Source organism: Crinia signifera, chromosome 1 (genome assembly GCF_055691185.1).
Source record: "Crinia signifera chromosome 1, ASM5569118v1, whole genome shotgun sequence".
NCBI lineage: Eukaryota > Metazoa > Chordata > Amphibia > Anura > Myobatrachidae > Crinia > Crinia signifera.
The window spans coordinates 356,660,393-356,732,481 of record NC_139217.1 but is presented as its reverse complement, the minus strand read 5'-3'; the positions used below and the strand labels follow the sequence as shown (position 1 = coordinate 356,732,481).

Genomic DNA, 72,089 nt, shown 5'->3' with positions numbered 1-72,089 from the left:
GCTCAGGTGTCACAGGATGGATTATATAGCATAAATGTGCTGATGGTATGTCACTCTGGTGTCACAAGATGGTTATATAGCATAAATGTGCTGATGGTGTGACGCTCAGGTGTCACAGGATGGATTATATAGCATAAATGTGCTGATGGTGTGACGCTCCGGTGTCACAAGATGGTTATATACTATAAATGTGCTGATGGTGTAAACCCTCAGGTGTCACAAGATGGTTATATAGCATAAATGTGCTGATGGTGTGACGCTCCGGTGTCACAAGATGGGTTATATAGCATAAATGTGCTGATGGTGTGATGCTCAGGTGTCAAAGGATGGATAATATAGCATAAATGTGCTGATGGTGTGACGCTCAGGTGTCACAGGATGGATTATATAGCATAAATGTGCTGATGGTGTGACGCTCCGGTGTCACAAGATGGTTATATAGCATAAATGTGCTGATGGTGTGACCCTCAGGTGTCACAAGATGGTTATATAGCATAAATGTGCTGATGGTGTGACGCTCCGGTGTCACAAGATGGGTTATATTGCATAAATGTGCCGATGGTGTGACACTCTGGTGTCACAAGATGGTTATATAGCATAAATGTGCTGATGGTTTGACGCTCAGGTGTCACAGGATGAATTATATAGCATAAATGTGCTGATGGTGTGACGCTCAGGTGTCACAGGATGGATTATATAGCATAAATGTGCTGATGGTGTGACGCTCCCGTGTCACAAGATGGTTATATAGCATAAATGTGCTGATTGTGTGACGCTCCGGTGTCACAAGATGGGTTATATAGCATAAATGTGCCGATGGTGTGACACTCAGGTGTCACAAGATGGTTATATAGCATAAATGTGCCGATGGTGTGACGCTCAGGTGTCACAAGATGGTTATATAGCATAAATGTGCAGATGGTGTGACGCTCAGGTGTCACAAGGTGGATTATATACTGTAGCAATAACGTGCTGATGGTTTGAAGATCAGGTGTCACCATTTTGATCTTTTAAATTAAAATGTGCCCTCGCGAATGAAAAATGTGCCCTCGCGAATGAAAAATGTGCCCTCGCGATTGAAAAATGTGCCCTTCCTGTGATCAGCACCCTGCCCTAAAAAATTTCTAGAGTGAACACTAGGTAGGCTACTATAGTTACACACAATTTGTCAGTAAAACGTGATATACTGTACAGGGTAGGCGTGTATAGTTACACAATGGGGTTTATTCTAGTTCATTCTTTCTGACAAAATCCTTCTTAGATGGACAAAACCATGTGCACTGCAGGGGGGGCAGATGTAACATGTGCAGAGAGAATTAGATTTGGGTGAGTTTTTTTGTTTCTGTGCAGGGAAAATACTGACTGCATGATTTTACACTGCAATATAGATCTCACTTTGAAGAAAAACCCCACCCAAATCTAATTCTCTCTGCACAAGTTACATCTGCCCCACCCGCAGTGCACATGGTTTTGTCCATCTAAGAAGGATTTTGTCAGAAAGAATGAACTAGAATAACCCCCAATGTGTCAGTAAGCCAGTGATATACAGGGTAGGTAGATGTTACACTGACGGTCAGAGAGCAGTGATTCACTCCTAACATTCCGTTTATAAATCGTTAATGGTATCATTCAGTGTTTAAGACCTAGATCGTTCGCCCACCAGGTGAAGCGATATCTTTATCAATATCTCGTTTGCTAACAATATTGCATAGAGGTGATTCAGTATATCCAATCAGCCTTCCGCAGCTATCTATCCTATGGCTTACAGGTAACTCCACTATTGAGCCCTTCTGTCTAGGCCACACACAGTAACCTATCACTGTTACCATAACAACACAGGTGTTCCGCCAATGCGCATTTCACTTTAATGGCTTTTTTAGGGTCGCACATGACCAGTAGCGGTGCCCGAACAGACCTTCTGAGAGCACAGAGGCTGAAGCAGCACTGACAGACCCCTACCCAAACTTTAGTATGGTACTTGGCAAGGCCTGATACACTTGACAGCATTAAGACTTGTTATATTGGTATAAAAAACCCTGCCCCAATCTGCAAAGCGCCTCCCACTTTGGTAATATATTTGCCCCTTTCAGGGTTGTAAATTGAGGCAGGTAGGAGATATGCTATTCTGCCCTTGCTTATACATGCATACATATAGTCTAAAGGTGGCCATACACACGCAGATTTATCTTCAGATCTGGCAGCTTGAAATAAAAAAATGGTTATGGATGAGAGCAAATGACAGTTGACCATTTGCTTGGAAATGTTGGAAAACAGACAAACTGTCACTCATCCATAACCATGTTTTTGTTCCAACCAGCCAGATCTGAAGATAAATCTTACTAGTGTATGGGCACCACTTTATTTGTATACATATATTTGCCTGTATGGCTGCTGCTAATACCTGTGTGATGACATCACAATGGCCCTGTGATGACATAACAGTGATTCTATGATGTCACAATGCCTGGTGAGCCAGGACGGAACTCTAGGAGTCATTCTGTTGCCTGGTCCCGACTTGTGCAGTCAGAGCTTTTGAACGTGTCTGATTATTCAGCATTTTCAGTTCATATATTGTGTTTGGAGAGAAGCAAGGAGAGAGAGGAGGAAGGAGGAGACAAACGGGAGCAGCCCTGCGCTGCGTCCCGTTCCATAGTGGCAAGGTAAGTGCGCTCTTATTTCTATTCATACTTTTTTGTTTGAGCAATTGGGGTTCTTCATGGATTTCTTAAGGGGCGAGGCTCACCTGAAAGTGGGCGTGTCATAGCATAGAAGGCGGTTATGTCCCAATTTAGTGGGTGTTTCAAACCTGAGGGGTTATTTATTATTTATATCACTGCCGGTTCCCAATGACCCCCAACATTTTTGGCGTTCAATATGAGCTAAAATGGTTATTCGATTCCAGTGGGTTCGTGTCCCCCACCCCCACCCCCCACACACAAACACTTTTTTATTTTGGTTTAAACCCTTTCTTTTTGTTGGTGGTTAAATAATCACAATTTACATGTTACAATGGGCACCGATATTATGCCCACATTTCACTGCAAATGAGGTTGCTGATAAATGGGCTTTAAATAATAAAGCCCTTTATTTCCCTGATTACTCCATTATGGTATTGTATTCGCTGATACCTGCATATCTGTGGTCAGTTGTGTAACACATATTTATACTGATCCTACTAGCGGAGCATTGTGATTCCGGATTATAATCGTATGAATATGAAATGAATTGTAACATTGTGACAGGAGATCGGGGACCATATTCACTTTTTGCTTTTCATGGCGCCCAGAGAGGTCGCGTATAGTAGCGTAAAGGGCTCGCTTGGCTGCCTATTTCCGCTGCCTATCAAGCAGGTAAACTCCATCCCGCCAAAGGCACGCCCACCCCGCCACACAAATACCCGCACTATGCTGCAACGCGTACACTTACACATTCACGCGTAAGCACCCGCATCAAATGATTTTTCCTCTGTTCGTTGTGTTTCCGTCCATTATGACTAGAAGGGATATTTGTGTATAGCTTATTTGTTATTTAATATTTCTATTTTATCTTTAATTAGGGTGACGCAGTGAGTCAAACTTGCTACAAAAGGGGAAATGGCCCAATTGCCATCAGAGAGCCAAGCCAAACAAGAACCCCGGGAGAGGCAGATGCCCCCGGCACCGCGGGTAAGACAGGCCCCACCGCCTCCCCGCGAGAAAAAGGCACCACCGCCTCCCCGCGAGAGAAAGGCACCACCGCCTCCCCGCGAGAGAAAGGCCCCACCACCTCCCTGCGAGAGAAAGGCCCCACCGCCTCCCCGCAAGAGAAAGGCCCCACCGGCACCGAGGGAGAGACAGGCCCCACCGGCACCAAGGGAGAGACAGGCCCCACCGGCACCAATTGAGAGACAGGCCCCACCGGCACCAAGGGAGAGACAAGCCCCACCGGCACCAAGAGAGAGACAGGCCCCACCGGCACCAAGGGAGAGACAGGCTTCCTCACCATTGAGTAATTCACCGCCGTCAATATCCACGGTGTGGCAAAAACCACCGTCACGATCAACGGAATGGTATACGCCCCCATCACCATCCATGGAGAGGCAAGAGCCCCCGTTCCAATCCACGGAGTGGCATGAGAACCCATTCTCAATGGACTGGTATTCCGAGATCCCGGAAACATCCACGGAGTGGCAAGAGTCCCAGGAAGCATCCACAGAGTGGCAAGAGTCTCAGGAAGCATTTACGGAGTGGCAAGAGTCCCAGGAAGCATCCACGGTGTGGCAAGAGTCCCAGGAAGCATCCATGGTGTGGCAAGAGTCCCAGGAAACCTACACGGAGCGGCAAGAGACCCAGGAAACATCTATGGAGTGGCCCCCTGTCACCACCCACAGAGTGGTATACGCCCCCGTCACCATCCACGGAGTGGTTTGCACCCCCGCCGCCATCCACGGAGTGGCATGCGCCCCCGTCACCATTTACGGAGTGGCAAGCGTCCCTGTCACTGGAGTGGCATGCACCCCCTACACCATCCAAGGAGTGGTATGCACCCCTGTCACCATCACGGAGTGGCATGCACTCCCAATGTAGAGGCGTCCCATCTTCAACAGAATTCCCATCTGATACCCCATCATTTGTTATTTCCAACAACAATTTGGGTAATAAAATGAGTGTTGAAAAATACTGTATCTCTGTGGTTATTTCCTCATTTGAAGCGTCTCCATGCTGGGTGAATGCTTGGCGACTACAGTGTCAGAATATGTCAAATAAAACATGTGTACATTTAATTTTTTAAATATGTGTACACACATCTCAGAGGGTTCCTTGGTCTATGAGAAGACCTAGCCATTACCCGATAATTCTGTCTGCACACATCTCAGAGGGCTCCTTGGTCTATGAGAAGTACCTAGCCATTACCCATCATTCTCCTGCACACACATCTCAGAGGATTCCTTGGTCTATGAGGAGACATAGCCATTACCCATGATTCTTCTATCTACATACATCTCAGAGAGTTCCTTGGTTCCTTTCTCCTATCTACAGACATCTCAAAGGGTTTCTTGATCTATGAGGAGACATAGCCATTACCCCATCATTCTCCTGTCTACACACAACTCAGATGGGTTCCTTGGTCTATGAGGAGATGCAGCCATTACCTCATCATTATTGTGTCTACATACAGGACATCTCAGAGGGTTCCTTGGTCTAGGAGGAGACCCCTTGGTCTAGGAGGAGACCCCATCATTCTCCTGTTTACACACATCTCAGAGGGTTCCTTGCTTTGGTCCTTGCAGTATTTAAAACAGCCATTAAAATCCTGTAATTTCAGTAATGTTACAAATGCCTGGGGAGTTCATACAGTAGGTTGCGGCACATTCAAAATGTTACCTCAGGAAACAAAATGGCCACTTCACAAAGCGCTGCAGTGAGGCCCCTCATTCACAGTGACTGATATTTTGCTTCTTCCTAACAAGTTTGTGCTAAAATAATACACACAATGCAATAATTAGCATTGCTGTCTGTCAAAAAGTGTAGTAGTAGGTCGACGATAACTAGGTCAACGGTCATTAGGTCAAACACTATTGGTCGACAGTGAAAAGGTATACATGCACTGTGGTTGACATGGACTAAAGTTTGAGACAAGCAAAAGGTCGACATGACTTTTTAAGATTTTTAGTGCCTAGGTCAACAACAGTCGACATAGACCCTCAATTAGTGTACCAAGTACCCTCGTATGGTGCCTCCCTCGCCATACTTTACCATTACCAATTGTAGGCCACGTGGATAATAAATTATAACAAGTTATCCAAGTGAAAAAGGTTGGAAAGAGATAAAAACAGCCAACCAGCTTCTAACTGCCATGTTACGGCCTGTGTTTCAAAAATGTCAGCTAAGAGCTGATTGGTTGGTACCTTAGCTCTCTCCAATCTTTGATAAATATCCTCCTTACAGACACAGCAGGCTTCTTCCGAACACTTCAAATCCAGCGCTTATTTGGTGCAGACAAGGAAATGGGTAATTATGTCCTGACAATACAGTGTACAGCATACAAAAAGGCCGACAAGCCTTGATAAACAGCACACGTGGCACACTTATCTCTCTCCTTATGTACACACCACTGGAGATTGGTATAGTCAGATGATTATCGATTTTGGCCACACTTTATTTCATACAAACGGAGAAGAGGAGACGCCCAATCCACATGTGGTAGGGAATATGGATTGTACGCTCCACTGGGGCAGGGACTGATGTGAATGTTCAAATATTCTCTGTAAAGTGCAGCGCAATCTGTGTGCGCTATATAAGAAACTGCTAATAAATAAATTAATAATATAGGGATGTATGGTATTTTCTCCCCACTCTGGCAGGCATCTTCGGTGATGGGTATCCATATATAACAAGAATCCCTTTCAATACTGCGGTCATCTCTACTGTATAAACCAGTTTGAGGCAAAGAAGAGGAGACTAATATACCTTCATAGGGATGTATTATCTATTGATAGCGCTGATGAACGAGACACGATTTCATATGGTCTTGCATATGATCTTTTCTTTCATGTGTTTATATGGGGTGGGGACACCATCCCTGTGTCTTCATCCACCAAGATGCATTCTAAGCGCGATTTGAACACCTTTATATTACTTTCATACTATAGAGTAGGCTACTATAGTTACACACAATGTGTCAGTAAGCCAGTGCTATTACAGGGTGAGCAGCTAAACTTACACACAATATGTCAGTAAGTCCGTGCTATACAGGGTAGGCTGCTATAGCTATACACAATATGTCAGTAAGGCGTGCTATACAGGGTAGGCTGCTATAGATACATGTAATGCGTCAGTAAGCCAGTGCTATTACAGGGTAGGCTACTATAGTTACACACTATGGAGCTTATTCTGATCGGAGCGCCAAACGTGCGTACGTTCACTATTAACGTACGCTAGCCGTACGCGGCCGTTAGGGTTAAGTCCACCCACAAATCAGCCGCTTACGTACGGGCAGAAACAACGTAGAAGGGGAGTGGCGTACAAATGAGCGTACGGCAACGTACGCGGACGGCTCAGCCCTTGCACTCCGACAACAGGCGTACAACTGAGCGTACGGCGCCGTTTACGGACGTCTTTCGTCCGTCTTCCCACCGACTTCTTGCGGAGATCTGAGCGTACGCCAGCTTGCACGGACGGGTCCCTATTGTTTCCAATGGAAAACACAGCTTATGTCACCGCTCGTGAGAGTGAGCGTACGTCCATGTACGCTGCCATACCCTTCACATATATGGACCTGCAAATCTTGCCTTTCAACTACAATTCTGACAGTTGATTAATTAATCTATTTGTTAATCTATTATTGTTTTCTATTAACTCAATTGTCTACCTTAATAAAGACCTAATAAAACAACATTTGAACCCTCATTACATGTATATTTGTTATGTTCTAATGTGGCATTTTAATCACTATCTATGTGTCCCCATATTGCTGTTACTTTTAAATCAAGTTATGTTGGTGTTTCAGTATATGTACTAAATTATGTCCATAATTACTTTGTCCACAATGTGTAACATGTATACCTACCCTGATGTTATGTGTGATGTTTTAATCGAACAACATTAAACATTCATGCATTTTCACTATGTGTTATTTTACTCAAAAACACACACATTCACACATCAATCATTACCCCTCACCTCAAATTACAAGTATAACTTACAGTACACATCTGTATGTACCTACCCTTACAAGCCCTCTAACATATTTGTGATTAAAAACACAGGCAATTTCGAACTGTACATAAACTTTTATTTATAACACAAATAATAAGGGGGGGGGGGGGGGGATAAAAAAAAATTAAATGCGGGCCTCCAGAAGGCCAAACAGGATCTGGAGGTACAGGAGGGTGAGAACGATCTCCCGCATTAGGGCTGCCACCTCCTCCTGCTGCTGTTCAGTGTCTGTAGTGAAGGGATAAAAAAAAAAAATTAATATATAACATACACAAATGTTTGTTGTATTTGTACATAATAAAAAGTTCAGAGTTATGTGTGAAGGCCACATACATTTTTAAACTACATTGAAGATGGGTCTGCTGTAAACACAGTACTAAAAAATAATATGTTAACACACACATACTGTACATAGTAAATAACATTAATTAAATTACTCCTTCATGGATGAATGTATGCTGTATCCCAATTGGTACTTTGGTTTTGGGGGACTGTCCTCTAACCTCACAATTAGGCTGTGCTATTTAAGGGTTATGACATTGTTGTGGCTTAAGCACTCCTTACTATTTTAAATTTCGGACATTGCTGTACAAATTATAGGCCTACAGCTATGTTTGTAAAGCATGCATCCGCATGGCCTCACACACTATTACCAAAACAATCTCTACATTTATGTTGCACCAGTGCCAGATTAAGCCTTCGGGGGGCCCGGGGTACTTTAGACCGGGGGGCCCCCTTGCACTTGTCATTACTGGCCGCACACTGCATGGGAGAATATTATACTGTCAAAACACAGAGTAAAGGCAGAATAAACTTGGTCAATGGTTAACTGCAGGGGATATATATATATATATATATATATATATACATATACATATACATACACACACACACACACACACACACACACCACATGAAAAGCCTGTGTTTGTCCCTCTGCCCCTTACTCTGGAGGAGACCTCACAGTCCTAGTGCTGCCTCTGATTAAAAACCCTCACATGACTAAGCTGCTGCTGCTGTTCTCCATGGACCTGAGAAGCATGTAATGAGCTCCACCAATCAGAGCTCAGCACAAACTTCTCAGCCTCTGTCCTCTGGTGCAAAGTGTCATGGGACTTAGTCAACTCCCAGAAATGCACTGCACACTTGTGCAATCAGTGTGCCTTGGCTCCCGATGCTCAGCACCATAAATCATTGTCACATTGGCAGATAGGTGAAGCTGCAGCACTACCCCACCCATGCACAAAACCTTTAGCTAAAAAAAACAAATAAAAACTTAACATTTTTTTTTTTTAAAAATACATGACAACCACAGGGGGCCCCTAGCTAGAGGGGGGCCCAGGGGCACTGACCCCTTGTGCCTCCATTATAATCCGGCCCTGTGTTATCCACATAACTACCACACCACTAATGTCGGATATCTCATTGGATGTACTGTTATGTCAATTATTCAAGGGGTGAGGCATGGCCACACTCAAAAAAACCACCAAGGGGACCCTTGTTCCTGGAGAAGGACAGGACACACCTCATGGTCGCCCTGCAGTGATATGTTGCAACTAATGTTGATGTTGGATACACATATGTGGTTGTTGTGATTGTTTATGTGTAGAAATGTGTAGGTCAACATTAGACACATTATTTACTTACGGCTACTTGAGCCATCCTGGTCGCCGCTGGTTGGCTGTGCGGTGGTTGGGGGGATCAGGAGCAAGGGGGATGGGATGGGAATTTGAATAGAGGTAGTGGGTGTGAGTGGGGATTGGAGAGGTTTGGGGGTGGGTGGTGGAGAGGTGTAGGGGGGTAGGGGTGTGGGTGGGGGTAGGGGTGTGGGTGGGGGAGGGGGTTGGGGAGGGGGTAGGGGTAGGGGTGTGGGTGGGGGTGGGGGTTGGGGAGGGGGTGGGGGTGGGGGTTGGGGAGGGGGTGGGGGAAGGGGATGGGGAAATTGTGTGGGCCCCAGCTTGAGCCATTGTCTCGGCCTCCTCTTCCTCCTCCTCCTCTTCCTCCTTCTCCTCTTCCTCCTCCTCCTCTTCCTCCTCCTCCTCTTCCTCCTCCTCTTCCTCCTCCTCCTCCTCTTCTTCCTCCTCCTCCTCTTCCTCCTCCAGGGCTGCCTGCTCCTGGGCTGCCTGGTCCTGGGCTGCCTGCTCCCGGGCTTCCATGCGTGCCCTTGCCCGTGCTGAAATGTTCATGTTGATGACATAGAAATCGAAGATTGGGTTGCATAAAAAAGGGGGAAAGAAAAATTCACATTAGTCATGCTCATAACCTTCCAAATTATCATTGCTGTTATATTTCAGACATTTATCATGCAAACTAATTGATATGCTACACCCAAAAACTGAGCAACTACTTAAACCCCCCCCTATACACCCCCTATACACCCCCTATACACCCCCTATACACCCCCTATACCCCCCATATACACCCCCTATACACCCCATATACCCCCCCCTATACACCCCATATACACCCACATACTCAGGAACATATTTATAAAAAGTACAGAAAACATTAGCTAAAAAACGCAGACATACTAGTAATCAAAACTTACATCGGGCAATATGGCGGCGAAGGGTGCAGAGCAAAACTGGCTGCCGCCGGCGCAGGTCAGACCAGCGCTGCTCAACTTGCCCCAGGCTTCTGCGGACGCCGGTCGTCGAGTATATTAGGCGGCGGGCAGCAGTATACGCCCGCCGCTTGTCCATGTTGCTGACATATGGGCCCCTGGGCCCCAGGTGACGGTCCATTACGTCAACCAGGGCCAACAGCTCCTGGGTCGTAAACGGCCTAGCCCTGGTAGTAGTCATAGTGCCAATGGCGCAGTTAATAATTGCAGGTACATATATCACTTTTGGTGCTTGCTGATTGGTGTAAAAAATTGTTTGTTTGGTATTAACTTTATTAATCCCTCTTACATTAACAAACTGGATGCGAATAGAAACTTACGCGGACCGTTCCGATATACACACACCATAACCAACAGCATGCATTCAATGTATAGAGAGGAACTGTATATACAGTGTGCGGAAAATAATACACGCAACCCTCTACTTATAACTACGCTGCTTAAAGGGGCACGATACACCGATTTCCATGGAGAGGAGTACTGTATTTACAGTGTGCGGAAAATAATACACGCAACCCTCTACTTATAACTACGCTGCTTAAAGGGGCACAGTGCAACATGTTGGTGTATGACAATTTCAGACTCATTACATATGTAAGGAAAGCATTATAACGTGATGTTTTGAAATGTGACTCACAAAGCATACACGAACTCCAACAGATACCAGCTGACAACACTCATCATTGGAATGACAGGTGCACACATTTCACGATGCAGAACACAATGCTCCACAACCCGTGTATGTGCATATACAGGTGATTGATCAGGTGCGCGGAGACCTGCGTAATTTAAGCGGCAGTTATCGGCGGGAAATATCGGCGTAAATTAGCAAGTCAATTGCGGGAAAAAATATACGCCCCCTTGTTCATGGCGGGAGATTAACATATAAATATTCAGTCAGATGCAGGCCACAATTGCTGCAAACATGTCTAGTTCAGACGATTCCGCAGCTGAGGACGCTCTCCAGAGAGCCAGAGCAGAATCCTTGCTGGAAAGGTTGAGGCAGAGGGAGCAGGAGAGGACAAGGAGGACCCAAGGCCAAGCGGGCCCCTCAGTAACAGGCCCTGTTCAACCTCCACCAGCTCCACAAGGGCCAAGCAACCAGCCAGAACAAGAGGTTGCATCTCTCCAAACAGGTGTGACCCAGCAGGTGCATGGTGAGAGAACTGGGGCCACCAGAAAACAGGCTGCAACATCGAGGGTGAGGACTGAGCAGGATGCCACCACCAGAAAGAGAAACCCTGCATTTGTAGAGGCCGAATTAAGAATCTTAGTGCCCAGGGCACGCGAATGGATAGAATTGGCAACCAGGAAGCCGGGTGCCAGTGCAAGAAGAAAGCTTTGGGACAAGATCACAGAGGAAGTGAACCAGGTGTCACCAGTGGTCAGAAATTGGGACGCGGTGAAGAAAAGGTTAGTGTGTTTGTCAGGGCTATTTTTCAGCAGGCTCCAGCAGGAACTGAGGCCCTTATTCTAGTTCACTCAGACAAAATATTTCTTAGATGGACAAAACCATGTGCACTGCAGGTGAGGCAGGTGTTACTTGTGCAGAGATAATCAGATTTGGGTGGGGTTTTACACCTGCCTCACCTGCAGTGCACATGGTTTTGACCATCTAAGAAATATGTGGTCAGAAAGAGTGACCTAGAATAAGGGCCTCAGTTGCTGCTGGAGCCTGCTGAAAAATAGCCCTGGTGTTTGTCCCCCTGATAATGTCATATGTGTGTACATATGTTACATGTATGTTTTGCGAATTATAGAAAGGTGTGTTTGTAGATAGTGCTACACTTCAATGTCACATGTGAACACAACCATGTCTAATAACCCACATTGATATATGAAACATGCACCATTGGTGTGATGTGAGGTTATGGGCACAGTTCTGCTCATGTGAAGTATGTGATGGGACAAGAGAAAGTGTGTTTTTGAAAGAGTTGTTGTAACATGTTCCATATGATGCTACTGAAACAAGAATGAGCAAACTGTGCACATGTAGCTGGTGAGAAACTACACATCCCAGTATGCCATCCCATAGTTAAATTACTCCATAATAACCACATTGTCAAGCTATGGTGGAATGTGTAGTTTCACAACAGGTGGAGGTGCATAATTTGGCCATGGATGATGTCATTTCTGCATAGTGATGTATGTATGTGCATTTAGTGGCCTAATGAATGTGATGAGACACTGAAATGCCTCCTAATGGAGACATGAATGTGTGTGTGGGACACATATGGCTAAAAAACATAAGATCACCCACACTAGGAAATGTCACGTAGCTAGGGGTACCACCTAGTCCCTTTAATTCCGGACACATATTAATTACACAGGTTCTGTGGCTGGCTGACTTCAAGACTCCACTTCACCTAATTTTAAACTGCCACAGAACCTGTGTAAGTAACATGTGTCCGGAATCAAAGGGACTAGGTGGTAACCCTACACGTAGCACAGTGGTGCACATATCTCATGGTGATATTTGTATTTTTAAACTTGTAGGTGGACTGACTTCAAAACGGCAATGAAGAGGAAGATGACTGACCGGTACAACCACAGCATGTCCACCGGGAGAGGTCCTATGCCCGATCATTTGGAGTATACCCCCCTGTAGCAGGACGCCTTGGACGTGATTGATGTGGGCGAGGTCAGGGGGATCTCCAATATGGACAGTGAGCTCCCGGCGGAGGTCTTTGATGCTCCTTTTGATGGTAAGTCACAGTAATGCATTGTATTTTGAAAGAGATTTTTTAGTGCGTATGTGATGGTGACATTTTTTTCAATTATTATCCTAGCAGAAGCAGAAACCCAGGATGTACCGGCAGCATCTTCCTCTGCAGAGCCACAGGTGGAGCGAGTGGTCCAGCCTCCACCAAGAAGACACCCCCAGCCCCAGCCACAGGAGACATGGGATGAGAGCGTGATGGTGATGCTGGAGAGGATCGAGCAGCAAGGGGTGGATGCCGCGCTCCGTCAGCAGCAGTTTGGGGATTTTTTTGATGAGTGGAAGGCCACAAACAGGCTGCAGTGTGAGGCCTTGAACCGCATTAATGACACTCTGGCGGCTGGCATGCTAAGCATTGGCCAACACCTCAGCCGCCAGAATGAACTTCTTGCGGAGCAGCTGACCACCGCCAGGTCCCTAAGGGACAATCCCCCATCTGCTGGCCCACCCCAAGCTGCTCCCCAACCTTCCACCTCTGCTGACCCTCCTGTGGCCACTAGGGGAAGACGCCGCAAGTTAGCTGACCCAAAGGCCCCTGTCCCCAAGGCCCCATCTAAAAGGGGGAAAAAAGGGCCCAAATAATGAGACCTGGTTCACTTCCTCTGTGGTTGGACCCCAAATGTTTAAATTGCACTGGACATCCACTTCCTGAGTTGTCCATCTATCCATTTGCATGCCATGGGCATTAAAGTTCTTATTTTGACCTCTACAAATGCAGGATAAATTTTTGGTGGTGTGTATCTTGCTTAGTATTCACCCTGGTTGTTGCAGTATGTATTCTGGTGTCCCCATTTCTTTCACCATTGCATTTGCAGGGTAACACATGTTTGGAGATATGCAACCTCTTGTTCTGGCTGTTTTTTTATTTTTGTGTCTATTTTATTTGTTTATTTCATTTATGACATTAAAGTGTTCACACTTTAAGCTGTGATGCTGAACAGCAAATAAATTTCTTTTAACAATTAAATCCAAATTGTTGTATGTGTAATTTCTTGTGTGAAACAAATACTAGATTTATGTGTACTTACTGACCAGGGTATTTTTGAACATTTGTTGAAGTGTGGTCGAAGTTTCCCATGTGTAACCCTCTCCATGGCCATTCCCATGTTCCTATCCAACTTTTCCCTGCTAATTAGTTTGTGTCAGCACATGTGCAGAGCAACTTAATAGGTGAGAAAGCAGTTTGTGTGCAGGTGAGGTAGCTCCTACAGTAGTAGGTAAAAGCAGGTCCAGAACAATGCTTTCCTCATGGAGTGGGTGAGGCAGACAAACAATGGTCAAAAGGTACATTTGTGTAGGAATGCATATGTGTCCTCCCTAAAAAAAGATGTGTGAATGGGCCAAACATGATAAAATTGCTTGTGAACAAACATGTATAAGTTTTTACATATATATGATTTGACAGTATCATAAGCAGATGTAGGAATCCTTTGTTAGAGAGATGTGAGTGCAATAATGTTATTGGTGGCATCTTACATCCAGAGTGTAGTCAAATCCAATTCATAGCAGATGAGATAGTGGTAGAGTTCTGTATTTTGGGTACTATACAAAGATTGTGTGCAAAATAGTGGTCATGGGCTTAAAACATTGCTGAAACATCCTTTGTAGGTGTTAGATGTGGTTTATGTTATTGTATCCTAAATACAAAACCTATGTTTGTATTAGAGTGAACACGTTGACACATGTCGACTTGTGTAGATTGAGTGTGCTACTGTGTAAAGTCTATGAAAGCACGTAGTGAATGTGTCTAACTGTTTTGCAAATAGCTACCTTAGCATATATAAGCAGGTCTTAAAAAGATTCTTACCTTAAATTAAACAAACCTTTAAATGTCGAGAAGTATATAAAGATAAGCTTCCAATGTGTTTGAGTGCTGTGTGTGGCTTGCAGGTAGTGAAATCATGGTTTGGACTTAATAGACTGCAGCATTGCTTATTACATTCAGGTGTATGTGTTTGAGTAGGAATCAGCGTTAATTAGCAAACTCAGGCGCACGCTGGCATGCAGTATCTGTAGGGGTGGTTTGAGCTGGCGGTTGGCGGCCGCCTGTTTTGTGTCCGAAATGAACGGTGCCTTAGTCGATCGTGCGGTAGTAGCACCGCTCATTTTTGGTGCACACCCCCGTGTACGCCCATATTTACGCCCATTTTCCCTCATTATTTCGGCCGCTCCCCTCTTCACGCCCCTATGCCGCCCCCAATACCGTACACTCGCGTACAGGTTTTTTCGCACGTAGAGACCCCGTCCGTAAGCGTTGGTGAGTGGTCGCGCCTGCGCATTGGCGAATGTACGCATGCGCAGATCATAAAAAATCCCGGGACGTACGCGTACGGCCCGGCCGCTCCAACCAGAATAAGGACCAATGTGTCAGTAAGCCAGTGCTATACAGAGTAGGCTACTATAGTTACACACAATGCGTCAGTAAGCCAGTGCTATGCAGGGTGAACTGCTATAGATACACACAATGTGTCAGTAAGCCAGTGCTATACAGGGTAGGTTACTATAGTTACACACACAATGTGTCGGTAAGCCAGTGCTATACAGAGTAGGGTACTATAGTTACACACACAATGTGTCGGTAAGCCAGTGCTATACAGAGTAGGGTACTATAGTTACACACACAATGTGTCGGTAAGCCAGTGCTATACAGAGTAGGGTACTATAGTTACACACACAATGTGTCGGTAAGCCAGTGCTATACAGAGTAGGTTAATATAGCTACAGACAATGCTTCTGTAAGCTAGTGTTATACAGGTTGGTCGTCTATATATATTTTTTGGGGCCTAGGGGTGCCGTATAAAAATTCTGATACTTTAGGGCAGGCATTCCCAACCACGGTCCTCAAGACATGCCAACAGTGCAGGTTTTAGTGATATCCAGGCTTCAGTACAGATGGTTTAATCAGAATCCCTCAGATACTAATTAAGTCACCTGTGCTCAAGTCTGGATATCTACAAAACCTGCACTGTTGGTGTGCCTTGAGGACCTTGGTTGGCAATGCCTGCTCTAGGGTGCCGTGATTAAAAAAGATTGGGAACCCCTCGAGTAGGCGGATATAGTTACACACAATGCTTCAGTAAGCTAGTGCTATACAGAGTAGGACACTATAGTTACACATAATGCGTCAGTAAGCCAGTGCTATACAGGGTGAGCTGCTATAGATACACACTGTGTCAGTAAGCCAGGGCTATACAGGGTGAGCTGCTATAGATACACACACTGTGTCAGTAAGCCAGGGCTATACAGGGTGAGCTGCTATAGATACACACACTGGGCGGGATGTACTACAGGGAAAATGCGGTAAAACCCCAGTTTTACCGCATTTTCCTATGTACCATTACCCGGCCGCACGGATTTTGCTGGGCAGGGTAGCTACATATAGAAGCCTATGGGCTTCTTTTCGCCACCCGCCGCCTCGCCGCAACCCCGCCACCTCGCCGACCCCCTCTTTCCCCCTCCCTTGGGCCTACCCTTCTTGCAGGTCCTCCTGAACCCCGGAAGGTAAGCCCTTCCTCCCCCTATCAACGCAGCCGGACGTCCTTCCGGCTGCAGGGGGGTGAGGAGGTGCCGGGGACAGCCAGCTTAGCTGTCCCCAGCGTGTATTCATCAGGAGGCGGCAGGCAGGAGACGGAGACCCCCCGCAGGCCACAGTACAGGTATCTCCGTCACCGCATTGCGATGCCAGCCGCATATGTTAGTACATATGCGCTGGCATCGCGGCGGATTGCTGCGAAGGGCGGCGATGTATATTAATACATCCCGCTCACTGTGTCAGTAAGCCAGTTGCTATACAGGGTGAGCTGCTATAGTTACACACAATGCGTCAGTAAGCCAATGCTATACAGGGTAGGCTAGTATAATTAAACACAATGTGTCAGTAAGTCAGTGCTATACAGAGTAGGCTACTATAGTTACACACAATGCGTCAGCAAGCCAGTGCTATACAGGGTGAACTGCCATAGCAGTGGCAAACGCAGGATTTTCAGAAGGGGGTTTCCAGAGGGGCGGAGCAAAGCACGGAGATGGACACTTAGGTGACCCAGTATATGCCGGGTCAGTTAAAGTATTATAGATAGACCAAATGTATATAAATAATAATAATAATATATATATATATATATATATATATACACACACACACATATATATATATATATACATATATATACATACAGGGGCGTCAACAGCAGTGTAGACCCCTGGGCATAGCAATGTATTGGGGCACCTACCGATCCTCCAGCGGTAGGGGTGGGGGAAGCTTTGATGTCCCCCAGGTGGTAGGGGGTATTATATCAACCGCTCAGCATGTAGGGCCTGGATCAGTAATTTCCACTAATTACACCTTTACTGCACAGATGGTGGGAGATGGGGTGGGAGAAGGGGGCATAATGAAGGGGCCCTGATACATAACTTCCAGGGTGGTAGAGGATGTTTAATATGCAGAGGAGCGGTGTATAGTGGAGTGGGCTTATTATTCATAATTTTCTGGTGGGAGGACAGCTTGCTTGACTGCAGATATCTCCAGTTTCCAGGAATTAAAAACTAGAGAATCCCACCTACCAAAGATATTGGTGACTAGGGGATCAGAGTTCAGTAGGCAGAGCAATCTAACCAGCTGCTGGAAGGCTGATATATCTGGTTTTGGGAACAGTAGAGACAAGCTACTAGTTTCCATCAAAGGGGAGAATCCCAGCTTTTGGAATATACCCTCAGAAAAACTCTTAATCAGGCAGAACCTGAAATATCTGACTGGGAAGAGCAATTAACAGGATTGGATGGAGACCACTGCTTTGAAGTCAGATATCTCCGGTTCCCAAGGGCCGATTTTTAGAATTCTTGTACCCATGGAAAGAGGGGACCCTCAGCTTTCAGCCAAGGGCCCTTAGACTCCTTGGGGGGTTTTCTGGGTACTCAGAAACTCCCCCTGCGTGCGCTACTGCATAGTTACTCACAAAGAGTCAGTAAGCCAGTGCCATACAGATAGGCTGCCATAGATACACACGATGTGTCAGTAAGCCAGTTCTATACAGGGTAGGCTGCTATAGATACACACTATGTGTCAGTAAGATGTGCTATACAGGGTAGGCTGCTATAGATACATGTAATGTGTCAGCAAGTCAGTGCTATACAGGGTAGTAGTGTTCCGGCTAGGCTTATTTCACAGGGCGCTGCGCCCTGCCCCTTTCATAGCTGCCGATTTCCGCCCTGCCTGTTTCTGCCTGCCCTGCATAGTTAATAGCCGCTGCCGCGCTAGAAGTCTCCTCCCGCTGACAGTGTAAGCTGCTAGCGCGGCAGAGTGTGGACACTCCCCCCTCAGCCCTGACATGCCGCAGCAGCGGGGGGGGGGGGGACAGTGAGCACCAGGAGATCACGGGGCAGAGGCTGCTCTGTGCGTGACAGTGCGTCCCCTTGAAGGCACCGGCCCAGAAGCCTGCTGGTGGTGACACCTACTGGCTGGAGGCAGTGCTTGGCCCCCTGGGCCGGTGATGGATAGCTGGGCACCCTGGGATATGCAGCCCTCCCGCTCCCCTGCTGCCGCGCACTTGTTGATGCGCCCGAGTGCAGTGTGTAGGGGGGTCCCGGCTCATCTGCCCCCTCTCCGCAGGCCACACGGACTCCTCAGCGCTGCCTCTGGGGGACTTTATGGGGGATATAACCCGCTCCGGAGAGTTACCCCTGCTGGGAGCAGGTCAGGGACGTGGACGGCAAAATTGATTATATTGATCACAGATAAGTGTCAAAGGTCTGTTTCATATGTGCAAGTTTATTTACATGTGCAATGCTAATAACCACCATTGTTGGCCATATAATATTGTCCAGTATACATAGGGAAGTTGCAGGAACCCAACGTTTCATTTGCGGACGCATTGTTTGCATTATATTGATCCACTCACATTTTCTGTAAACACAGTATGCATATTGCCAATCAAAACATTATCCATAATAAATACAGGATGTGGCCAGGGGGTCTCAGGTGGTCAGAAGTAATGTACTCAAAGCCCAGCAGTATTCATAAATTTATCAGGTTTACATGGCTAAACTCAAGGAATTTGTGCTTGAAATAGGCAATACTTAATGGGTGCCAACTACACTATTGCCCATTCTCCATCACTGACATTATGATGTCAAAGTATGACCGATGTCACATACCCATACTATTCATTCGCAGTACGAGTGCAGTGCACATGCAAATTGATGGTGTGATGCTCAGGTGTCACAAGATGGTTATATAGCATAAATGTGCCGATGGTGTGACACTCAGGTGTCACAAGATGGTTATATAGCATAAATGTGCTGATGGTGTGACACTCAGGTGTCACAAGACGGATTATATAGCATAAATGTGCTGATGGTGTGACACTCAGGTGTCACAAGATGGATTATATAGCATAAATGTGCTGATGGAGTGACGCTCAGGTGTCACAAGATGGGTTATATAGCATAAATGTGCTGATGGTGTGACACTCAGGTGTCACAGGATGGATTATATAGCATAAATGTGCTGATGGTGTGACGCTCAGGTGTCACAGGATGGATTATATAGCATAAATGTGCTGATGGTATGTCACTCTGGTGTCACAAGATGGTTATATAGCATAAATGTGCTGATGGTGTGACGCTCAGGTGTCACAGGATGGATTATATAGCATAAATGTGCTGATGGTGTGACGCTCAGGTGTCACAGGATGGATTATATAGCATAAATGTGCTGATGGTGTGACGCTCCGGTGTCACAAGATGGTTATATACTATAAATGTGCTGATGGTGTGACCCTCAGGTGTCACAAGATGGTTATATAGCATAAATGTGCTGATGGTGTGACGCTCCGGTGTCACAAGATGGGTTATATAGCATAAATGTGCTGATGGTGTGACGCTCAGGTGTCACAGGATGGATTATATAGCATAAATGTGCTGATGGTGTGACGCTCTGGTGTCACAAGATGGTTATATAGCATAAATGTGCTGATGGTGTGACCCTCAGGTGTCACAAGATGGTTATATAGCATAAATGTGCTGATGGTGTGACGCTCCGGTGTCACAAGATGGGTTATATTGCATAAATGTGCCGATGGTGTGACACTCTGGTGTCACAAGATGGTTATATAGCATAAATATGCTGATGGTTTGACGCTCAGGTGTCACAGGATGAATTATATAGCATAAATGTGCTGATGGTGTGACGCTCAGGTGTCACAGGATGGATTATATAGCATAAATGTGCTGATGGTGTGACGCTCCTGTGTCACAAGATGGTTATATAGCATAAATGTGCTGATTGTGTGACGCTCCGGTGTCACAAGATGGGTTATATAGCATAAATGTGCCGATGGTGTGACACTCAGGTGTCACAAGATGGTTATATAGCATAAATGTGCCGATGGTGTGACGCTCAGGTGTCACAAGATGGTTATATAGCATAAATGTGCAGATGGTGTGACGCTCAGGTGTCACAAGGTGGATTATATACTGTAGCAATAACGTGCTGATGGTTTGAAGATCAGGTGTCACCATTTTGATCTTTTAAATTAAAATGTGCCCTCGCGAATGAAAAATGTGCCCTCGCGAATGAAAAATGTGCCCTCGCGATTGAAAATGTGCCCTTCCTGTGATCAGCACCCTGCCCTAAAAAATTTCTAGAGTGAACACTAGGTAGGCTACTATAGTTACACACAATTTGTCAGTAAAACGTGATATACTGTACAGGGTAGGCGTGTATAGTTACACAATGTGTCAGTAAGCCAGTGATATACAGGGTAGGTAGATGTTACACTGACGGTCAGAGAGCAGTGATTCACTCCTAACATTCCGTTTATAAATCGTTAATGGTATCATTCAGTGTTTAAGACCTAGATCGTTCGCCCACCAGGTGAAGCGATATCTTTATCAATATCTCGTTTGCTAACAATATTGCATAGAGGTGATTCAGTATATCCAATCAGCCTTCCGCAGCTATCTATCCTATGGCTTACAGGTAACTCCACTATTGAGCCCTTCTGTCTAGGCCACACACAGTAACCTATCACTGTTACCATAACAACACAGGTGTTCCGCCAATGCGCATTTCACTTTAATGGCTTTTTTAGGGTCGCACATGACCAGTAGCGGTGCCCGAACAGACCTTCTGAGAGCACAGAGGCTGAAGCAGCACTGACAGACCCCTACCCAAACTTTAGTATGGTACTTGGCAAGGCCTGATACACTTGACAGCATTAAGACTTGTTATATTGGTATAAAAAACCCTGCCCCAATCTGCAAAGCGCCTCCCACTTTGGTAATATATTTGCCCCTTTCAGGGTTGTAAATTGAGGCAGGTAGGAGATATGCTATTCTGCCCTTGCTTATACATACATATAGTCTAAAGGTGGCCATACACACGCAGATTTATCTTCAGATCTGGCAGCTTGAAATAAAAAAATGGTTATGGATGAGAGCAAATGACAGTTGACCATTTGCTTGGAAATGTTGGAAAACAGACAAACTGTCACTCATCCATAACCATGTTTTTGTTCCAACCAGCCAGATCTGAAGATAAATCTTACTAGTGTATGGGCACCACTTTATTTGTATACATATATTTGCCTGTATGGCTGCTGCTAATACCTGTGTGATGACATCACAATGGCCCTGTGATGACATAACAGTGATTCTATGATGTCACAATGCCTGGTGAGCCAGGACGGAACTCTAGGAGTCATTCTGTTGCCTGGTCCCGACTTGTGCAGTCAGAGCTTTTGAACGTGTCTGATTATTCAGCATTTTCAGTTCATATATTGTGTTTGGAGAGAAGCAAGGAGAGAGAGGAGGAAGTAGGAGACAAACGGGAGCAGCCCTGCGCTGCGTCCCGTTCCATAGTGGCAAGGTAAGTGCGCTCTTATTTCTATTCATACTTTTTTGTTTGAGCAATTGGGGTTCTTCATGGATTTCTTAAGGGGCGAGGCTCACCTGAAAGTGGGCGTGTCATAGCATAGAAGGCGGTTATGTCCCAATTTAGTGGGTGTTTCAAACCTGAGGGGTTATTTATTATTTATATCACTGCCGGTTCCCAATGACCCCCAACATTTTCGGCGTTCAATATCAGCTAAAATGGTTATTCGATTCCAGTGGGTTCGTGTCCCCCCCCCCCCCACACCCCACACACACACACAAACACTTTTTTATTTTGGTTTAAACCCTTTCTTTTTGTTGGTGGTTAAATAATCACAATTTACATGTTACAATGGGCACCGATATTATGCCCACATTTCACTGCAAATGAGGTTGCTGATAAATGGGCTTTAAATAATAAAGCCCTTTATTTCCCTGATTACTCCATTATGGTATTGTATTCACTGATACCTGCATATCTGTGGTCAGTTGTGTAACACATATTTATACTGATCCTACTAGCGGAGCATTGTGATTCCGGATTATAATCGTATGAATATGAAATGAATTGTAACATTGTGACAGGAGATCGGGGACCATATTCACTTTTTGCTTTTCATGGCGCCCAGAGAGGTCGCGTATAGTAGCGTAAAGGGCTCGCTTGGCTGCCTATTTCCGCTGCCTATCAAGCAGGTAAACTCCATCCCGCCAAAGGCACGCCCACCCCGCCACACAAATACCCGCACTATGCTGCAACGCGTACACTTACACATTCACGCGTAAGCACCCGCATCAAATGATTTTTCCTCTGTTCGTTGTGTTTCCGTCCATTATGACTAGAAGGGATATTTGTGTATAGCTTATTTGTTATTTAATATTTCTATTTTATCTTTAATTAGGGTGACGCAGTGAGTCAAACTTGCTACAAAAGGGGAAATGGCCCAATTGCCATCAGAGAGCCAAGCCAAACAAGAACCCCGGGAGAGGCAGATGCCCCCGGCACCGCGGGTAAGACAGGCCCCACCGCCTCCCCGTGAGAAAAAGGCACCACCGCCTCCCCGCGAGAGAAAGGCACCACCGCCTCCCCGCGAGAGAAAGGCCCCACCACCTTCCTGCGAGAGAAAGGCCCCACCGCCTCCCCGCGAGAGAAAGGCCCCACCGGCACCGAGGGAGAGACAGGCCCCACCGGCACCAAGGGAGAGACAGGCCCCACCGGCACCAATTGAGAGACAGGCCCCACCGGCACCAAGGGAGAGACAAGCCCCACCGGCACCAAGGGAGAGACAGGCCCCACCGGCACCAAGGGAGAGACAGGCTTCCTCACCATTGAGTAATTCACCGCCGTCAATATCCACGGTGTGGCAAAAACCACCGTCACGATCAACGGAATGGTATACGCCCCCATCACCATCCATGGAGAGGCAAGAGCCCCCGTTCCAATCCACGGAGTGGCATGAGAACCCATTCTCAATGGACTGGTATTCCGAGATCCCGGAAACATCCACGGAGTGGCAAGAGTCCCAGGAAGCATCCACAGAGTGGCAAGAGTCTCAGGAAGCATTTACGGAGTGGCAAGAGTCCCAGGAAGCATCCACGGTGTGGCAAGAGTCTCAGGAAGCATCCATGGTGTGGCAAGAGTCCCAGGAAACCTACACGGAGCGGCAAGAGACCCAGGAAACATCTATGGAGTGGCCCCCTGTCACCACCCACAGAGTGGTATACGCCCCCGTCACCATCCACGGAGTGGTTTGCACCCCCGCCGCCATCCACGGAGTGGCATGCGCCCCCGTCACCATTTACGGAGTGGCAAGCGTCCCTGTCACTGGAGTGGCATGCACCCCCTACACCATCCAAGGAGTGGTATGCACCCCTGTCACCATCACGGAGTGGCATGCACTCCCAATGTAGAGGCGTCCCATCTTCAACAGAATTCCCATCTTATACCCCATCATTTGTTATTTCCAACAACAATTTGGGTAATAAAATGAGTGTTGAAAAATACTGTATCTCTGTGGTTATTTCCTCATTTGGAGCGTCTCCATGCTGGGTGAATGCTTGGCGACTACAGTGTCAGAATATGTCAAATAAAACATGTGTACATTTAATTTTTTAAATATGTGTACACACATCTCAGAGGGTTCCTTGGTCTATGAGAAGACCTAGCCATTACCCGATAATTCTGTCTGCACACATCTCAGAGGGCTCCTTGGTCTATGAGAAGTACCTAGCCATTACCCATCATTCTCCTGCACACACATCTCAGAGGATTCCTTGGTCTATGAGGAGACATAGCCATTACCCATGATTCTTCTATCTACATACATCTCAGAGAGTTCCTTGGTTCCTTTCTCCTATCTACAGACATCTCAAAGGGTTTCTTGATCTATGAGGAGACATAGCCATTACCCCATCATTCTCCTGTCTACACACAACTCAGATGGGTTCCTTGGTCTATGAGGAGATGCAGCCATTACCTCATCATTATTGTGTCTACATACAGGACATCTCAGAGGGTTCCTTGGTCTAGGAGGAGACCCCTTGGTCTAGGAGGAGACCCCATCATTCTCCTGTTTACACACATCTCAGAGGGTTCCTTGCTTTGGTCCTTGCAGTATTTAAAACAGCCATTAAAATCCTGTAATTTCAGTAATGTTACAAATGCCTGGGGAGTTCATACAGTAGGTTGCGGCACATTCAAAATGTTACCTCAGGAAACAAAATGGCCACTTCACAAAGCGCTGCAGTGAGGCCCCTCATTCACAGTGACTGATATTTTGCTTCTTCCTAACAAGTTTGTGCTAAAATAATACACACAATGCAATATTAGCATTGCTGTCTGTCAAAAAGTGTAGTAGTAGGTCGACGATAACTAGGTCAACGGTCATTAGGTCAAACACTATTGGTCGACAGTGAAAAGGTATACATGCACTGTGGTTGACATGGACTAAAGTTTGAGACAAGCAAAAGGTCGACATGACTTTTTAAGATTTTTAGTGCCTAGGTCAACAACAGTCGACATAGACCCTCAATTAGTGTACCAAGTACCCTCGTATGGTGCCTCCCTCGCCATACTTTACCATTACCAATTGTAGGCCACGTGGATAATAAATTATAACAAGTTATCCCAGTGAAAAAGGTTGGAAAGAGATAAAAACAGCCAACCAGCTTCTAACTGCCATGTTACGGCCTGTGTTTCAAAAATGTCAGCTAAGAGCTGATTGGTTGGTACCTTAGCTCTCTCCAATCTTTGATAAATATCCTCCTTACAGACACAGCAGGCTTCTTCCGAACAATTCAAATCCAGCGCTTATTTGGTGCAGACAAGGAAATGGGTAATTATGTCCTGACTACGACATCATTGGTATTACAGAAACATGGTGTAATGAGTCGCATGACTGGGCATTAAACATGGAGGGATATACACTCTACAGGAAAGACAGGGAAAATAGAAGGGGCGGGGGTGTGTGCCTATATGTAAATAATAACTTAACATCATGTGAGAAAAATATGAGCACAGACCTGGAAGACGACAACTCGGAGACAGTGTGGGCAGAGATAACCGACAATAATAAGAAACCAAAAAACAAATTTATAATAGGGGTATGCTATAGACCACCAAATATAAATGAAAGGGAAGAGTCTCTTCTTTTAAACCAAATCAAACAAGCATCAAATCAGGGTCAGGTATTAATTATGGGGGATTTTAATTTACCCGACATTGATTGGGAAAACGAAACAGGTAAATCAGCAAGAAGCAATGGGTTCTTAAGCTTACTTAAAGACCAGTTTATTACACAAACGGTAGAAACTCCAACTCGTGATGAGGCGCTCTTGGACTTAGTATTAACAAATAACACAGACTTAGTTTCAAACACAAAAGTAATTGAACAATTAGGGAATAGTGATCACAATATGGTTTCACTGGAAATCAACTTCAGTAAATTACATCAAAAAGGATCTGCAAAAATACTAAACTTCAGAAAAGCGAACTTTGAATTATTCAGGGAAGCCCTAACAGGAATTGGGTGGGAAACGGTTATGGAAGGAAAAAATGCAGAGGAAATGTGGGATACTCTAAAAAAGGTGCTTGATTCACTAACTATTGAATACATTCCTAAAGTAACTAAAGGTAAATTCAACAAAAAAAAGCCACCATGGTTGGACAAAGAAGTAAGGTCAGCTATCAACAATAAAACCAGAGCCTTTAAATTCTATAAAAATAACTTGAATGAGGAGGCGTTCGCAAAATACAAAGAATCAAACAAAACTTGTAAAGGGGTAATCAAAGCAGCTAAAATATTATATGAAGAGTGCATAGCCACTGAAAGCAAAACCAACCCAAAGAAGTTTTTTAAATACATAAATAGTAAACGTTTAATTAAGGAAAACATAGGCCCACTAACTGATACTAGTGGAAAAAGTGTTACTGAGGACAAGGGAAAAGCAAAACTGTTGAATGAGTTCTTCTCATCAGTATTTACTAAGGGAGAGCAGACTGTGGAGCGAACATTTACCACAAACGGGACAAATACGCCAGATCTCATTGTGGATTTCACGCCGAAAGAAATAATACTGAGGCTAAGCAAACTCAAAGCAAATAAGTCACCAGGGCCAGATGGGATTCATCCGAGGGTATTAATGGAATTAAGGGATGAACTAGCTACCCCCCTACATTATATCTTTAGCAAGTCACTATCGTCAGGTATAGTACCAAAAGATTGGAGAATAGCAGAGGTAGTGCCAATATTCAAAAAAGGAAAAAAGGAAGATCCAGCTAATTACAGACCCGTTAGTCTAACATCAATTGTGGGTAAACTATTTGAAGGATTTTTAAGGGATGGTATCCAGGAATATTTAGATCATCACCATCTACTCAGTACTAACCAACATGGGTTCGTGAAAAATCGTTCATGCCAAACTAATCTACTAGGGTTCTATGAAGAGGTTAGCAAAAACCTCGATAATGGAAATGCTGTAGATGTGATTTTCCTAGATTTCGCTAAAGCATTTGATACTGTCCCACACAAGAGATTGATTAATAAAATGGAGAACCTAGGATTGGGTGAAAATATCTGCAGATGGGTAGGGAATTGGCTATGTAATAATAGAGAACAAAGAGTGGTTGTGAATGGTGCCGTATCAGATATGATACCGGTACTAAGTGGAGTGCCCCAGGGTTCGGTTTTGGGGCCCATTTTGTTTAACATTTTTATTAACGATATTGGGATAGGGTTACTCAGCAATGTATCCATCTTTGCGGACGATACAAAACTTAGCAAAGTCATCAAATCACCAGAAGATGTCACCATGCTTCAAAATGATCTTGCAATTCTAGATGAGTGGGCAAAAAAATGGAAGATGAGGTTCAATGTAGATAAATGTAAGGTTATGCACCTTGGGAGACACAACCAGTGTGCAAGTTACAACCTTAGCGGAGAGGAACTGGGTAATTCCATACTTGAAAAGGATCTAGGAGTCCAAATAGACAGCAATCTAGGATGTAGTGCCCATTGTAATGTAGCTACAAAAAAGGCCAACAAAATTCTGGCATGTATTAAGAGGGGAATGGAAACTAGGGACTCAAGGGTAATTATGCCACTATATAAAGCATTGGTGAGACCTCACCTGGAGTACGGAGTACAGTTCTGGGCCCCACACTATAAAAAGGACATCATAGAATTAGAAAAAGTCCAAAGGCGAGCAACAAAGCTTATTAGGGGAATGGAGAATTTAAGCTACGGGGAGAGATTAAGCAAATTGGGACTATTTACATTAGAAAAGAGACGTTTAAGGGGGGACATGCTCAACATGTACAAGTATATCAAGGGCCAATATAAGGAACTGTCACACACCCTATTTTCTACTAGAAAGGAATCTAGGACGCGAGGGCATGAGTATAGATTAGAAGAAAAAAGATTTCATTCAGCTAGTAGAAAGAATTTCTTTACGGTCAGAACAGTCAAACTCTGGAACTCTCTTCCCAGAGAGGTGGTAACGGCTGGCTCATTAAATGCGTTCAAGGCAAAGTTGGACAGACATTTACTGGAGAAAAACATCCATGGGTACAAATAAGAAATATAATTTGTCTGTAAAATACCAGAACCTACCAAATCAGCAATGGATATCTATACCAGGTTGAACTAGATGGACGCAAGTCTTTTTTCAGCCTTACCTACTATAAATACAGTGTACAGCATACAAAAAGGCCGACAAGCCTTGATAAACAGCACACGTGGCACACTTATCTCTCTCCTTATGTACACACCACTGGAGATTGGTATAGTCAGATGATTATCGATTTTGGCCACACTTTATTTCATACAAACGGAGAAGAGGAGACGCCCAATCCACATGTGGTAGGGAATATGGATTGTACGCTCCACTGGGGCAGGGACTGATGTGAATGTTCAAATATTCTCTGTAAAGTGCAGCGCAATCTGTGTGCGCTATATAAGAAACTGCTAATAAATAAATTAATAATATAGGGATGTATGGTATTTTCTCCCCACTCTGGCAGGCATCTTCGGTGATGGGTATCCATATATAACAAGAATCCCTTTCAATACTGCGGTCATCTCTACTGTATAAACCAGTTTGAGGCAGAGAAGAGGAGACTAATATACCTTCATAGGGATGTATTATCTATTGATAGCGCTGATGAACGAGACACGATTTCATATGGTCTTGCATATGGTCTTTTCTTTCATGTGTTTATATGGGGTGGGGACACCATCCCTGTGTCTTCATCCACCAAGATGCATTCTAAGCGCGATTTGAACACCTTTATATTACTTTCATACTATAGAGTAGGCTACTATAGTTACACACAATGCGTCAGTAAGCCAGTGCTATTACAGGGTGAGCAGCTAAACTTACACACAATATGTCAGTAAGTCCGTGCTATACAGGGTAGGCTGCTATAGCTATACACAATATTTCAGTAAGGCGTGCTATACAGGGTAGGCTGCTATAGATACATGTAATGCGTCAGTAAGGCAGTGCTATTACAGGGTAGGCTACTATAGTTACACACAATGTGTCAGTAAGCCAGTGCTATACAGAGTAGGCTACTATAGTTACACACAATGCGTCAGTAAGCCAGTGCTATGCAGGGTGAACTGCTATAGATACACACAATGTGTCAGTAAGCCAGTGCTATACAGGGTAGGGTACTATAGTTACACACACAATGTGTCGGTAAGCCAGTGCTATACAGAGTAGGGTACTATAGTTACACACACAATGTGTCAGTAAGCCAGTGCTATACAGGGTAGGTTACTATAGTTACACACACAATGTGTCGGTAAGCCAGTGCTATACAGAGTAGGGTACTATAGTTACACACACAATGTGTCGGTAAGCCAGTGCTATACAGAGTAGGGTACTATAGTTACACACACAATGTGTCGGTAAGCCAGTGCTATACAGAGTAGGGTACTATAGTTACACACACAATGTGTCGGTAAGCCAGTGCTATACAGAGTAGGTTAATATAGCTACATACAATGCTTCTGTAAGCTAGTGTTATACAGGTTGGTCGTCTATATATATTTTTTGGGGCCTAGGGGTGCCGTATAAAAATTCTGATACTTTAGGGCAGGCATTCCCAACCACGGTCCTCAAGACATGCCAACAGTGCAGGTTTTAGTGATATCCAGGCTTCAGTACAGATGGTTTAATCAGAATCCCTCAGATACTAATTAAGTCACCTGTGCTCAAGTCTGGATATCTACAAAACCTGCACTGTTGGTGTGCCTTGAGGACCTTGGTTGGCAATGCCTGCTCTAGGGTGCCGTGATTAAAAAAGATTGGGAACCCCTCGAGTAGGCAGATATAGTTACACACAATGCTTCAGTAAGCTAGTGCTATACAGAGTAGGACACTATAGTTACACATAATGCGTCAGTAAGCCAGTGCTATACAGGGTGAGCTGCTATAGATACACACTGTGTCAGTAAGCCAGGGCTATACAGAGTGAGCTGCTATAGATACACACACTGTGTCAGTAAGCCAGGGCTATACAGGGTGAGCTGCTATAGATACACACACTGGGCGGGATGTACTACAGGGAAAATGCGGTAAAACCCCAGTTTTACCGCATTTTCCTATGTGCCATTACCCGGCCGCACGGATTTTGCTGGGCAGAGTAGCTACATATAGAAGCCTATGGGCTTCTTTTCGCCACCCGCCGCCTCGCCGCAACCCCACCACCTCGCCGACCCCCCCTTTCCCCCTCCCTTGGGCCTACCCTTCTTGCAGGTCCTCCTGAACCCCGGAAGGTAAGCCCTTCCTCCCCCTATCAACGCAGCCGGACGTCCTTCCGGCTGCAGGGGGGTGAGGAGGTGCCGGGGACAGCCAGCTTAGCTGTCCCCAGCGTGTATTCATCAGGAGGCGGCAGGCAGGAGACGGAGACCCCCCGCAGGCCACAGTACAGGTATCTCCGTCACCGCATTGCGATGCCAGCCGCATATGTTAGTACATATGCGCTGGCATCGCGGCGGATTGCTGCGAAGGGCGGCGATGTATATTAATACATCCCGCTCACTGTGTCAGTAAGCCAGTTGCTATACAGGGTGAGCTGCTATAGTTACACACAATGCATCAGTAAGCCAATGCTATACAGGGTAGGCTAGTATAATTAAACACAATGTGTCAGTAAGTCAGTGCTATACAGAGTAGGCTACTATAGTTACACACAATGCGTCAGCAAGCCAGTGCTATACAGGGTGAACTGCCATAGCAGTGGCAAACGTAGGATTTTCAGAAGGGGGTTTCCAGAGGGGCGGAGCAAAGCACGGAGATGGACACTTAGGTGACCCAGTATATGCCGGGTCAGTTAAAGTATTATAGATAGACCAAATGTATATAAATAATAATAATAATAATATATATATATATATATATATATATATATACACACACACACATATATATATATATATATATATATACATATATATACATACAGGGGCATCAACAGCAGTGTAGACCCCTGGGCATAGCAATGTATTGGGGCACCTACCGATCCTCCAGCGGTAGGGGTGGGGGAAGCTTTGATGTCCCCCAGGTGGTAGGGGGTATTATATCAACCGCTCAGCATGTAGGGCCTGGATCAGTAATTTCCACTAATTACACCTTTACTGCACAGATGGTGGGAGATGAGGTGGGAGAAGGGGGCATAATGAAGGGGCCCTGATACATAACTTCCAGGGTGGTAGAGGATGTTTAATATGCAGAGGAGCGGTGTATAGTGGAGTGGGCTTATTATTCATAATTTTCTGGTGGGAGGACAGCTTGCTTGACTGCAGATATCTCCAGTTTCCAGGAATTAAAAACTAGAGAATCCCACCTACCAAATGATATTGGTGACTAGGACATCAGAGTTCAGTAGGCAGAGCAATCTAACCAGCTGCTGGAAGGCTGATATATCTGGTTTTGGGAACAGTAGAGACAAGCTACTAGTTTCCATCAAAGGGGAGAATCCCAGCTTTTGGAATATACCCTCAGAAAAACTCTTAATCAGGCAGAACCTGAAATATCTGACTGGGAAGAGCAATTAACAGGATTGGATGGAGACCACTGCTTTGAAGTCAGATATCTCCGGTTCCCAAGGGCCGATTTTTAGAATTCTTGTACCCATGGAAAGAGGGGACCCTCAGCTTTCAGCCAAGGGCCCTTAGACTCCTTGGGGGGTTTTCTGGGTACTCAGAAACTCCCCCTGCGTGCGCTACTGCATAGTTACTCACAAAGAGTCAGTAAGCCAGTGCCATACAGATAGGCTGCCATAGATACACACGATGTGTCAGTAAGCCAGTTCTATACAGGGTAGGCTGCTATAGATACACACTATGTGTCAGTAAGACGTGCTATACAGGGTAGGCTGCTATAGATACATGTAATGTGTCAGCAAGTCAGTGCTATACAGGGTAGTAGTGTTCCGGCTAGGCTTATTTCACAGTTCGCTGCGCCCTGCCCCTTGCATAGCTGCCGATTTCCGCCCTGCCTGTTTCTGCCTGCCCTGCATAGTTAATAGCCGCTGCCGCGCTAGAAGTCTCCTCCCGCTGACAGTGTAAGCTGCTAGCGCGGCAGCGTGTGTACACTCCCCCCTCAGCCCTGACATGCCGCAGCAGCGGGGGGGGGGGGACAGTGAGCACCAGGAGATCACGGGGCAGAGGCTGCTCTGTGCGTGACAGTGCGTCCCCTTGAAGGCACCGGCCCAGAAGCCTGCTGGTGGTGACACCTACTGGCTGGAGGCAGTGCTTGGCCCCATGGGCCGGTGATGGATAGCTGGGCACCCTGGGATATGCAGCCCTCCCGCTCCCCTGCTGCCGCGCACTTGTTGATGCGCCCGAGTGCAGCGTGTAGGGGGGTCCCGGCTCATCTGCCCCCTCTCCGCAGGCCACACGGACTCCTCAGCGCTGCCTCTGGGGGACTTTATGGGGGATATAACCCGCTCCGGAGAGTTACCCCTGCTGGGAGCAGGTCAGGGACGTGGACGGCAAAATTGATTATATTGATCACAGATAAGTGTCAAAGGTCTGTTTCATATGTGCAAGTTTATTTACATGTGCAATGCTAATAACCACCATTGTTGGCCATATAATATTGTCCAGTATACATAGGGAAGTTGCAGGAACCCAACGTTTCATTTCCGGACGCATTGTTTGCATTATATTGATCCACTCACATTTTCTGTAAACACAGTATGCATATTGCCAATCAAAACATTGTCCATAATAAATACAGGATGTGGCCAGGGGGTCTCAGGTGGTCAGAAGTAATGTACTCAAAGCCCAGCAGTATTCATAAATTTATCAGGTTTACATGGCTAAACTCAAGGAATTTGTGCTTGAAATAGGCAATACTTAATGGGTGCCAACTACACTATTGCCCATTCTCCATCACTGACATTATGATGTCAAAGTATGACCGATGTCACATACCCATACTATTCATTCGCAGTACGAGTGCAGTGCACATGCAAATTGATGGTGTGATGCTCAGGTGTCACAAGATGGTTATATAGCATAAATGTGCCGATGGTGTGACACTCAGGTGTCACAAGATGGTTATATAGCATAAATGTGCTGATGGTGTGACACTCAGGTGTCACAAGACGGATTATATAGCATAAATGTGCTGATGGTGTGACACTCAGGTGTCACAAGATGGATTATATAGCATAAATGTGCTGATGGAGTGACGCTCAGGTGTCACAAGATGGGTTATATAGCATAAATGTGCTGATGGTGTGACGCTCAGGTGTCACAGGATGGATTATATAGCATAAATGTGCTGATGGTGTGACGCTCAGGTGTCACAGGATGGATTATATAGCATAAATGTGCTGATGGTATGTCACTCTGGTGTCACAAGATGGTTATATAGCATAAATGTGCTGATGGTGTGACGCTCAGGTGTCACAGGATGGATTATATAGCATAAATGTGCTGATGGTGTGACGCTCAGGTGTCACAGGATGGATTATATAGCATAAATGTGCTGATGGTGTGACGCTCGGGTGTCACAAGATGGTTATATACTATAAATGTGCTGATGGTGTGACCCTCAGGTGTCACAAGATGGTTATATAGCATAAATGTGCTGATGGTGTGACGCTCCGGTGTCACAAGATGGGTTATATAGCATAAATGTGCTGATGGTGTGATGCTCAGGTGTCAAAGGATGGATAATATAGCATAAATGTGCTGATGGTGTGACGCTCAGGTGTCACAGGATGGATTATATAGCATAAATGTGCTGATGGTGTGACGCTCCGGTGTCACAAGATGGTTATATAGCATAAATGTGCTGATGGTGTGACCCTCAGGTGTCACAAGATGGTTATATAGCATAAATGTGCTGATGGTGTGACGCTCCGGTGTCACAAGATGGGTTATATTGCATAAATGTGCCGATGGTGTGACACTCTGGTGTCACAAGATGGTTATATAGCATAAATATGCTGATGGTTTGACGCTCAGGTGTCACAGGATGAATTATATAGCATAAATGTGCTGATGGTGTGACGCTCAGGTGTCACAGGATGGATTATATAGCATAAATGTGCTGATGGTGTGACGCTCCTGTGTCACAAGATGGTTATATAGCATAAATGTGCTGATTGTGTGACGCTCCGGTGTCACAAGATGGGTTATATAGCATAAATGTGCCGATGGTGTGACACTCAGGTGTCACAAGATGGTTATATAGCATAAATGTGCCGATGGTGTGACGCTCAGGTGTCACAAGATGGTTATATAGCATAAATGTGCAGATGGTGTGACGCTCAGGTGTCACAAGGTGGATTATATACTGTAGCAATAACGTGCTGATGGTTTGAAGATCAGGTGTCACCATTTTGATCTTTTAAATTAAAATGTGCCCTCGCGAATGAAAAATGTGCCCTCGCGAATGAAAAATGTGCCCTCGCGATTGAAAAATGTGCCCTTTCTGTGATCAGCACCCTGCCCTAAAAAATTTCTAGAGTGAACACTAGGTAGGCTACTATAGTTACACACAATTTGTCAGTAAAACGTGATATACTGTACAGGGTAGGCGTGTATAGTTACACAATGTGTCAGTAAGCCAGTGATATACAGGGTAGGTAGATGTTACACTGACGGTCAGAGAGCAGTGATTCACTCCTAACATTCCGTTTATAAATCGTTAATGGTATCATTCAGTGTTTAAGACCTAGATCGTTCGCCCACCAGGTGAAGCGATATCTTTATCAATATCTCGTTTGCTAACAATATTGCATAGAGGTGATTCAGTATATCCAATCAGCCTTCCGCAGCTATCTATCCTATGGCTTACAGGTAACTCCACTATTGAGCCCTTCTGTCTAGGCCACACACAGTAACCTATCACTGTTACCATAACAACACAGGTGTTCCGCCAATGCGCATTTCACTTTAATGGCTTTTTTAGGGTCGCACATGACCAGTAGCGGTGCTCGAACAGACCTTCTGAGAGCACAGAGGCTGAAGCAGCACTGACAGACCCCTACCCAAACTTTAGTATGGTACTTGGCAAGGCCTGATACACTTGACAGCATTAAGACTTGTTATATTGGTATAAAAAACCCTGCCCCAATCTGCAAAGCGCCTCCCACTTTGGTAATATATTTGCCCCTTTCAGGGTTGTAAATTGAGGCAGGTAGGAGATATGCTATTCTGCCCTTGCTTATACATACATATAGTCTAAAGGTGGCCATACACACGCAGATTTATCTTCAGATCTGGCAGCTTGAAATAAAAAAATGGTTATGGATAAGAGCAAATGACAGTTGACCATTTGCTTGGAAATGTTGGAAAACAGACAAACTGTCACTCATCCATAACCATGTTTTTGTTCCAACCAGCCAGATCTGAAGATAAATCTTACTAGTGTATGGGCACCACTTTATTTGTATACATATATTTGCCTGTATGGCTGCTGCTAATACCTGTGTGATGACATCACAATGGCCCTGTGATGACATAACAGTGATTCTATGATGTCACAATGCCTGGTGAGCCAGGACGGAACTCTAGGAGTCATTCTGTTGCCTGGTCCCGACTTGTGCAGTCAGAGCTTTTGAACGTGTCTGATTATTCAGCATTTTCAGTTCATATATTGTGTTTGGAGAGAAGCAAGAAGAGAGAGGAGGAAGGAGGAGACAAACGGGAGCAGCCCTGCGCTGCGTCCCGTTCCATAGTGGCAAGGTAAGTGCGCTCTTATTTCTATTCATACTTTTTTGTTTTGAGCAATTGAGGTTCTTCATGGATTTCTTAAGGGGCGAGGCTCACCTGAAAGTGGGCGTGTCATAGCATAGAAGGCGGTTATGTCCCAATTTAGTGGGTGTTTCAAACCTGAGGGGTTATTTATTATTTATATCACTGCCGGTTCCCAATGACCCCCAACATTTTCGGCGTTCAATATGAGCTAAAATGGTTATTCGATTCCAGTGGGTTCATGTCCCCCCCCCCCCCCCCCCACACACACACACACAAACACTTTTTTATTTTGGTTTAAACCCTTTCTTTTTGTTGGTGGTTAAATAATCACAATTTACATGTTACAATGGGCACCGATATTATGCCCACATTTCACTGCAAATGAGGTTGCTGATAAATGGGCTTTAAATAATAAAGCCCTTTATTTCCCTGATTACTCCATTATGGTATTGTATTCGCTGATACCTGCATATCTGTGGTCAGTTGTGTAACACATATTTATACTGATCCTACTAGCGGAGCATTGTGATTCTGGATTATAATCGTATGAATATGAAATGAATTGTAACATTGTGACAGGAGATCGGGGACCATATACACTTTTTGCTTTTCATGGCGCCCAGAGAGGTCGCGTATAGTAGCGTAAAGGGCTCGCTTGGCTGCCTATTTCCGCTGCCTATCAAGCAGGTAAACTCCATCCCGCCAAAGGCACGCCCACCCCGCCACACAAATACCCGCACTATGCTGCAACGCGTACACTTACACATTCACGCGTAAGCACCCGCATCAAATGATTTTTCCTCTGTTCGTTGTGTTTCCGTCCATTATGACTAGAAGGGATATTTGTGTATAGCTTATTTGTTATTTAATATTTCTATTTTATCTTTAATTAAGGTGACGCAGTGAGTCAAACTTGCTACAAAAGGGGAAATGGCCCAATTGCCATCAGAGAGCCAAGCCAAACAAGAACCCCGGGAGAGGCAGATGCCCCCGGCACCGCGGGTAAGACAGGCCCCACCGCCTCCCCGCGAGAAAAAGGCACCACCGCCTCCCCGCGAGAGAAAGGCACCACCGCCTCCCCGCGAGAGAAAGGCCCCACCACCTCCCTGCGAGAGAAAGGCCCCACCGCCTCCCCGCGAGAGAAAGGCCCCACCGGCACCGAGGGAGAGACAGGCCCCACCGGCACCAAGGGAGAGACAGGCCCCACCGGCACCAATTGAGAGACAGGCCCCACCGGCACCAAGGGAGAGACAAGCCCCACCGGCACCAAGGGAGAGACAGGCCCCACCGGCACCAAGGGAGAGACAGGCTTCCTCAACATTGAGTAATTCACCGCCGTCAATATCCACGGTGTGGCAAGAGCCACCGTCACGATCAACGGAATGGTATACGCCCCCATCACCATCCATGGAGAGGCAAGAGCCCCCGTTCCAATCCACGGAGTGGCATGAGAACCCATTCTCAATGGACTGGTATTCCGAGATCCCGGAAACATCCACGGAGTGGCAAGAGTCCCAGGAAGCATCCACAGAGTGGCAAGAGTCTCAGGAAGCATTTACGGAGTGGCAAGAGTCCCAGGAAGCATCCACGGTGTGGCAAGAGTCCCAGGAAGCATCCATGGTGTGGCAAGAGTCCCAGGAAACCTACACGGAGCGGCAAGAGACCCAGGAAACATCTATGGAGTGGCCCCCTGTCACCACCCACAGAGTGGTATACGCCCCCGTCACCATCCACGGAGTGGTTTGCACCCCCGCCGCCATCCACGGAGTGGCATGCGCCCCCGTCACCATTTACGGAGTGGCAAGCGTCCCTGTCACTGGAGTGGCATGCACCCTCTACACCATCCAAGGAGTGGTATGCACCCCTGTCACCATCACGGAGTGGCATGCACTCCCAATGTAGAGGCGTCCCATCTTCAACAGAATTCCCATCTTATACCCCATCATTTGTTATTTCCAACAACAATTTGGGTAATAAAATGAGTGTTGAAAAACACTGTATCTCTGTGGTTATTTCCTCATTTGGAGCGTCTCCATGCTGGGTGAATGCTTGGCGACTACAGTGTCAGAATATGTCAAATAAAACATGTGTACATTTAATTTTTTAAATATGTGTACACACATCTCAGAGGGTTCCTTGGTCTATGAGAAGACCTAGCCATTACCCGATAATTCTGTCTGCACACATCTCAGAGGGCTCCTTGGTCTATGAGAAGTACCTAGCCATTACCCATCATTCTCCTGTCCACACACATCTCAGAGGATTCCTTGGTCTATGAGGAGACATAGCCATTACCCATGATTCTTCTATCTACATACATCTCAGAGAGTTCCTTGGTTCCTTTCTCCTATCTACAGACATCTCAAAGGGTTTCTTGATCTATGAGGAGACATAGCCATTACCCCATCATTCTCCTGTCTACACACAACTCAGATGGGTTCCTTGGTCTATGAGGAGATGCAGCCATTACCTCATCATTATTGTGTCTACATACAGGACATCTCAGAGGGTTCCTTGGTCTAGGAGGAGACCCCATCATTCTCCTGTTTACACACATCTCAGAGGGTTCCTTGCTTTGGTCCTTGCAGTATTTAAAACAGCCATTAAAATCCTGTAATTTCAGTAATGTTACAAATGCCTGGGGAGTTCATACAGTAGGTTGCGGCACATTCAAAATGTTACCTCAGGAAACAAAATGGCCACTTCACAAAGCGCTGCAGTGAGGCCCCTCATTCACAGTGACTGATATTTTGCTTCTTCCTAACAAGTTTGTGCTAAAATAATACACACAATGCAATATTAGCATTGCTGTCTGTCAAAAAGTGTAGTAGTAGGTCGACGATAACTAGGTCAACGGTCATTAGGTCAAACACTATTGGTCGACAGTGAAAAGGTATACATGCACTGTGGTTGACATGGACTAAAGTTTGAGACAAGCAAAAGGTCGACATGACTTTTTAAGATTTTTAGTGCCTAGGTCAACAACAGTCGACATAGACCCTCAATTAGTGTACCAAGTACCCAAGTATGGTGCCTCCCTCGCCATACTTTACCATTACCAATTGTAGGCCACGTGGATAATAAAATATAACAAGTTATCCAAGTGAAAAAGGTTGGAAAGAGATAAAAACAGCCAACCAGCTTCTAACTGCCATGTTACGGCCTGTGTTTCAAAAATGTCAGCTAAGAGCTGATTGGTTGGTACCTTAGCTCTCTCCAATCTTTGATAAATATCCTCCTTACAGACACAGCAGGCTTCTTCCGAACACTTCAAATCCAGCGCTTATTTGGTGCAGACAAGGAAATGGGTAATTATGTCCTGACAATACAGTGTACAGCATACAAAAAGGCCGACAAGCCTTGATAAACAGCACACGTGGCACACTTATCTCTCTCCTTATGTACACACCACTGGAGATTGGTATAGTCAGATGATTATCGATTTTGGCCACACTTTATTTCATACAAACGGAGAAGAGGAGACGCCCAATCCACATGTGGTAGGGAATATGGATTGTACGCTCCACTGGGGCAGGGACTGATGTGAATGTTCAAATATTCTCTGTAAAGTGCAGCGCAATCTGTGTGCGCTATATAAGAAACTGCTAATAAATAAATTAATAATATAGGGATGTATGGTATTTTCTCCCCACTCTGGCAGGCATCTTCGGTGATGGGTATCCATATATAACAAGAATCCCTTTCAATACTGCGGTCATCTCTACTGTATAAACCAGTTTGAGGCAGAGAAGAGGAGACTAATATACCTTCATAGGGATGTATTATCTATTGATAGCGCTGATGAACGAGACACGATTTCATATGGTCTTGCATATGATCTTTTCTTTCATGTGTTTATATGGGGTGGGGACACCATCCCTGTGTCTTCATCCACCAAGATGCATTCTAAGTGCGATTTGAACACCTTTATATTACTTTCATACTATAGAGTAGGCTACTATAGTTACACACAATGCGTCAGTAAGCCAGTGCTATTACAGGGTGAGCAGCTAAACTTACACACAATATGTCAGTAAGTCCGTGCTATACAGGGTAGGCTGCTATAGCTATACACAATATGTCAGTAAGACGTGCTATACAGGGGAGGCTGCTATAGATACATGTAATGCGTCAGTAAGCCAGTGCTATTACAGGGTAGGCTACTATAGTTACACACAATGTGTCAGTAAGCCAGTGCTATACAGAGTAGGCTACTATAGTTACACACAATGCGTCAGTAAGGCAGTGCTATGCAGGGTGAACTGCTATAGATACACACAATGTGTCGGTAAGCCAGTGCTATACAGAGTAGGGTACTATAGTTACACACACAATGTGTCGGTAAGCCAGTGCTATACAGAGTAGGTTAATATAGCTACAGACAATGCTTCTGTAAGCTAGTGTTATACAGGTTGGTCGTCTATATATATTTTTTGGGGCCTAGGGGTGCCGTATAAAAATTCTGATACTTTAGGGCAGGCATTCCCAACCACGGTCCTCAAGACATGCCAACAGTGCAGGTTTTAGTGATATCCAGGCTTCAGTACAGATGGTTTAATCAGAATCCCTCAGATACTAATTAAGTCACCTGTGCTCAAGTCTGGATATCTACAAAACCTGCACTGTTGGTGTGCCTTGACATACCTCCCAACTGTCACGATTCCGTCGGGACAGTCCCGATTTTCGGGTCCTGTCCCGACGTCCCACCCGCGGCAGGCATTGTCCCGCTGCGGGAGGTGGCAGTTGGGAGACCCCCCAATGTAGTAGAATAGACGCTGTGCGCATGCGCACAGCGTCTATTCTCGTATGAAAATGAGGTCGCGGCTAATTAGCATAAGCCGCGCCCTCATTTGCATACGCCACACCCCCTTTTCGGACGCTCGCGCGGCTTCGCCGCGCGAGTGTCCCTATTTCTTAACATGAAAAGTTGGGAGGTATGCCTTGAGGACCTTGGTTGGCAATGCCTGCTCTAGGGTGCCGTGATTAAAAAAGATTGGGAACCCCTCGAGTAGGCGGATATAGTTACACACAATGCTTCAGTAAGCTAGTGCTATACAGAGTAGGACACTATAGTTACACATAATGCGTCAGTAAGCCAGTGCTATACAGGGTGAGCTGCTATAGATACACACTGTGTCAGTAAGCCAGGGCTATACAGGGTGAGCTGCTATAGATACACACACTGGGCGGGATGTACTACAGGGAAAATGCGGTAAAACCCCGAAGCTTTGATGTCCCCCAGGTGGTAGGGGGTATTATATCAACCGCTCAGCATGTAGGGCCTGGATCAGTAATTTCCACTAATTACACCTTTACTGCACAGATGGTGGGAGATGGGGTGGGAGAAGGGGGCATAATGAAGGGGCCCTGATACATAACTTCTAGGGTGGTAGAGGATGTTTAATATGCAGAGGAGCGGTGTATAGTGGAAACTAGAGAATCCCACCTACCAAATGATATTGGTGACTAGGGGATCAGAGTTCAGTAGGCAGAGCAATCTGCCAACGAGTATATAAAACTACATACCAGGTGTGTGGAGCTGGAGCAGTAACCAGCTGCTGGAAGGCTGATATATCTGGTTTTGGGAACAGTAGAGACAAGCTACTAGTTTCCATCAAAGGGGAGAATCCCAGCTTTTGGAATATACCCTCAGAAAAACTCTTAATCAGGCAGAACCTGAAATATCTGACTGGGAAGAGCAATTAACAGGATTGGATGGGGACCACTGCTTTGAAGTCAGATATCTCCGGTTCCCAAGGGCCGATTTTTAGAATTCTTGTACCCATGGAAAGAGGGGACCCTCAGCTTTCAGCCAAGGGCCCTTAGACTCCTTGGGGGGGGGGGTTTCTGGGTACTCAGAAACTCCCCCTGCGTGCGCTACTGGCCGATATACCCGAGGCGCCATTCGGGTACATCACACAGGAGGCAATACGGAATGTATACATTATATATATGTCTTAGAAGAGAGTAAACAGTACCCACCCATGTATATTGAAACTGAAAAAATATACATCGCACATATTGCAGCATCAAAGCATATCAAATATGTATACCCAGCTACTACAAATAAAAACAAAAACACAATAAACAAAACCCAAAACAAACCTACCACACAACCCCCCACCCTGTACAACCCACCCCCAACATAGGCGTACTTGGATCCCATTAGATAAACATACCCCTACCCCATTAACTACTACGAACTATAGGAAGGAAGTAAATTAGTGTCCCTTAGCTAAAACCAAATCAAAACTAAATCAGCAATAGGATATAGACAATTCTATGTTAGCTAAGCTGTGCCAAAAATCTAATCTACCCCTCCCGACCGGCCCACCAACCCAACTGAAGGATAGCAGATATATGGACCGATCTGGGCAATGGACATATGGAAATGTAATGTAACTAGAGCATATCATTATTGAAGTATTTTGGTAAGGAAAAATAAGGATCTTCAAACTTGGACAAGACTGTTGTCTATTGCGTGACCAGAATGCAATCAAATATAGTAACCGCAGGCATATCTCCCTGAGCCGAAGAAAGTAAGAAAAAGTTTGAACCACGGAACCAGTTAAAGCTGCTGTATTGGGAGTGTGTAAGGCTCCCTGTTTATAAAATGGACAAAAAAGGAAAGTATACAGCGCTTGGGTTAATCTGAATGATGGTCAGACACAAATATTTTAAAAAGAGAACAAATACAATTATTATATATCACAATATAAAGACAATTCTCTGTATAAGAAAAGATGAAAAAATTGTGCAATGAATTAAAAATAAGTGGGGGGGGGGATTGGTAAAAACAGTCAGTGCATGCACATAGCTCCAAGTAAACGGACAGGTAGTTTTTGGGGCCCAACTTGTTGGGAATAGTTACCACCAATAATGGTCGAACTTCAGGGTAGATTGACCAGGGGGTCTTTCCGGTCTATTTCCCAGCTTGTGGGTCCAGGTGGCCTCAGATGTAATTGAAGCAGGAATGGAAGGTCGACTGTCCCCAAGGTCGACAGGGTTAAAGGTTGACATGGCTCAAGGTCAACATGACTTAAGGTTGACATGGTCCAAGGTCGACAGTCATTAGGTCGACAGGAGTTTTTCACTGTTTTTTTGAGCCGTCATGTGCCGACAGGCGGTATTTCATGCCCTACCATCCACTAGGGCGTGGTGGGAGAATAAAATAGTGTGCCGAGCGCAGCGAGGCACTATGCCCGAAGCATCGCGAGCGAAGTGAGCGATGCGAGGGGCTGCGGTCTGACTCCAACTGTGTCCATATCGACTGTGTCGACATTCGGGTAAAAAAACTGTTAAAAACTCATGTCGACCTAATGACTGTCGACCTAAAACCAGGTCGACCTTGGCCCATGTCGACCTTAAGTCATGTCGACCTTGAGCCATGTCGACCTTTAACCCTGTCGACCTTGGGGACAGTCGACCTAATGACTGTAGACCTAAGTCTGTTCTGAAAGATGTACCGCTTCCGTATCAGAGATATCTGCTGCTGTCCCTGTGTTTTACGTTGCATGGATGCCTAATAATTGTGGCTATCCCCCCAAAACAGTGTTTAATAAATGGTACCCTAAGCCTCATGGCGCTTTAAACTGTCTCCTTCAGTCACTACACCAGACAAGTAATTCTTTCATTGGCTTTTTATCACCTATAGGTTCAACAACCAAAAGCAACTGTTGTTTCTAAGGGGTAAATTTGCTTAAGCTTCAAAAACTGAAAAGAAGTAATGTTGCCCATAGCAACCAATCAGAATCTGTCGATTTCTGTATTGCATCTGAGAAAATGAAAGACAGAATCTGATTGGTTGCTATGGACAACATCACCTCTTTTTATTTTTAGAAGCTTTAGTAAATGTAACCCCTAGAATGTGAACTGCTCTTAACAGGATCTCTCACTGCCAATGTGTGTAAGATGTGTGTAGCGGGGTTATTGGCATACACATTTTCACTACTGGTGGGAGGGAATGACAGTGGTGGGGGAGCGAGGGTCATGATGCATTCTGTATGCAATGCCCTTTCTCCCCTGTACATGCAGGACGAAGGAGGGCATTGTTAATGACCTGCAGGAGCGCCCTTCCTTGCCGATAGCATACATACTAAGCATTATTTTAAACGATAACACTCAAAAGGGGGATGATAATGAATGAAAAAGGCCCCCCCAAATTAAAATAATTGTGAAAAACTCATGTTGATCTAGTGCATGTCGACTTTTTTTTCTGTCAACCTATTGGTGGAAATTTACTAAGAATACCGACATGTATCGATCCCTGCACGAACTGAGGAGAAGCCGCAGATAATTTATTTACTTTCTGTGGCTCCTTTCCCCGAATAGCGCTATATTGGCTGCCTAGTGGTGCCTAGCAGTCAATCAGGAGTCGCTAGGCTGCCAATAGCGCTATTTGGGGGGGGGGGGGGGGGGGGGGGGCGGAGGAAAAGCAGAAAGTAAACTTACTCTCTGCGGCTTCTCCTCAGTTCGTTCAGGGATCGGTACATGTTGGTTTATTATTTTGGCAAGTATGCTGGATGCTTACAAGAGGACCCAAGAGGACGTGATCTACTCCGGAGGACCCTGGTGAGTATGGTTTCCTTCCACAGGTACCCCATGTGGATTAACTTCAGGACCAGCAGACGGACAAATACCTACCTACGTGTCAAGGTAGGTGCATATCTGTATGTATGGGCTATGTATGTAATAAAGTTTTACTTTACTGGTGTCAGTGTGTGTTTATTTAACTATTTGTACTGTTGTGGAAATACAAGTTCCAGTGGGCCCTTTAATGCCCTGCATGATGGGACTTGTGGTTCAACAAGTCCCTGCATGCGGTGCAGGCTTGCTGGGACTCATAGTTCCACAACAATACACAATAGTTTTTTCTATTTTTTACACAAACATCAGGCCTGTTTTATGGGGTATGGGTGAAAACCGGACCAGGACAAAACCCCCGGACCAGACATTAAACTCTGCATTTTGGAGCTTGTAGAGTCCTGTCCGGGGATGTCCTGTCCGGGGGGGCTGCCTGTCACACCTGTCACCAGGTAGAGGAGGAGGGGTAGAATAAAGTCTCCCTGAATGGTCCGGGCATGTAGCAAAAACCGGACGGTCCGGATCACATGGGGAGGCTGTAATCTCCCCTCCCCCATGTCCCTGGTGATAGCTATCACAGGGACCCCCTCGGACAAGACACCCCCCGGACAGGACCCTATAAGCTCCGGACTACAGATTTTGATGTCCTGTCTGGCGGTCCGGAGTGTAGTCCGCAGGGCAGGCGACAGGGGGGGTCAAGGGGGACACCTGTACCGGGCCCCAAGCTTGTGAGGGGCCCCAAAGTTCTGATGGGCTGTAAGCATAGCTGCGGCAGTGCAGTGCCTAGAAATGGTTTATAAAGGCACCCACCTGGATTCCTGTAAGGGTACTTACCCAGACACCCCTCCAGTATTAGTGAATATTAATTGTGTCTTTTGTAATAATAAAAAAACACATTCAATAAGCGGTATACTAAAAATGTTCTGCTCAAGGGGGCGTGGTTATGGGGCCCCACAGATATCAGTGTACCGGGCCCCAAGATTTCTGTTGCCGGTCCTGGTAGTCAGGTCCGGTTTTTACATAGTCCCTGTTTTATGTTCTTACTTTTCAATTGCAAAACTATTAACTGAATTAAAGTTAATTGAGGTATAGAGCCTTCAACAGTGAGAGCACTAAAAAAAAAAAAAAAACGCACACAGAAGACTATAATAACTCTATTAATTTTGGTAACCCGCATTAGTCCAAAGTGGGCTTGCATTACTAGTGAATACAGTAAAATAGCTGTCCGTGTAACTGCTAATACACAGCCTCAGGACTTCCCATAGCACACACACTGTACATCACACCCTCCCGCACAAAGAAGTAGCAGACGCGGAACTATACGGCGTGGCTTCATTTCCGCCCGGAGACTGTGAGACGGCTGCACCCTGCTTGTGCTGCTGTTGCTGCTGCTGGGGTTAGAAGAGACGGCGTGAGCTCTGGCGTCTCAGAGCATGAACGCGGCGGCGTGTAGCACCCTGCTCCATGTGTGCAGACAAGGCACCAAGAGCTGGTGAGTGTCCCGTATCATATGTGCTTGCTGTGTTGTGTGAGCCGTGCTGCATCCGTCTGCCCTGCGTAGAAGGACACTGGGCTGTGACCGGTATTATTCTGCGTACTGCACGTCGTACACACTTGTTATTACAGCCTGCTGATGCCTATATGAGGGTGTTTAACAATAATAATCAGACTTTTCTCTATCCTTTATTATTTATCGGGACCTCTACTGTTAGTCAAACATAACATGAGTGTGTCATGGTGGCCATACATGGACCCGTATACGGGACGTACTAAAAGGAATGACAGTGGATAGCTGGATGACCTTGTAAGTTGCCAAGTGTGGCCAGGGTCTCATTAAAGGTTCCAGGTGCCCTAAACTTATACCCCTTTTACACCAAAAACCCTGGTCGGACCCTGGTCTTTGAACGCTGGAGTTTCCAGGGTCTGACCCTGCTTTATACCCCATTTACACAGCACTTCGACCTGGGTCTGCACCATTGACACTGAACCTGGGTCAGCCCTGCCTTTCCTTGTGGATGTCGTTAAAAACGCTTGCTCGTTGCCAAGGGGGGTGAAATAGCTTGTTGCCAGGAGGCAATATATATAATTACCTAAATAAAAATTCTGAGGGGGTAGAGGGGGAAGCTGTCCCCGGGTGCTGGGAGGAGGGGGGGGGGGGATGATGTGCGCCGCTGCTGCTGTACCTCCCCCCGTAGCCGCAAAGTTCCTCTGGGTCAGTGGTGGGGGTCCCTCCGGCGCATGGGGGCAGATGTATTAATCTGCCTATAACGTTTTGAGAATAACGAGTCCTGCTTCTCCAGCATAACGTGGAGAAGCGGGCAAACGTTATAGGCAGATGTATTAACCCCTCCCTTGCCGCCCCGCACATGCGCACTCGCTGTCCCCCCCCCCCCCCTAAAACCGCGAGATCTCCAGTGCAGGTCTAGCGTTGTCCCCATACTGGGGGATAGGACAACGCTAGCCCTGAGCTGGCGAAGCGGCCTGGGCAAATTAACGCCTTGAAGGCTGTTAATACATCGCCCCGGCCGCTAATCACTGGGGGGGATTGCAGGGGACAGCCCCGCGTAACTCCGCGGGCTGTCACCATTCGCCGCAGGAACTTCGGGGGGGGGGGGGGGTGTGTGCAGCGGCTCCGACCTCATGCTGACAGGTACCCCCTCCTGCATGCTGTGGACCCACTGCGGGTGCCTGCGGGTGCATTTACACAGGTCCTATCCGGATTCTACCCAGGTCAGGACCTGGGTAGAGGACCCGTGTAAATGGACACGGATATACCCCATTTACACAGCCGATGATCCAGGTTTGACCCTGATTTTTCGGCGGTGTAAAAGGGGTATAATACACGTGGCTACCCTTGTAATGCTTATACACAAATGTATGGGCTAGAGATTGGCATCGATGGCAATAGTGCAACTGGCCATCGATAGGGCATACTTACTGTGTAATGTATGCCCTATGCCCTATAATGTATGCTCAGTGCTCTATCATGTAAACCTCCGTATCTCATTTTCCACAAGGACAGAGCGGAGTTACACGCACATTCCGGGTTCCTCCCGAAGGTGGTATCCTCATACCACATTAACCAGCCAATTGTGGTTCCTACTTTTCGCGGGGACTCGCCAGAACAGACCTCGTTAGATGTAGTCTGGGCTCTACGGATTTACGTAGATAGAACTCGGGTTCTATGCAAATCAGATTGTTCGTTCATGCTGTATAACTCTTTCCGCAGAGGTTGGCCTGCGTCAAAACAGACTATTGCACGATGGATCAAGTTGACCATCCGTAGTGCATACTTACATGCGGGACAGGTCCCACCTTCTTCGTTGACGGCACAATCCACCAGGTCGGTGAGTACGTCTTGGGCCACCAGGAAGAGGGCTTTGGTCTCTCAGCTATGCAGGGCGGCCACTTGGTCATCGCTGAACACTTTCGTTCGCTTTTACCAGTTTGACACTTTTGCTTCTTCTGCCTCGACCTTCGGTCATTTGGATTTGCAGGATCCCCAACACTCTCCCTCCCAGGGCATGGTCTTTGGAACCTCCCCGATGTGATTCCACTGGTCCCTGCTGCATGTCAGAGAAAAGAGGATTTTGGTACTTACCGGTAAATCCATTTCTCTGAGATCAGCAGGGACCACTGGACGCCCGCCCGGCTTGTGGATCCTGCCTGTTGTGGTTACTGTTTGAGTTCGGCCTTGTTTCTGACTGTGTGTTGTTGTTTGAGTTTATGCTTGTTTTCCTGTTAACCTTTTCCTCCAGTGGGCCAATTTTTCTCACTCGGGGATGATGGGTCTTAGAGGGGAGGAGCCAGTCTCCCCTAATTAAAATTAAGAAGTGCCTAGCTCCCAGCATTCCCAGCTCTAATACCCGATGTGATTCCAGTGGTCCCTGCTGATCTCGGAGAAATGGATTTACCGGTAAGTACCAACATCCTCTTTTTATGACCGATTTTGCCTGTGGAACTTTCAAACATGGGGGTGTGGCTTCAAGGGTGTTGGGGCGGAGCTATGTTCCATGTCCCTGCCCCTTGGGTGGAAAAAAAACCCATTAGATTATGCTTGACATCGATGGAGGGAAACAATCTGGTTCTCCCCCATTGATGGAAAAACTATTCTACATTGACCATATAAACCATCAATGATTTCAAATAGTCTATGGTCATCCCTAGTATGGATGCTCAAGGACTTTCCATTCATAATGCCCATGTGCATGTAACAAAGGTTATGCAACTGGCATGTAAGATCTAATGCTTATGGTGTGGGAAGGAGACTTTGGAGTAGGCTGCTACTCCTGGGAGTCCACCTAAGAAGCTGGCCGCCCGGTATTTCCACATCACATCTTGACCCCGTGGGAATCTCCACTCAGCAGCACACTTGGAACTGTGGCAGAGTCCCCAAGTGTGGCTGCACCATGTGAGTCCGGTGATTAATGGCATATTGCCACCGGGATAGACTGAGGCCATTACCCTACACGGCAACATCGGAGAGAGGCACCCACGCCAGGTGCGATATCCACCGCAATCTCACCGCTATCCCAGAGTGGCATGACCCTCCAAGAAGCACAGTGCATCTCCAGACCTCCCGCAACGGCACTGATTAGGTCGAACAGCCTGCCTGGGACGGGTAATATACCTCTCATTGCTATTTTATAAACTGTCTGGACACACTGACTTCACTTCAGCGCTGGATGCGCTTGTGAATTAAGCTCTGACCCTTTTGGCAATAAGGTTACCGGTAGTTGGCACGACACCGTGCATAAAGATATAGCAATTAAAACCCGGACGCGATCAATTGCACTCATTGTTGGACAGTGCCTTGCGCCTCACTCAAGGCTGATCATCCATCCATACTAAACACGTGTTTAGCCCGTATTAAATCAATTTAAAATTCCCCACCTAAATTTATTTTTATTTTTGGTTTATCTTTATTTTTATTTTATTTTTTTCATGTATACTCATTGTTTTATTCTGTCTATATTTTTATTGTGATTTATTGTTGTACAATCTCAACTGAATCCATGTTATGTGTACCCAATAAATGTTATTGATATTTATTTGTCTAGTGTCACTTCAGCGCCCCGTGCTACTTGGGTTTTTTTGTGGTAATTTGGGGAGATTGGCATTCCTTTAGCACGGTGGCTGCAGAAGTTACACTGCCCAGTACACACTACGCTAATCTTGTTGTTCCATTTTTGCCCTAGGCCTTAAGCTGTGTACACATGCTTAGATTTTTCCCTGTTTTCGATTCGATTTTGCTTATAGAAGCAAAATCGAATCCACATCGAATGGTTTTTAGGACACTTTCGATCTGCATTCGATTCGATGCGCGCTCCCGTTTTCTCAAAATCGAATAGAAAAATCTACTGTGCAGCCAAGGAAATCTTGAATTCGATCCAGTAAATCGAATGAGTACATTGTGCCTACATTGTGAAATTGAATCGAATGCAAAAGTACAGATCTAATAGAAAATCTAATAGAAAATCGAATCAAATCTAAAGCAAATCTAAGCGTGTGTACCGGGCTTTAGCCTATTAATTAAAGGTCCGCCAGTAGACTTACTGAGATCAGGAATCTATTCAGAGGGTAGAAAATACCTAATTGAAAACAGAGTACTCCCCATTTGTCTTTTACGTGTGTGGTATGGCTGTCTGACAATCGGGATCCCGGTGGTCAGTATCCCGACTGCCAGTGCTCCGACGGGGGCGAGTGCAAAGAAGTCCCTTGGTGGCTTGCTTCTCGCCACAGGTTCCCTGTCATTTTGGATCCCGACTGTCGGACAGTTAAACAGTCAAGATTCCAATGTCGGAGTATTGGACGTCGGCGTTTTGGGCATCTGGCACCTGTCCTTTACAAGGGTCATAAAAATTAATGTTGTGCCCAATATTTTAGACTCCTGGGCAATTCGGCATGCCTGTGAGATGGCACACTTGACAGAACGGGATACATATAATGTTCAGCCACTGTTCCCTCACCCCTGTCATTAGGGGGTATTTATGAATCTGCAGCATTTTTATATCCAAAATGTAAAAGGACACTGCTTTAATTGCAAACCACTCATTGTGTTGCTCCTTATAAACATTGCCCTTTTTAAATTTTCAGTTTAATTATGGCATTCATCAGTGGCTTTAAAAACGGGAAAAAAGCTGCAGATTATTAAATGTAATCCCTAAAACACAGGATAGGTACATCCACTGGCACTGCTAGCATCTCTTAATCCTATGAAAAATGAAGACTTGCCTGACTGCTCCAACTACTAAAGGAAGCAGTGGGGAGGAGTGTTTTATTTATTTTTTTTCCCCCCACTTTAAATGTTGTGGTCCAATTGCAGTTATCCAATATAGGTTTGCTGAGAGGACATGTATTTGTCTAATAAATGTATTAATGTATTGCATCTATTTCAAAGTTGCTCAAAGCAAATAAGCAATTGAAGTGTGTGTGTGTGAAAAAAATAATTTTGTTTGCGCTGTGTGCAGCATCTACTCTATAAGACCTCCCTGTTAGAGGAGGACAAAATCAAGGGATATGTGCAGGGCTATTTTTCTGCAGGCTCTAGCAGGAACTGTGGTCCTTATTCTAGTTCACTCTTTCTGACAAAACATTTCTTAGATGGACAAAACCATGTGCACTGCAGGTGAGGCAGGTGTAAATCCCCACCCAAATCTAATTATCTCTGCACAAGTAAAACCTGCCTCACCTGCAGTGCACATGGTTATGTCCATCTAAGAAATATTTTGTCAGAAAGAGTGAACTAGAATAAGGGCCTCAGTTCCTGCTGGAGCCTGCAGAAAAATAGCCCTGGATATGTGTATAGAAGTGGATATAGAGAGCGCTAAAATGAAACCTCCACCTTAGTGCAAGACTTAATAGTGGGTACAATATTTTACAATTTGTAAAACAAATTTATTTAAAATATATATGACATAGTAAAAGCCAGACACTGTGAATATTTGACAAAAACATGGTTTCCAGATAGAGACCCAACGCGTTTCGTCGATGATCAACTTCTTCAGGGGTTAATTGACTTCTTATAATGACGCTTGATTACGTCCAGTTTCCCGGTGGGCCAATCCGCCCCTGTACGTATTGATGGGTCATTGGTATTTTACCATCCATAAATTGCTCCTAGATGCTTGCCAGTGCCCGTCTGTCTGTATGTATGTGTGTGTGTGTGTGTGTGTGTGTGTGTATATATATATATATATCGGCACTCACCTTTCCTAGTTTTGGGGTGCCCTATGGCTTGTGACCACATTGTTTAAACAGACATTGTAGGGGCTCTGCACACACTATATTAACTGATAATAAATAGTGGAGATTTGGTTCATGAATTGATCAATGCATTTAAGCCTGCAGAACAGTGGGGTCCCGTGAAGGGGGCTGCAGGCTTAAATGCATTGATCAATTCATGAACCAAATCTCCACTATTTATTATCAGTTAATTTAGTGTGTGCAGAGCCCCTACAATGTCTCTATATATATATATATCAGGGGTGGGGAACCTTTTTTCTACAGAGGGCCATTTGGAAAATTTGAAAACCCTTCGGGGGCCATATAAAAATTATCAATTATCGGCATATACATGTGGGCATTATACACAGGGCAGCGGTATATACATGTGGGCATTATACACACGGGCAGCGGCATATACATGTGGGCATTATACACACAGGCAGCGGCATATACATGTGGGCATTATACACACGGGCAGCGGCATATACATGTGGGCATTATACACACGGGCAGCGGCATATACATGTGGGCATTATACACACGGGCAGCGGCATATACATGTGGGCATTATACACACGGGCAGCGGCATATACATGTGGGCATTATACACACGGGCAGCGGCATATACATGTGGGCATTATACACACGGGCAGCGGCATATACATGTGGGCAGAGACACCATAAAAAGTGACAGTGTGGAGGAAGGGAGGGTGTCATCCCCAAACAGGTTAATGTGATTATGTCTGATTATGAGAATCAGACATAATCACATTAACCTGTTTGGGGGTGAATCCAGGGGTAAATGACAACCCCTGGATGTGTCAGTCACTGGGGAAGGGAGGGTAAGAGAAGCAGCATTGGCGGGCGCATCTTCTGCATATCTACCCGCCCGGCTATATTACCGATTAATCAGCTGCCCGCTCGCCCGCCTATATTACTGATGTATTATCAGCCGCCCGCCCTCCTATATTACATACCAGGCGCCGAGGAAGGCTGCTGCCGCCGGGGAGATGTGTAGAAGATGCGCCCGCCAATCACAGTGGCTGTGGAGGGGATGCGCCGGCAGTGATTGGCGGGCGCATTTTATGCACATCTCCCCGGCGGCAGCAGCAGCAGCCATCCCCGGCGGCTGGTATGAATTTATAGGCGGCCGGGCGGATGATACCTCTGTAATATGGGCGGGCGGCTGTAATATAGGCAGGCGGGCGGGCCGGACATACTGGGTGCGGGGGCCGGAGGTTCCCCACCCCTGATATATAGATAGATAGATATATAGATAGATATATTAAAATGAAGCCAAAATTTTGTTTATTGGGTATTTATTCAAAATTTATTATTATAGTGAACTAGTAGCGAAAGTAGAAGATACCATAAAATTGCTATAAGTACTTATTGTGGTGGTTGCTTTTTTTGTTTGCAGCCCCCCTTGGATATGGAGACGTGAGAGTCATTGGCAAACCTCCCTGTTGGGCCTGCGTTCAACTCTTCCCATGAGGTAAGAGAGCAGATGCAACAGTTTATTCAACATATAGATACAAACTTTGGTTAAGAATTTTTCCTCCATCAGTTGGATGGAATTGGACTTTTTTTACTTCCATATTTGCCTCTTTCTTCACCTTTAGGGCAGAACCTAAAAAGAAGAAAAAAGTGGATCCCAAACGAGAACAAATAGTAAAAGAACGCATGAAGAAGAAACTTAAGAAGCTGGAACGTATTGCACCTGAACTTATTCCCATTGATGACTTTACACCATCTACAAAACTTATGGATGAAAACAGGTACGGTAGTCTACTAAAATATTCTTACAAGTTTATGTCCTAACCATTAAATACACACAATTAGCCCCGATGGCCACACAATTTTTTTTTTTTTTTTGCATTGCGGCTAAACGGGACCAAATAAATGGGCACGCCACATAAATTCTAATGTAAGCACTGAAATGGGTGTGTTTTTGTGGATTTTAGCTCACCAACCCCAGGGCGGTGTAAGCTGAAATGCCAGCATGCGTCCGAATGGAGCTACATTTCAATAGTTCGATTGGGTGCCCTCTAGTGGCATTATTGTAAACAAACACTGGAAATAAAATCTCCATTACACATTTTTCAAAGTGTATATTTTCAGCTACAGTAATCTTGTGATGCTTACCAATTGTAGAATAAGCCAGCAAGGAGCAGAAGAGAATTCAATGAAACCTACACTATCGGGCAAAAATAAAATACCAACCTAAATGGCATGTACTCATTTACTGGCTATAGAGTCCAGTGGTAAACTCAATAAAAACTGCCCCCCTCCCATAGATAGCCAGCACAGCCCCCCATATTTATTTTATTATTTATTTATTTACAGTTTCTTAGTAGACCGTGATAAAACAAACTGGGTAACAGACAGAATTGGGGGTTAGAGGGCCCTGCTGCAAGCTTACAATCTATAGCAGGGCTGGGCAACACCGGCCCTCCAGATGTTGATGAACTACACACAGCATGCCTTGCATCAGTTTCAGCATGGCCATATATGCCCCTTTCAGACCGCACTAAAAAAACGGTATTTTGCCGATTTTTAACTGTTTTAAAACGATAATATGTGCGGGCTGAAAGGGGCAGAGTGACTTTACTGTTTCCAAAAGAAACGTTTTTTGGAAACGGTAAAAAAGCAGGGTCCTACCCGTTTCAGACCCGTTTTTTTTTTTGTGTCACAAAGGGTCTGAAACGGGATTCCTCTCCCCCCCACCCACCTCTGGGCAGTGCAGGGCAGGGAATAATCGCACTGGGGGCAGGGGGTCCCTGCACTGTGTTAGATCAGTGGCGGGGTCCCTGCAGCGGATGGGAACTAGTAGCTGCAGGGACCCCGCCACTGATCATACACTGCAGGGACCCCCTGCTACCAGTGCGACTATTCCCTTCCCTGTGCTGCGCTGCCCTGCCCAGGTAGGATCCGGGCTGTGGGTCTGTGTGGCTGGCTGCTGCTCCCCGTGTCCCTACCTCCAGGCTTCAGCGTCTGGATAGCCGTCTCCAGCACCCAGCGCAGCCCGCTCCGTTGGTCACGCTCCCCCTCAGGTCACGCTCCCTGTGCTCTGTGGCCGGGTCAGCAGGGAGGAGCTGCACAGCGCCGGCACTCTGCAGCACCAGGGCAGGGGTCCCCATCTGGTGCACCGGCACACAGGAACAGTGCGGGGCATGGAGGACCACCACCTCCGCTCACCTTGCCAGCTTGACATCCACCAACGGTAAATGGAATGATTTACCGGGGGAAGGGGGGGGTGTTTGGGGCTGTCCATCCGGGAGTCCTCCCGGCAAACTAATGTTAAGATGTCCCTGGGGAGGGGAAGCTGCCCGGCCCCAGACCGTACCGCTTTTACTATTGCTTTCACACCGCAAACCTGCTTTAGACCAGGTATTTAGATGCGGTGTGAAAGGGGTTAAACTTGCCCTGACCTGTTTTAAAAAACGTTTTAAATACCTGGTCTAAGCAGGTTTTGCGGTGTGAAAGCAGCAATAGCAAAACTAATGCGAAGCATCCTGGGATGTGTAGTTCATTAACATCCGGAGGGCCAGTGTTGCCCAGCCCTGATCTATAGGGATATTGGAGGGAAACACAAGGACAGGCACCAGTAATAGCATAGCAGTCCCACCAAGTTACAAGTCCAGAAGGGAAGCTATATAATACAGAAGTGCCTCAGAGGGTTGTGCGTGTAAAACTTAAATATGATAGGCTTGCCTGAAGAGGTGAGTTTTCAGGGAACGCTTGAAAGTTTGGAGGCTAGCGGAGAGCCTTTTTGTGCATGGAAATGCATTCCATAGAATGGGAGCAGCTCGCTGAAAGTCCTGTAATAGTGAATGGGAGCTAGTGATCCGTGCAGAAGAGAGACGCAGATCTTGTGCAGAGCGGAGTGGTCGAGATGGGAGATATTTTGTGATAAGTGCAGAGATATATGCTGGTGCAGTATGGTTAATAGCTTTATATGCGAGTAGAAGTGTTTTATATTGAATACGGTAAGATACAGGCAACCAATGGAGGGACTGGCAGAGCGGATCAGCAGACGATGAGCGTCTTGCAAGGAAGATCAGCCTAGCAGCAGCATTTACAATGGATTGCAGTGGTGAGAGCCTGTTCCTGGGAAGACCAATTAGGAGACTATTGCAATAATCAATGCGGGATATAATGAGTGCATGGATAAGAGATTTAGTAGTGTCTTGTGTGAGATACGGTCGTATTTTGGATATGTATTTTAGATGTATGTAACATGATTTGGAGACAGATTGAATGTGGGGAAGAAAGGAAAAGTCAGAGTCAGACCTATAGATAGACTGAATAGCCCCCAAAGAAATCACATATTCCCATAGTCAGCATAGCCCCTCATTAGACAGAACAGCCCCCCCATAGACAACAGCCACCATAGACAGACATGTTGGGTGAATTCATCAACCCCCACCCATGCACGCGCTGCAATATATACAGATTGACATTACAGGCACAAAACACCACTATGTCCCTCCTCCTCCCCCCCAGTGTGCAGAGTGCAGACATGTGCTAGCTCCCTGCTCCCTTATAGAACTTTAATAATTGCCGCTGGAGCCCCTTCACCACTCACCGTAGTGTACACAGCTTCCGTTCTCTCCTCTCAGGCTGTAAACATGTGAGATCAACCTGAGAGGACTTGGAGCTGCTCCTCCTGCCTGTCAGCGGCAGTCTTTCATCCTCTCAGACACTGCAGGAATCTTGAGAAATCCCCCCCAAAAATCTTAAAGTAAATTGTTGCTTACCTGTCACCATTAAGTTTGGTTATTTATACCCCTTTTACACCGCCGAAAAATCCGGGTCAGCGGCGTGTCAGACCCGGATCTTCGGCGGTGTAAATCCCTAACGCCGTGTCCCTTTACACGGGACTTCTATCCAGGTCCTGACCTGGGTAGAAGGCGGTGTAAATGGGAACGCTGGGTCGGATGACCCGGCTCCCATTTACATGAATGGGGAACGTCCAACCTGCGGACCGCAGCGTCCGCAGGTTGGACGGATTGTCAGTCTGACACTGACAGCCGGCGCTGCTGTCTGCTATACTCTGCAGACAGCAGCGGCGGTGGGGAGGAAGGTGAACGGATGCCTGTGTGCGGCATCCATTCACCTGTCCAATGGCGGGGGTGTGCGCGGGGACTGGGGGCAGCCTAGCAGCTTACCTTAGTGCTGGGCTGCCCCCAGCAGCGTTCCGGGTACGGCGGCGTTGATCGGCGCTTGAAGATGACATCGCGCTGTCATCTTCAAGCGCTGGGAAGGGGCGGGAGGGGGGTGCGGGCGTTTAAGCCCGTCCGGTGTAAATGCCCCTAAACGCCGGGTCGCACCCGGCTTCAACCAGGGTCCAAAAAGCCGGGTGCGACCCGGCGTTTTGGTCTAAAAGGGGTATTAGTGGTGGATTGGGCTGTACTTCTGTTTTGTCTACATAATGCATGGGTCTTCAAACTGTGGCCCTCCAGATGTTGTGAAACTACCAAATCCCAGCATGCCTCGTCACAGTTTTGCTATAAGGGAGTGTTAAAACTGTGGCAAGGCATGCTGGGATTTGTAGTTTCACAACATCTGGAGGGCCACAGTTTGAAGACCCATGACATAATGTATAATTGGCAGCCACCAGCACTGGTTTTTCATATCACATTGACCATAAATATTGGGAACACAGTATTTTCTGTGCCATTTTACTAGTTATAAAGTTCTAAAAAAGACCAAATGTGTTGTTCACTGCTAGTGTTAAGAATTCAATCATCCTCATATGTAATATTAACAATCTATTTGTGGGGGGGTCTAGAATTAGGGAACCTGTTCAGCTATCCGGAGAAGAGAAAGAAAGGCGAGCGTTGATAATTAAGAAGTGGGCATGCAGCAAGCAGCGGGAACATGAAATAGAGCGGAGGGATATTGCGTGTCTCCTGGAATCTCAGAGGAAAGCATTGAATGAGTTACGCCTTGAGTCAGAAGAGCTCTATGATGCAGCTGTACGGCGTGACCCGGGCGAGTTTCCTTTGGAAAGTTGTGGACCGTGTAACAGCCCCCCTATACCAAAATACAATCCTCCTGACGGGAAGTATAATGACATTACCAAAGTGTACACACAACAGTGAGGTACACAGGCTCCATTCTAATTCCGGCATTCTTTGGTGAGCTGGATGTTATATACTGATGGTGAAGCAACATTATTTCATTGCAAAACTGGACACTGTGTTCTTATGCTCGGTAGAAATGAAATGTTATAAAAAAAATAAAGTATATAATGCATAATTCCATTGAAGGTGATAAAAACAAATCACACCTACTGTAAAAGTGTTAGAAGGGCCACTCATTGTCAACTTGTAGGTGATTACTTCAAGAGACAATAAAGCTTTTTTTTAAATTAATTTCACTGTAAAGTGATCTATTATAAAAATAAATGTGTGAATAGACCCAAAGGTTTATGTATTTTTTTAGTAGAGGTTGTGAAACAGATGACATTAGATTTCCTGCTTCATCTGCTCTAGGGGTTTATGGCTATGGACAAAGTAGCTGCAGAGTATTCTTCAAGTGTAGGGAATATTAAATAGCCCTGATATAAGGTTTGCTCTATCTATTAAGGCTGGCATAGTATGTTTAAAAAATATAAAAACAACTTTATTATTCTCAGTAAGCGCTCGAACATTTTAAATTTTTAAGTTTTTGCTCATTTTTCTAAGTGGTGAAAACCATTGTTATAAATACCTTTACAAGTTCCTGTATTAGATTAGTAGTAGTTATCCCCTCAGTTGGCATTGGCGAGTGTATATATACTTGATGCTGGGTTTCCGACGCTGTTATTGCTGTGTACATGTACTAGGATGTTTTCTTGTAAACATTTTGGGTGAAATGTAATAGGATAAGAGAATCAGAAAGTGAGAGACTTGGTAAGAAATCTCCTGCTTGTTTTGGTACTTGTTTCCTAGCACAGCACCCATCACATCGTATACCATAACACTTAATATGGTATATGATGCGATATTGTACAATAAAATATCGCATCGTATGGCATACAATGCGATGGTATACGATTTTTTTATTGTACAATCACCCTGATGGGTCCTTACAATGTTAAGGGTGGCGGTACGCGTCCTCCGTCCTTTTCATACCCCCACTATCCACGTCGATGTGGAGTTGATTGTGGATAGTGTGGTGACCGCAGCGAGCCTCCGAAGCGTGGCGAGCAGACGCGGAATATATGTAAAGTAATACGCCTCCGCTCGCCACACTATCTAAAATCAACTCCACGCCGACGTGGATAGTGGGAGTATGAAAAGGTCGGAGGTCGCGTACTGCTGCACTCGCCACGCTTCGGGTTTATGTTGATAGTGGGGGTGCATTTAACATTGTAAGCACCCATCAGGGTGCTTGTACAATAAAAAAAACGCATCGCATGCGGCTATATGGCATGCAATGCGATCTGATGCCCTACGATGGACATCAAGGGTGCCGTGCTAGGAAACAAGTACCCTTTTTTTTTTTTTTTTTTTTAAAGCGGCAATCATTTCCACTCCAGATCAAACTTGTTTTACAGTGTAACTGATTGCCGCTTTAAAAACACAAACACAGATTTCTTACCAAATTTCTCACTTTCTAATTCTCTCACTCATCCTATTACATTGCACCCTTCTTCTTTCATACATTAGTTACAAACCACATACATTAGTTACAAACCACATAAGTGGGAGGGAGAAAATGCATGCTTTCAAAAAAACAACGGAGAGGGAGGGGATGCTTTAAGGAAATTGAAGATTCTATAGAAGAATTCTGTATTTTGTTATTTAGAGGTGGTGGTAAATACTATTAAATACATGTTGTTAATATTACAATTGTTCATTGAAATTAAACCTTTTTACCTGGGGAAATAGTGAGTATTGCAATATGGTAAGTTTCACATAAATAGTTATCTATGTGGGAACAAAGCAAATACTACACAATCACTTTCTAGTTAACATAGTGTTGTTTCTTGCAGAAAGTTGTTCTTGGACTTGGGTTTATGTGCACACTAATACAAGCACCAGGTTGTGGCACGTGTAAAGGCACCAGGCAGAGTATGTTATTTCAGTTATAGAGTAAATCAAGCTCAGTCTTTGGCAGGGTGATCTCCGCCCAGAGGTAAATGCCAGTCTTTGGGAGGATGCTTTCTCTTTGTCCACACAGGGTTGTGCTTCAGCCTCTCTTGCTGCCTTGCATTCTCACTCACTAGAAGAGCTTCCTGAAGAAACAAAATCATACTATAACAAGCTGAATAGTATACTTGTAGTAAAGCAACAGGTTTAAGCAACATAATACTACAAATAGACTTACCAGCACCCAAAGTCTTCTACTTCATTCAGAACTACACTATATCCAATAATGATAGCACCACTAGTATAAGATCACAAATAGGTGTCTCTTCTGTAGAAACAGGTGTGGTCTCTGTAATGCTGGTACCCTGACAGACTGACACCAGGCATACTTTAAGCAATCAGCATCAGCCCAATCTCGTTGTGATTGATCGCAACCATTCACTGTTGTTCAGATATGCTAGAATCGGCCATATGATCCAATCACTGGTTAGCCGTATCTGAGTGCCCAACATGGTCCCCTGGTCCTATACAGCATGTAAATGCAGATTGTGTGGCCATACGCAGAAAAGCGATGCAGTCAGGATTACAACAGTAAAAAGCCTGAGGGTAAATACTGCGGTTTTCTGACTGCCAGTATTTCATACCCAAACCTACTGAAATCTCAGTGTATGGCCACAATATTTGATGGTTCAGAGTGTCCGATAAAATGCCAGTCAATCTCTCCAGCATTTTATTTAAATGTATGTCCAGCATAACAAACAAATCACTTAACAATTCATAACTCATTACAATCATTTTTCTCAGGCTCCAAACTGTACAGCCAGATTGCACAGTTTGAAAACAGCCATTTAAGCAGGATTTGAATAAAATTCAGAAAGTCCCAATAAGATGCTTAAAAAAAAAAAAAACACAACCCCCCCCCCCCCCTCCCGCGCTAAATAGTGATTTCTGCCCATGCGTGCTATTAAACTGTGGTCACATTCCAGAAAATGCAACTGCAGTCTACTGCCTATTACATGGTCCAGACAATGGTGGCATGTCCAGACAACAAGGCAACAAAAAATTCAGGGCTCAGGTTGGGTTTAAGTATGAGGAGGAAGTTTCCTCGGAGGAATTGTTAGAGGATGTGGAAGAGATATCGGTACTTGTGAGTTATCCGGGCTGCCGATTTCTAAATCGGGTCGGATCGGGCACATCGCATCGCATGCGACCATGCGATGCGATGACCCGATTTTTCCATAGGAATCAATGTTAAAATGGACTGAGTCCATTTTAACATGGAATTCAATGGGAAAAGGACCCCTACTATCCAAGTGGGCATGGAGTTGGATATAAACCTGTGGCGAGCGTAGCGAGCCACCGTGCCCGAAGCGTGGCGAGCCCCGCGAGGGGACACAGAATACCGTTCGCTCGCCACGCTTCGGGCTCGGTGGCTCGCTACGCTCGCCACAGGTTTATATCCAACTCCATGCCCACTTGGATAGTAGGGGTATGAAAAGGACCCCTTTTTCCCATTGAATTCCATGTTAAAATGGACTCAGTCCATTTTAACATTGATTCCTATGGAAAAATCGGGGCATCGCATCTGATTGTATGCCTTAACTTAAGGCATACAATCAAAAAATCGGCAGCCCGGATAACTCACAAGTACCGAGATATCTTCTGACTAGTCTGGGGAGTTTAAAGCGGATTCTAGAGTATTCATTTTTTATACTGTGGAAAGTATTCTATAAGGATTTATAAAACTATGAATTACAAAGAGCCAGTTACAACTGGAGAATGAAGATATACTGGGGGAAATTTACAAATATGTGTTGTATTATACTCCACATGTGATGTTGCTATGGGCAACCAATCAGAATCTACTTATTTGTTTAGCACCCTTTAGAAACATCACATGTGAAGTAGAATACTCATTTTAATACATTTCCTCCACTGTTGGATGGGTCAATAAAAGGCCGACACTTCCCTATTCGCAAGGTCATGAAAGATTTGGTCCAAAAGAATGGTCCAACTTGGACAAAAGGCAAGGGAAGTTGTCCAGAATAGACTTATGTATCCGGTTAAAGAAGAGCTCTTTTTGAACTGGTGCACCCTGCCTAGGGTTGATGCGGCAGTTGCAGATTTAACGTCACGCACCGCGATACCCCTAGAAGATGGAGCCTCATTTAAGGACCCTATGGATAGGAGAATGGAGGGGTCTTTTTCGAAAATGACATATTTCCTCAGCTAGATCTTTGAAAGCTGGTGTTTCCATTGCATCGGTAGCTAGAGCATTAAGGATTTGGGGAACGAATCTGCACAGTGACATTGATGACAATATTAAAACAATATGTTAAAAAAAAAAAAAAAAAACGAGGTTATTCAAAAAGCAGCAGAATTAATCTGCGCAGCCTCTTTGGATGTGGTTTCTTTTGCAGCAAGATCAGTGGCGGCTGGGGTATCTGGACTTTTGACATCTCTGGTCGCTGATGAAAAGGAGAAACAGCAATATATTGATAGTGCTAGCAATAAATCTCCCCTGTGTGTACGGGGCTTTAGACAGTGTGCATGTCGAAGCCAAGGCAGTGTGGAGAGCCATCATTGGCTTCAGTCAAAAGATCAGAAGGAGACACTTAAGGATATTCTCTGGCAATATCTCGGTGGTATCTCACCTAAACCTCCAGGGTGATACCAGTAGTCAAGCTTTGATGTTGGTAATTTCAAAGATCCTGGTATGGGTAGAAGAAATTATACCCTCATTGAGGGTAGTTTCTGTCCCAGGGAAAGAAAACACGATGGCCAATTTTTTGAGCAGAAGCGAAGTTCTCCTGGGGGAATGAGAACTCACTGGTGAGATGTTGCAGCAGATAGTCAAAGAGTTCGGAGAAACAGATATAGGCTTGATGGCTACAAATATCAATACCCCCCCCCCCCTTTCCTCTAATTTACAGAGTCCTCAAGGAGATAGAGGATCGTGCTAAAAAGGAAAGGATTGCCAGATCAAGTCATTATTTTATTATTACAAGTTTCTTCTATCACGTGCTATAGAGTCTGGCAGGCTTTCATTCAGAATCCTCTACAGCCCAGGTCTTATAATTTCTATGTTATAGTTATGCTTCAGGTCTATCTACTTCAACCATGAATGTGCAGATATCAGCGTTGAGTATTCTCCTAGGGCCAGATGCACTAAGCTTCAAAAGTGATAAAATGGAGAGCCAGACAAGCAGCTCTTCCTGACCTTTTTCAAATAGTCTGTGACATGGAAGTTAGGAGCTGATTGGCTGGTTGTTTATCACTCTCCAATTTATCACTTTTTGAAGCTTAGTGCATCTGGCCCCTAAAGAGGAAATTGTCAAAAGAGGAACTAATCAGAAGATTCTGTACTGCCATTAAAAAGCCTTACCTTCAGTAAGATTGCTGATGCCCCCCATGGACCTGAACCTGGTACTAAACGCTTTAATTAAGGAGCCATTTAAGCCATTGACAGAGGTTTCTCTGAGGTATCTAACTTGGTAAATGGTCTTTCTAGTTGCTATTACCTCTGCAAGGAGAGTCAGCGAATTACAGGCTCTTTGCTTCGGAAAAACCATATCTGATAATATTTCCTGATAGAAAAACACATCCGGATTTTTTTTTACCAAAGGTAATTACTTCTTTTCACCTCAATCAGGAGATTACCTAAACAGCCTTCTATCATCATCCTAAGGACAAGAAGGAGGAAGAGTGGCACAAGTTAGATTTAGTAAGTCTGTCTACCTAGACAGACTTCTGGAGGTCAGAAAGTCCAAAAACTTGTGTTTTGGGTACTTGTTTCCTAGCACGGCCACAATCGTGGGCATCGGGTGTAATTTTTAGTGGTCTGCGACGCGACCGACGCGATGCCCCCAATTTCCCATTGAAATGCATTGAAAAAAGTCAAAATTGGGTCGGTCGCATCGCAGGCGGCTAAAAAAGGCTTAAATGGTCCAGACACGATGCCCCCGATTTCCCATAGGGAGCAATGTTAAATGCCTCAATTTACCCAAATCATCATAGGGAACAATGGTAAATGGGCCAGAAACCCCCCATAACAGTGAAATGGCCCCCCAAAATTAGTTTACGCCACCCCACGATCAACGTGAACCCGAAGCGTGGCGATCGGCGGCGGTACGCGTCCTCCGACCTTTTCATACCCCCACTATCCACGTCGGCGTGGAGTTGAGAATAGAATAGTGTGGCGAGCCACCGAGCCCGAAGCGTGGCGAGGGGACGCGGATACCTTCACAGGTAAACACGTCCCTTCGCGGGCTTCACAGGTATCCGCATCTGCTCGCCACGCTTCGGGCTCGGTGGCTCGCTGCGCTATTCTATTCTCAACTCCACGCCGACGTGGATAGTGGGGGTATGAAAAGGTCGGAGGACGCGTACCGCCGCCGCTCGCCACGCTTCGGGTTCACGTTGATCGTGGGGTGGCGTAAACTAATTTTGGGGGGCCATTTCACTGTTCAGGGGTGTTTTTGGGGGGTTCTGGACCATTTACCATTGTTCCCTATGATGATTTGGGTAAATTGAGGCATTTAACATTGTTCCCTATGGGACATCGCGTCGGTACCATCGCACCCGATTTTTTAGGGCATGCGATGCCCCCGATTTTTACTAACGATGCCCACGATCATGATCGGTGTGGCCGTGCTAGGAAACAAGTACCGTGTTTTGTGCCAGAAGGTGTAAGGAAGAGATTGGCACCCTCCAAGCAAACGATGTCTAGATGGATCCGAGAATGCATTACATTTGTCTACAGAGAAGAAGGAAAAGAGGTGCCTAGTATCATCAAGGCACTAGGGCCATGCTGACCTCTTGGGCTAGGAATGCTCAATCCTCTATCAAGGACATCTGTGGTGCAGCTACATGGTCTTCCATCTACACTTTTACAAGACATTACGCTTTGATTGTATCAAATTCTTGTTTTGGGGATGAAATCCTGCAGAGTGTTCTTGCTGATTAAAATACTTTTTTGATGCACACATTGTCCCTCCCTCTTCTTGCTTTGGTGTTTTTCCCAAGGTCTTGGCTGCCATGGGGATCGTAGAAGAAAACCGCAACTTATACTCACCAATAATTCCTTTTCTTCCTGGAGATCCCATGGCAGCCACCAGTTTGCCCTCCCTTCTTGTGTTTTTTTCAAGGTACCAAAGGAAGGAAACACTCAAAAAGAGAAGGAGGAAGGGGAGGAGTGGGGATTTAAGGTCCTAAGAAAACAAACAGCCTGTCTAACAGAGGAGAGGGATGAAATCCCAAGGTCTTGGCTGCCATGGGATCTCTAGAAAGAAAAGGAATTAATCGGTGAGTATAATTTGCTGTTTTCCCCAGCATTCAAGTGTAAATTAACCCTCTAATGCAGTGTCTGGTGTCCCCATTCTACTCGGTGTGAACAACCATATCAGCATACTCTGTTAATTTGACTAAACTTAAAACCACGTGCAAGTATATTCGAAAACTCCAGACAATTTTGTTTCTAGATATCAAGCCTGCAACTGAAAAGACCAGGGGCCATATAGAGATGTAACCATGTTTTATGCGGTGTACACACGGTGAGATTCCCTTGCTATTCGACTTAAGATTCGAGTGCTATACAATCTTTGCTATCTCTGTACTTTTTACATACAATCTGCATTAGATTTGCACTGTATAGTCATTGCTGCCCTGTCTTTCTGGGTTTCAATTTGTGCTGTCACGGAAGCGCGCATTGGGATATATTGTCAAATCTCACCGTGTGTACACAGCATTAGTCATGGGCACACTAGTCACAGCATTCATGCATCGTAGCAAGGGTACATATGTACATGCTTCAAAAAGAAATACAAAGCACATATATCTCAAAACCAAAGTGCTGCACATGAATGTTCTAAGCTTATGCAAAACAATATACTGAATTGCATTTATACATTCGATAAGACTCCTATTTTCTGCTCTCACCATAGCTGCCTGACTCCTGTGCTTCTCCCATTCCTTACAGGCCGTGTAGTCTGCTTTCCACTGCTGACAGGATGGTGTCCCACCGTGGGTGTAGTAGTAATGAAAACGGTTCCTTAGGCTCTTGCACGTTTTCCATTCATCCCAGTAATCATTACAATCTCGGGGAGGCTAGTGAAAGAAAAATATTTTTTGGTGATCCAAGCAAGCAACTGTCCATCTGTACATAACCTAAGGTCATGTTCCTACTGGAAATTGAACAATACATACATGTTGAAGTATCAGTTAAAATTACAGGTTAAGCACAAATAAAACTATTTTACATAAAATATTGTGAAAGTTTTAGAAAAAATGCTCCAAGAATGCTTTCAAAAATAGAAGTGTTAATAATTTATTTATAGCAATTAACAGAAGTGAACTTCTAAATCAGAATTTGGTGTGAACACCCTTTGGGTGATTTCACACATTCCGGCTCCTGCCGGGCAGTGAAAATCCGCACGGCCAGGAAGCCGTGCTGCACATATCAGTTATGAATGGAGGGGATGGCCACAGCCCGGCAGCCGTCCCTTCCAGTGCCGGGATCCGGCTGCAACCAGACGGCCGGGCCGTGGCCGTCCCATGTGAATGGACACAATAGTGTCCATTCACAACTACTGTGCATGGCACGGTTTCCTGGCCGTGCGGGATGTCGCCGTCCGGCAGGAGCCAGAGTGTGTGAAACTGCCCTTTGCCTTCAAAACGGCATCCATTCTAGGTATACATTCCCAAAGTTGGATTTTGTAGGATTATAGTCAGGTGTGTAAGTAACCAATCATATCAAACAGGTGATAATGATCATCATTTTCATAATGTATGTTGGAACACCTTAAATCAGTGGTGTCAAACTCATGGCCCTCCAACTACATGTCCCAGCATGCCCTACCACAGTTTTAGCAATCAATTATATAAAATCTGTGGCAGGGCATACTGGGACATGTAGTTCCACAACAGCTGGAGGGCCAGGAGTTTGACACCACTGCCTTAAATTCAAAACAGCTTTGTAGGAATATTAAAACTGGGTGAGGAACAGCTAAACTCTGTTACAAAAGTTGAGGTTTCATGTCATAGGTCATAAGCTGTGAACACATGGGCTGATCCGTCGGGGTGCTGGCTGGCAGGGAGGGAGGGATGTCTCAAAAGGCCATGCTGCATTAACCCTTTGAGTGTCAGCAGCTCTGTGGGAGATGTTCACAATATCCGCTAAAGATGCCAGCGTCTGTTACATTTGTTATATAAATTCAAATAAAAAAATGTTGTGTAAAAAAAAAAATATTGTATTTCCTATATAAGGTAAATATTACCGGTCATTATGATGAATAAAGATGTTTCCTTGGTAATTCTCACACCTATTTTGACAAATTCACTTGGCATTCAAAGGGATCAGCAGCATGGCCCTTGTTCGGAGATAGTAGAAACAGACCGTGCTGTACAGTCATTAGTTTCCAGGGCCGTGCATCAGGATTGAATTGTGATTGGGCGCTGCATAGCACGATACAATTTGCACTACGTGCTATGCGATTTTGTCTATATAGTCAAAATCGGTACTTGTTTATTATCACGGCGCCCATCGCATCGCATACCTTATTTAGTATAAGACGCCCATAGCATTGCATGCCAGCAAATGGCATGCAATGCGATTTTTAATTGTACAAGCACCCTGATGGGTGTTTGCAATGTTAAATAAACCCCCATTGTCAAAGCGACCCCCACTATCAACGCCAACCCGAAGCGTGGCGAGCGCAGCGGTACGCGTCCTCCGACCTTTTCATACCCCCACTATCCACGTCGGTGTGGAGTTGATGTTAGATAGTGTGGCGAGTGCAGCGAGCCCCACGAGGGGACATGGATTACTTTACATGTATTCCGCGTCCTCTCGCCACGCTTCGGTGGCTCGCCACACTATGTAATATCAACTCCATGCCGACGTGGATAGTGGGGGTATGAAAAGGTCGGAGGACGCCTACCGCTGTGCTCGCCACGCTTCGGGTTGGCGTTGATAGTGGGGGGTGGTGTTGACAATGGGGGTGCATTTAACATTGTAAGCACCCATCAGGGTGCTTGTACAATTAAAAATCGCATTGCATGCGATGCAGTACGATGAACATCGTGGGCGCCGTGATAATACACAAGTACCTCAAAATCTATAAAGCAAATAGACCATGGCACAATAACAAGCCACGGAATAGTTTAACAGCATCAGCAAGGTCTAGCCCAGGCAAATATTTTAAAGAAGAATGGGATTTCAAGATGTGCTCCTTTGAAAAAGCACAAACAGGCAACACCAAGGACCTCAGATGCGGTGGTCGGCCAAAGAAACTTAGCGAATCAGATGAAAGACACAACCCGCTTAAGGGGCATACTATTTATTTACAGTTTCTTATATAGCGCAGCAGATTCCGTTGCGCTTTACAATGGTAGACAGTGATAAAACAAACTGGGTAACAACAGACAGACTTGGAGGTAGGAGAGCCCTGCTGCAAGCTTACAATCTATAGGGACATAGGAGGGGAACACAAGGACAGGCATCAGTAATAGCATAGCAGTCCCACCAAGTTACAAGTCCAGAAGGGAAGCTATATAATACATAAGTGCCTCAGAGGGTTATGCGTGTAGAACTTATATATGATAGGCTTGCCTGAAGAGGTGTGTTTTCAGGGAACACTTGAAAGTTTGGAGACTAGTGGAGAGCCCCATACTAAGCGATCTGTCTTGATTGCTTAGAAATTAAGCTAAAAAAATAAAAATATCCATCTGTACACCTCATAGCTATGGCGACGCGGAGTCTCGTGCATCACCATCACTGGCTCAGATGGCGTCTGGGATGGTAAATCACCTAATGTATGTCAACTTATTTTCATGTGTTGACCAATAGTGGTCGACCTTTTGACTGTCTACCTAATGGCAGCACACCCTCTGAAATGATGAGTCAAAAAAGTTAATATTTTGCTGTAACAGAAGGGCTGGAGAGAGATACAATAAAGGGTGTCTGCAGGCAACAGTGAATATTGGTGGAGCTTCCACTGAGGAGGACAGCAGAGGACACTACAATGCATTTAATGAAACCACAATAATGCAGACAACTGTTCATGTGTAGTAGTAGTTATTTTTTTTTTTAACACAAATACATGACTTCACACCACTCTGTGCAAGGCCTAAAGTTACAGGGGATGTGGTTCCTGGGTCGACAATGTCCAGGTCAACACTTGGAAATGGTTAACATAACATAGGTTGGCATTGAATGAAGGTCGACATGGGCATGGTCAACAAAAGTTTCTCACATTTTTGGTGAGGGTATAGAGTGAGAATATGCGTGCCGAGCGAAGCAATGCACAGAGCACACGCGGTACGCTTATACGAGGTCCATGTTAAGATATGAACACAAAACTGTGAAAAACTTGTGTCAACCATTCCCATTTCAATCTTAAGCTTGTGTCGACCTATGTTATGTGCTGACCATTTGCAGGTGTCGGACCTAGATATTATCTCTTATGCCGTTAACCAGGTTACAGACCCACAGGTGGACAGGCACTCTCGTTTTGTGGGAGCACTCTTTTACTAAATATAACTTATATCAGTTTACTTAATTAAAATTTCTGGGTAAAGGTCCCAGATACAAGGATACATGCAACACTTAACAGTAAACACTGATGTATGTCGACACACTGTAACAGTAAACACACAAACACTAATGTATGTCAGATAGGACTTCTTATCATCATCATCTAATTATTTGTGTGTTCACTTAGTATCTTTGAACCTAAACTGTATACTTCCTTTGATATCCCTTAAGGTGCATATACACCGTGCAATGCACGCTCCCGCAGGTATTTTATCCGGATGGAGTCAAAATCCAGGCGGTCGAAATACCGCCGCCGGAATCCCGACCGCCGCAATGCCAGCAATTTCTCCCTTTATGGGTGTCCACGAGACCCATAGAAGGAGAATAAAATAGTGCACCGAGCGTAGCGAGACACCGGGCCCGCTGCGTGGCAAGCATTCCACGGCCCCCACTTGTCGGTATTTCGACCGCCGGGATTCCGTACTGAATCCGTTTCATCACACAGTATGTGCTGCACATACTTTTGTACTGCCTTCGCATGCATTGCGATCCAGCCCAAACGGGTGCAATCATCGCACAGTGTATGGGCAACTTTAGAATATCTGTGTAGTCCGCGGTGCACCAATTAAATTTGGAATCCACTGGGTTCTTTTTAGAGTCCTTGTATCCCTGTGATTTATTATTACCAATTTTGTAAAACCACATCCCTGACAGACAGACCTATATATTGAATCAATTTGATATTTTGCAGGCCTCTTATCTCTGGCCCTGCCACAGATAATACAAAAAAATGGTATTATCTTTATGTTTCAGTGTTTGTGTGTTTACTGTTAAGTGTTGCATGTGTCCTTGTATCTGGGACCTTTACCCAGATATTTTATTTAAGTAACCTAATAAAAGTAATATTTTAGTAAAAGAGTGCCCCACAAAAAAAACAGTGCCTGTCTTTCCTAAATGCTTCATCCTAGACTCTCAAGGTAGCACTACCACGTGAGTGACCGATCTGCAGAACGAGGTTATTTATTGTGGATTATATATTTATCTTTGGCTCTCCATATTTGTTGTGCATGACCCACTTCCCCATGCCCTTTTCCCCAAATCAATAGACCAACAGGTGCTTCAGCATCTGCCTATAGTGTATTTCCCAGTGAAACAATTTCAACTTGTCAAAACGGCAACACTGTAGCAATAATAATGGCAATCTACCCAAACACTATATTTAGGGACCGTGGTTGCCACAAGCTGTGGCTGGCAACTATCCCTAGTATTTAAATACACGGCTTGCGGTTTAAGCAGCAGTGCAATTAGCTGCCATATATGAAGCAGAAGGAAGCCTGGAATTAAAATTCAATAATGACCTTTTAAAGACATCAGCAGCTGTTACTCACAAAAACAAATATTATCATCACCATTAAATGACTGGAAAACAGCAGCCTAACCCAGTCCGCCTCGCATAAATAAAATATCCGTATCAGCGGAAGCCTATGCCTGTCATTCCCTGTAACCCCTCACAATAGCTCCCTCACCCTCCAGGTGTCAGCCATGCTTCTTCCTCCTCCAGCCGCACTGCTCCCGCCCCCTTCGCGTCACCCCAATCACCGTACCAGAGATGATATATGCACTACCAGGGGCAGGGCTGGCGGGGAAGGGCGGAAGCATCGTGCCGTGGCGTGCAGTGAATGGGGAAGCACAGTTCCGCCAGGCTGTATGTTAACATGCGCCAAGCTACATGCAGTAAGATGCGTGTTGTTGTCGGTATTTCTACTATAGTAGTACAGATACAGAAATTGCTGCTATTCTAGTGCCACGCCAGCTTTTTCCTCATAGCATTACCTGCTACACAATGCTCGCGCATTATCTGCCATCTGATATTCTCCCCATAGCACAAAGCCACGGTTATCGGGTATGGGTAAAATCCGGAATCGGATAAGACACCGGAATGCCGGACTGGACATCAAACTCTGCATTCCGGAGCTTGTAGTATCCGGTCCGGGGGTGCTCCATCTGATGAGGCTGCTCTCGCACCTGTCACCTGGGAGAGGGGGGAGAATACAGCCTCACTGCATGGTCCGGGGGTGTAATAAAAACTGGAACGGTCCAGACCACACGGGGAGGCTGTAATCTCCCCTTCCCCATGTCCCTGGTGTGAGCAATCACAGGCATCCCCCCGGACAAGACACCCCCCGCATGGGACACCCCTCGGACCAGACACTATAAGCTCCGGAATGCAGAGTTTGATGTCTGGTCCGGCGTTCCGGTGTCTTGTCCGGTTTTTACTTAGTCCCACGGTTATCTGCTACCTACTGTAATGTAACCCTCATAGCACAGAGCCATTTTTTAATCTGCCATGCAATCACGCATAGCTCCCAACATGATCCTGCTCCTGGACTTCCCTCTTAATTTATGATTACCATCACCTATGTTGAAGCGCCTTTCTTATCAATGAACCTGTTCAACACAGGCAATCATACATTAATAGGGAAGTCCAGAAACAGCATTGTGTCCCTCCTGGAAAGGGTCATGCTGGGAATGTGATGTATCGCCATGTATTATATCGCCCTCATTATACTCAGCGCACAGAGCAGTAGATGTATGAAGCAGTGATAAGGGAGAAGTGATAAAGCTCCTGACTCTCCATTTTTAAACCCAGCCTGTAACTTAATAGTCGGGAGCTGATTGGCCGGTGATAAAGTACCAGGCACTTTATCACTTCTCCCTTACCACTGCTTTATACATCTACCCCAGAGGGCAGGATGTACCAAACTGAAAATCCGGAAAAACCCCTGCAGGGGGTATGCCAGCTCTAGCTGGCATAACCCCATAGAAGCCTATGGGATTCCTTTAACCCCCCTCTTTTACTGCTGTCCAGGCAGCATCCTGCTGTGCTGCCCGGACTAGTGACCTCCTCCTCCTCCCTGCACCTCTTTCGGGTGCAGGGAGGAGGCAGAGACCGGCAGCCCCTACAGCCACCTGAGCAGGAGGCTGTCAGGCACAGCAGGAGGGGGGAGAGCTGCGGCGACCCGCTCACCCCCCACCGG

At 45.5% G+C, this 72,089-nt stretch overlaps 2 protein-coding genes across 3 annotated transcripts; one reads left to right on the top strand and one right to left on the bottom strand.

Annotated features, from left to right (window-relative positions):
* The first annotated feature begins 45,542 nt into the window (after window positions 1-45,542).
* Window positions 45,543-57,863, top strand: MRPL40 (mitochondrial ribosomal protein L40). Its single transcript, XM_083149170.1, has 4 exons — window positions 45,543-45,703; window positions 52,859-52,933; window positions 53,061-53,216; window positions 57,233-57,863. The coding sequence occupies exons 1-4, from the start codon at window positions 45,645-45,647 to the stop codon at window positions 57,543-57,545; spliced, it is 603 nt and encodes a 200-aa protein (XP_083005296.1). The 5' UTR covers window positions 45,543-45,644; the 3' UTR covers window positions 57,546-57,863.
* Window positions 57,864-58,046: 183 nt separating this feature from the next.
* C1H22orf39 (chromosome 1 C22orf39 homolog) lies at window positions 58,047-70,728 on the bottom strand. 2 transcript variants are annotated; one of them, XM_083149192.1, is made up of 3 exons: window positions 70,578-70,728; window positions 65,457-65,624; window positions 58,047-59,665 (listed from the first exon to the last, which is right to left on the bottom strand). In XM_083149192.1, exons 1-3 carry the CDS (start codon window positions 70,593-70,595, stop codon window positions 59,534-59,536), a joined length of 318 nt encoding a protein of 105 aa, XP_083005318.1. In that variant the 5' UTR covers window positions 70,596-70,728; the 3' UTR covers window positions 58,047-59,533. The 2 variants fall into 2 exon arrangements, with proteins under 2 accessions (XP_083005318.1, XP_083005308.1); XM_083149182.1 differs by lacking the exon at window positions 70,578-70,728 and adding an exon at window positions 70,440-70,472.
* Window positions 70,729-72,089: the final 1,361 nt, after the last annotated feature.

Excerpts from the sequence above, each read along its gene's own strand:
- MRPL40 (XM_083149170.1), top strand. The coding sequence starts at position 45,645 with ATGAACGCGGCGGCGTGTAGCACCCTGCTCCATGTGTGCAGACAAGGC. Across the intron at positions 45,704-52,858 it reads AGACAAGGCACCAAGAGCTG|CCCCCCTTGGATATGGAGAC; the intron begins GTGAGTGTCCCG and ends TTTTGTTTGCAG. Across the intron at positions 53,217-57,232 it reads AAACTTATGGATGAAAACAG|AATTAGGGAACCTGTTCAGC; the intron begins GTACGGTAGTCT and ends GGGGGGGTCTAG.
- C1H22orf39 (XM_083149182.1), bottom strand. The coding sequence starts at position 70,463 with ATGGTGATGATAATATTTGTTTTT. Across the intron at positions 65,625-70,439 it reads TGATGATAATATTTGTTTTT|CCTCCCCGAGATTGTAATGA; the intron begins GTGAGTAACAGC and ends TTCTTTCACTAG. Across the intron at positions 59,666-65,456 it reads ACAGGAGTCAGGCAGCTATG|GAAGCTCTTCTAGTGAGTGA; the intron begins GTGAGAGCAGAA and ends TTGTTTCTTCAG.